General features: G+C 59.0%; 1 protein-coding gene across 3 annotated transcripts; it reads left to right on the forward strand.

The window, feature by feature from the left end:
* Nucleotides 1-2,287: 2,287 nt before the first annotated feature.
* Nucleotides 2,288-50,313, forward strand: CELF3 (CUGBP Elav-like family member 3). 3 transcript variants are annotated; one of them, XM_037883359.2, is made up of 14 exons: nt 2,288-2,792; nt 2,895-3,217; nt 14,919-15,001; nt 31,352-31,400; nt 32,250-32,378; nt 33,070-33,149; nt 35,023-35,166; nt 36,275-36,425; nt 36,604-36,753; nt 36,857-36,922; nt 37,330-37,431; nt 38,286-38,429; nt 39,009-39,144; nt 47,588-50,313. In XM_037883359.2, the coding sequence occupies exons 2-13, from the start codon at nt 3,073-3,075 to the stop codon at nt 39,134-39,136; spliced, it is 1,371 nt and encodes a 456-aa protein (XP_037739287.1). In that variant the 5' UTR covers nt 2,288-2,792; nt 2,895-3,072; the 3' UTR covers nt 39,137-39,144; nt 47,588-50,313. The 3 variants fall into 3 exon arrangements, with proteins under 3 accessions (XP_037739287.1, XP_037739285.1, XP_037739288.1); XM_037883357.2 differs by having other exon boundaries at nt 2,442-2,792; nt 31,352-31,481; XM_037883360.2 differs by having other exon boundaries at nt 2,443-2,792; nt 32,253-32,378.
* The last annotated feature ends 488 nt before the right edge of the window (nt 50,314-50,801 follow it).

Genomic DNA, 50,801 nt, shown 5'->3' on the forward strand with positions numbered 1-50,801 from the left:
GTACTGAGCCCCACTTCCTTGTGGCCAGGGGATGGACGGTAAATGCAAAATGGTACAGTGGTGACCCTTTATCAGGGTGATGCTTAGAACTGGGTCCCATGTTACACACACACACACACACACACACACACGAGCCCCGGCAGGTGGCGTTCGCTTTGGTAAACGGTTTAAATAATAATAAAATAGGCATTTCTAGTAATTTCTCAAGCCATTTTTGTGCAGATTATCCCCCAAATTAAAAAGGCATCGGCTTCCAGATACCAACTCCCTTCCTTGGTCGGCCTCATCTCCTTTTCTCCTTAATTATCTGCGTTACAGCAGCGCCATACTACCTAAGAGCAGGTGCTGGTCCTGGGATACTTAGCCAAAATCTCCTCTTCCTGTGATGTTCAGCAAGCTGCTGATGCTCCCCACCCCAGAGGTGGCTGCATTTCCCTAGTGCCAGGTGTGTAGCATGGTGAGGCAGTTCAAAAAGAAAAGGGACTTGAGAGATGTAAGCCTGTGTAGTATATTGTATTGTATTATATTACATTTATTAATGCAAATACACACACACAAAATACACAGGCACACGGCACTGGTGTGACCAGGGCTGGAATTCAGTGTCTAGTTCTGATGTTCAGAATTCAAGAAGGATGTTGATAAATTGCAGAGGGGTCAAAGAAGAGCCAGGAGAATGATTAAAGGATTGTAAAACCTGCCTTATAACGGTAGACTCAAAGAGCTCAGTCTATTTAGCTTAACAAAGAGAAAGTTAAGGGGTTATTTGATCACAGTCTATAAGTATCTACATGGGGGACAGAAATTTGATAATAGCGGGCTCTTCAGTCCAGCCAACAAAGGTCTAACCAAATCCAATGGCTGGAAGTTGAAGCGAGACCAATTCAGACTAGAAATAACATGCACATGTTTAATTAACCCTTGGAACAATTTACCAAGGGGGCTGGTGGATTCTCCTGGCAATTTTTAAATAGAGATTGGATCTTTTTTCTAAAAGACCTGCTCTATTTCAAACAGGAATTTATTCAGGGCAGTTCTCTGGCCTGTGTGATGCAGGAGGTGAGACTAGATGACCCCAGTGGCCCCTCCTGGCTGTATGATGTCGGGCAGAGGTGGGCAAACTACAGTCCGCAGGCCACATCCGGCCCTCCAGCCAGTTTAATCAGGCCCTCAAGCTCCTGCTGGGGAGCGGGGTCTGGGGCTTGCCCTGCTCCCGTGCTCCAGCCAGGGAGTGGGGTTGGAGGCCACGCTGGGCACCCATGCCGAGGCTCCCAGAAGCAACAGCATGTCTCCCCTCCAGCTCCTACATTTAGGGGTAGCCAGGGGGCTCCAAGTGCTGCTTCTGCCCCAAACACCACCTCTGCAGCTCCCATTGGCTGGGAACTGTGGCAAATGGGAGCTGCAGGGGTGGCGCCTGCAGATGGGGCACTGCGCAGGACCGCCTGGCTGCACCTCCGCATAGGACCTGGAGGGGAGACATGCCAGTGCTTCCAGGAGCTGCTTGAGGTAAGCGCCGCCTAGAGCTTGCACTCCTGACCCACTCCCATGCCCCAACCCCCTGCCCCAGCCTGGAGACTCCTCCCGCTCCCTGAACTCCCCATTTCTGGCCCCACCCCAGAGCCGGCACCCCCAGCAAGAGCCCTCATCCCCTCCTGCACCCCAACCCCAATTTTGGGAGCATTCATGGCCCACCATACAATTTCCGTACCCGGGTGTGGCCCTTGGGCCAAAAGATTTGCCCACCCCTGATCTAGGAATAGATAGAGAAGCCAAGATTTTCAAAAGAGACCCACGATTATGGGGGACTCTATTACTGGCTTACGCTTGAGGCTCCTAAAAGAGATTGAAGCCCCTGCATGTCCGGACCCTTTCAGGGGATCTCCACTTGGGCAGCCCCAGTATTGCGGCACCCAAAACCACTCATCACTTGTGAAAGCCGTGGCCCGTATATGCACATGCATGTACGTGTGCACACCTAATAAACTCAAACTAGAGTATCTGTGGGGGTGTTCTGTGTTGTATGATCTGATCTCATATGGTGCAATATTTCTCTATATGGACCATCTACACTGGCTTCTCAGGAAGAGGCCCTTAGAAGAACAGCACAAGTAGTGCTGGTAACAAGCCGGGGTCTCTGTTTTTCTGTCCGGGCCTGTGTTTATTTGTATCGGTTGGCCTGAGCCTGTCGTTTTCTGTGGCACTGAACCTCCCTGCTTGCCTGCCTCCCTGCCTGCCTGCCTGCGTCTCTCCCGGGGCTGGGAGTTTGCTCCCAGTCCCTAAATCTGACATCATTATTTGTCAGGGAAGGAGGGCGGTCTGGAGAGGAGGGTTCTGTTGGTAAAGAAGAGATTTGAATCAGAGCTCAAGATCCATTAAAGGGAGAAATCCAGCAAAAGCAGCTGAAATCCAGCTTGGAAAAGGGGTGGGAGGGGGGGGGAAAAGGAGAAGGAAGAAATGAATCGATAATTTATTTATTTATTTATTTATATTTTTTTTAAAGAAAAAAAACCCCACCCCCCCACCCCCCCCCAAGAATTTACACTGGTCTCAGCCTCTTCAAGGAAAGTTAATCAATAAACTAATTAACTGCTTTGCAAGCTCTGTAATTAATAGATCAAAAGTATTCGCGCCAGGGCTGTGACATTGCTAAGAGCTCGGGTCCAAGGAGGTGGAATTGCAAGATTCTTCAGAGTTGATTTTTTTTTCTTTTTCTTTTTCTTTTTTACCGATGATGATTTAATTTGTGTTTTTTGCACCAAAAAAAAAAAATCCGGATTTTTTATTTTTTAAAGGTAAAAAAAATCAGAGACAGCAAGAAGGCAACAGGGAGGAATCCCCCTCCCCCACCACCACACCCCCCAAAAAACCCACTTTTTTTTTTTTTTTTTTTACAGATTTGGAGGATCCTGGTTCAAGCATCCAGAGCCACCAATCAGCCTCTGCTCCCTTTGTTTGGTTCGCCGCTGGGCAGTGTTGGGACCGTAGTTAAGGCTGGGATTGTGTTCTCGCTTCCTCCGCTGGGGCTGGGTAGGCGATTCGAAGCTCGCCCCCCAGATTCGCCCCTTTGGACCAATGAAGGAACCCGATGCCATTAAACTTTTCATCGGGCAGATCCCACGGAATTTGGAGGAGAAGGATCTCAAGCCCATCTTTGAGCAATTTGGGAAGATCTACGAGTTGACAGTGATTAAGGACAAATACACGGGCATGCACAAAGGTAAGTGAGCCAGGCCCGGGCTGCTAGAACAATGGGATGGCGGGGGGGAGGAGAGAGAAAACTGACTATGAAATGACAAAGCAAGAGCAGCCTGAGGAAAAAGGAGACTTGGGGATGTCGGGGGAGATCAGATCAGCTGTGGCCAGGAGGGCAGAGAAAGTCGGGGCCATGCGAAATGGCCATGCATATTAAAATGTCAGGGCTTAGAGAGGGGGGAGGCCACGCAACAATGAGCTGTTTGCAGCGAGAGTGAGATGGTAGCAGATGGCAGGAGGTACAATCAGATGAGAGGCGTCATGGATAGAGGCCGGGGGTTTGTATGTGCAATTGGTTTAGGGAGTGGGGTTGGAGCGGGGGAAGGGACAGTTCTCCTCCACCCCACTCTGACTCCAGTGGGGTAGTTTTGCACTGGAGAGGGTCAGGCCCTGTGTGGGTGGGTGAGTGGGTGGGGGGGTTGTGACCCCATTTCCTTCTGCCCCTGGACACCTTTGAGTCTCCATTTAGCACAGGGATTGAGTTATCATCTGAGTCCCAAACCCAGGGAATATTCGCCACTTGTGTAACTCCGGGCCAGGGGAAGCAAAGGTAAAACTTGTGAGGTTCTGATCCCAAATACCCAGGCTGGGCTTTGACTGTTCCCTCATGATTCCTTTCCTCCTGTATAAACAGACGGTCTGTCGTCCCCCCCAGCCCCCCAACTCGCTTCTCGTGATCTTGCCAAATGGCATATCCTTCGCTTCTGCTAAAGGAGGCCTGTCTTCAGCCTGAGGCCTCTAGGTCAGAGCTAAATTTGTCTCTGCTGGTTCATTTCTTGTCTTCTTTTTTAAACACACTGTTCTGTATTAGGGAGGGAGCAAGCGGTCTTTAAAAAGCAGAATGGGGCGGGGGGCTGCAGATCAGCATGTGAAATAGATCCAGGGGCAAATTAAACAAGGGCTCTGGCCAATTTCTTAATTCAAAAGAAAGTTCCAAATGGCATGGGTGAAAAATCCTGCTCTGGGAATATTCCTGAAAACAAAAGAGAAGGCAGGGCAGGATTAACTAAGGAGGCGATTCGCATAAGATCATTTTCTAGAATTTGATAGAATTAGAATCTAGATAACATTCCATTTTTACAAGCCCAGAATTAAAGCAATTGTGGAAACCCGGCTTTCTTGGAGGGTATTTTGAGTTGGATTGAGGGATTCAGCCCTAGGGATGGAGGCTGGCTGACAAAGGTTAGTCACTGTATAATGTGTGAAAAAGAGAAGAGATCAAAGTGTAGGAAAATGGGTTTTATTTTACCCCTTTATAAATCAGGTACATTGGCTGATATTTCTGTAAACTGAGGAGAGAAAGATCCAGCACTGGTGTAAATCAGAGTAGCCCCACTGACTTCAGTAGATGCTATGCCCATTCATCGCAGCTGAGAATCTGGCCCTTAGCATATTTTTACAGCTGGTACATGTGGAAAACATCAACAGTAACAACCAGGCTCTGACTTCAGAGCCAGCTCTTGGGTCTTCTTATTGCTCTATGGGTTTAAAACTTTGGTTCTAACCCCGAGAGTGAGAGTGGTTATAGGACTGGAAGGCAGGAAGGTTTGAACGTTACAAAAAAACCACAGATAAACAATCGCTCGGATTTTCACTAAACCAAGCGAGTCCCCTTAGGCGCGACTAATTATTTTATCAAATACAAACGCAAATGATTTATATGCAAGTCGCAAAACAGAGAATGCTCCAGGACAAGAGTTTTGTGCTTTAAAAACCAACCAAACCTCCTTACATAACAAAGATGTTTAAATTATTAAAGGTGTGAAAGAAGCTTCCATTTCCAGTCCCAGCGGGGGAAGATTTAGCAGGGTGGAACCGGGCTAATGTGACACAAACTCGGCGTTGGTTGTTTTCCCTGGCTCGCCAGCGCAAGAGAAACTCGGGTGTGGGGGGCTGAGATACACCGCTGGGGTTGGCAAAGCTGACAAATTCAGGGAATCAAAATGGAGCATCTTTGGGAGGAGAGGGAGCCAATGCGAATATGAAGAGTTTCTGACTCCAATAACCAGCATCCAGAGGAACCCCTATGGACTAGATTAGGGGTTCTCAACTCGGGGTACTCAGAGGCCTTCCACGGGGGACATCAACTCATCTAGATATTTGCCTAGTTTTACAACAGGTGACATAAAAAGCACCAGCCAAGTCAGTACCAACTAACATTTCATACAGACAGTGACTTGTTTATACTGCTCTGTATTCTCTACGCTGAAATGTAAGTACCGTAATTATCTTCCAATTGCTTTATTTTATAATTCTATGGTAAAAATGAGAAAGTCAGCAATTGTTCAGTAATAGTGGGGCTGGGACACGCCTGTATTTTTATGTCTGGTTTTCTAAGCAAGTCGCTTTTAAGTGAGGTGAGACTTGGGGGTATGCGAGACAAATCAGACTCCGGAAAGGGGTACAGTCGTCTGCAAAGGTTGAGAGCCACTGGACTAGATCCTTCTTTATTTCTGTAGCAATGACAGCGCTAGGTGCTTTGGGATGAAGGCAAAGTCCATGCCCCCATAGAGTTTACATCAGCTAAGGCCCAGTCCAGGAGCCTAAGCAGGTGTAGCACTTCCGGATACAAGCAGGGCCATGGAAGCCCAGGGGCTAGTCAGCACGACACCTACTAACCAAGAGTTTGCAGGATTCAAATAATTATAGTCCCAGCGATTAGGAAGCTTTGCTCTAACCCCAGCTGCTGGGCTGGGCTGGGGTTTTGTTGTCCACGTACATTGCAAGGGCGGGGGAAGGGAAGAGAAAAATCCGGCTTTCCAGAGGCAGTGGAATCTGAATGATCGGGGCGGCCCCCAGCTGAAGCAGTTTTGAGACCGAACCGTAAATGCGTTTGATTATTCTTTTTTAACGGCAGTTTTTTGGTACCGCTCCCGCTCCGGATTTAGGGCCAAAAACCCGAGTGGGGGAAACTCAGTTTCTCAAAAGGGGACTTTAAAAAAAAACCAGTGAATGGTTTTAACCCCAATAAATGCTCATCTCTTCAGAGGAGGGGGGGGGGGGGCGGGCTGGTCAAACAAAGAGCTGCAGATTGAGTGGCTATAAAATGTCATCGTTAAGGGCTTGACCCAAATGCATGCGTCGGTCCCAGGCCTGTGATGTCCTCAGCATCATTATACTCCCATTGACTTCAGTGGGTTTTGGCTTGGACACGATTGGACAGATTACAGGGCAGATTTCCAGTTGTACCCACTGCTGGCACCAGCTTTGCCAAAGGGCTCAGTACCTGCCTGGCCCCTGACACACTGAGCTGGGCACTGAGGGTTCAATCCTGTGCCATGCTGAACACACTGAGTTCAGGAAGAGCTGAGAGTGCTCAGCAGCCACGCTGGATTGGGCCCCGGGTGGAGCATAGGATAAACCCGGCTTCATGCTCTTGGCCTCTACCAGAGCAGGGATTTGGCTGCCATTGCTTCTGTGAGGAAGGTACCTTGGGAGCTAAGGGAGAAGGGACCCTCCTTGGCTAGGCCTGGCAGATCTGCCCTGGGCAGCCCCTTGCTGAAGATACTGTCGTGTGCTGGGGCTCACAGAGTCCTGTACAGGGCCAGGGTGGAGTCTGGGGTCGTTACTGCGGGATAACAAGGTGCGATGCCCCCTTCCCCTGAGCAATCAAGCCTGAGTAGAGAAGGTTTTACCCTCTGTTTGGTCCCACTTGTCACACCAGGAGCCTGGTCCTTTCCCCCTGGCTCAGAGCCATGCCGCGGGGCAAGCTCTCCCAGACCCACAGCTCTGGGGGCTCCGATGTGGAAAGGTGGCGCGGGCTCTGTGCCAACTGGCCAGGGTAGGACAGGCCCCCCCCACAGAGTTCTGTCTCCACAAGGGGCAATGCTGACCAGCAGCCTGGGAGGAGGCCACTGCCCCTTCCCCCATGCAACCCCTTAATGACCTTCCCCAGGGCAGGACACCCCCAGCCACGGGGCCCAATCACAGAGCTGGTGGCTCCGTGGCACTGTGCGCTCACCGCTGGGCCTGCCCAAGCCCCTGGCTCGACCAGGGCCCAGGTCTTGGGCCGGGCCTGGTGCCCAGGGGTGGATTTCTCTTAGCTCTGTGCACGCTGACCCCAGGGGGGCAGAGGGGCTGGCAGACCCTGGAACCCAACTCTGGAATTGGTGGCGGTACAGCCTGCCCCAGCTGGGATCCGGGTGTAAATGGCTCAGCGGGTGTTCCACGCGTTCCCCCAGAGGATAAGAGTTTACTATCGCTACCCGCAAGGGAGCTTCTTTCTGCTCCAGCAGCAGAGGTGTGGCCCTTCTGGTGCTGGTGGCCTCTGGGTTTGGCCCACTCGTGGTGACCCCTAGGCAACTTGCCCTTTCCCGAGGAGGTTTCTAGTGGGTTGTTAACATGGCAGGGGAAGGCTTCTGTGCTCCCTGGGCTGGGGCACCCCCCTGGGCTAGCCGGTGCAGGAGGAGGACTCTGCAGGGCAGCAGTCCCCAGGTCGGGGGAGGAGGGAGGGAGGGAGAATGGCCTTGGGGCTAAGGCAGCGGGGCTAGGATGCAGGAGGTCTGGCTGAAATTATCTGGCTCTGCCTCCTTGGCCAAGGAGCGGGCTGCTGCACCCTGCCCCAAGCTGAGTCAATCCTTCCTCTGGGAGCCACCCACCGATCTCAGAGGGGTGACTTGGGATGCAGGCATGAGTCGGGGGATTAGGATCCGGCCCATACTCACCCTGTGCCTCGGTTTCCCCATCCATACAAGGGGGGTATGGCTTCTTTATAAGGGGGCAGGTGTAAGACTAGATCCAGGGCAGGCTGGGAAGGGCTCAGGAGAGGGGAGACGGGGGATCAGATGGCTACAGCTGGGCCACACAAATAGGGGATTGGAGCAACACATGCGCACCCCGGATCCACCCCGGAGCAGGTGAGGGTGGTTCATGGGCTGGGTCAGCTCCCCAGCTGGTCCAAGGCAATAAGAAGGCAGTGTTGTCGCCACCCCAGCTGAGGACCCCGCAGTGTGCCCGGCTTCCATCAGGAGCGGCTGCGAGAGGCAGAGGGGCTGGCAGACCTCTGGCTGCTGGCTGCTGGCAATGGGGCTGGCAATGGGGCGCCTCCAGGAGGGCCGGCTGGAGCAAAACCGCTTTTCCACCTCGCTGCCCTCCACAGCGCTCTCGCTGGCAGGGAGCGACGATTAGTCTCCCGACTCTAGCTACGAAGAAAAAGAGCGTATTTTTCTCATGAATATTTTACAGAGCCGGCCTCCCCAGGCCCTGCCCGAGCGCTATGGACGGCTCGTGTCGAGGCCGCTCACTCCCGTGCTGACACACACGCGCCTGGCACACGCTCCCACACTGTGGCCCGCACGCTCGTCACTTGCCCTGAGCTCGCTAGCAGCTGGTTCAGCGAGAGAATGAACTGACGGGGGGAGTGAAAAGAAAGAAGGGAGGTGGCTCTTATAAAAAGAGGGAGTGGGGTCTAGTGGTTACAGCAGAAGACTGGGAATCAGGACTCCTGGGTTTTATTCTTGCGTCTGGGGGGATGTCTAGAGCAGGGGCCTGGGAATCAGGGCTCCTGGGTTTTCTTCCCAGCTCTGCTGCTTTTGCCCAGCGTGACTTTGGGCAAGTCAGTGCCCTTTCTGTGCCTTGGTTTCCCCTTCTGTCACATGAGGATGCGGCAAATTCCAAACGGCTGGGGGAATTAATTCACGGTTCCCACGTGGCTGGCACTCCCGGGTCAAAGGGCCGGATTTCCGAGCGACCCGCTCGCTCCGAGTTTCAGAAGAGCTTGGCTCCCATTCGGGCATCTAAGCAGCGGGTCACAAGAGCAAAACGCAGCATAGCGGCGGGAACAGCCACCTGCCGAGCCCCCTGGGGAAACCGGCCCTGATTTAGGTGTCCCGCCTGCCTGGCCAAGCCCACCCAGGCCTGGCGTGTCTTTGGGGAGGGTTCAGACCCGAGCTGCAGGAATAACCCAGGGTCTGGAGCCCCCGCCAGCGGGAGAGACTGGAGAAGCTCAGGCTACTGGGTTATCCAGGAGAAGGTGAAGGGGGAGGTGTGATCTGGGCCTGGGTGATTTTTAGAGTCGGCGACTCTTCGATCTAGCGGTGAGAGGCAACCCCAAAGGGAGTGGCTGGCAAGTGAAGCCAGACAGCAGCCTAGAAATAAGGTGCACAGGCAGGGTGATTAGCCACTGGGACAGCTCGCCTTGGGATGAGGTGGCTTCTCCCTCCCTGGAAGGCTTTTAACTCAAGACTGGCTGGCTATTTAAAAGCCAAGCCCTCGCTCGACCAGACGCTAGGGGCTTGATCCCAGAGATTCTGGGGGCTCTTTGGCCGGGGAAGCTCATAACGGCCCCTGCCTTAAAATCTCAGACTCTGTGGTTTGCCCGAGAGAGCTGAAAACCTGGGGTTTGTTAAGCGACGTCTGGCCTCCTCCTTTGCTGTGCCTTTGTGGCGATTCGTGCTCGCTGGGCGGGGTAGATATTTTTAGCTTTTTTTTTTTTTTATTGCCAGTGGAAAATGTTAAGTGGATCAAGGCGGGGTGGAGAGGATCTTCTGACAGACATTTGTGTTTATTAGGTCTGTTGCACCGAGCCCGAAGAGCAAGGGGGGAGGGGTGTGTGTGTGTTAGTTATTGTCGAGTGAGCTGAACCCGTAGTCAGGGATGCCAAGGCTCATTAGCCCACCTGTTGCTGTTCTTTGTGTCTATTGCAGCCCCGCCTAGGGGCCTCAGTCAAGATTCCCCTATGCTAGGAGCTGTAGGTAGAGACAGTAAAAGGGGCAGGCCCTTTCCTTAGGGGCTCGCAGCCCCAGGGCGGGACTGCTGCTTGCCGAATGCTCTGCAGAATGCACAGCTGTCTGGGCTGGCTCACTGCGCGGTACCAGTGGGACAGGCCCTGACACTGAGCCTTGTCTACACCAGGGCAGCGCCAGGGCAAGCTTCTCCCTGCCGATGTGCCGCTAAGTCCAGCGGAGGGGACATTTGGGGGGCTGAGGTGGGGTTAGCCCGTTCTATCCTTGCCTCCACTGCTGGGGCTGCCAGCCCGGGGCCAGAGAGCGCCAGCTGCACAGGGGGGTTTGTGCTGCAGATGCCTGATCTGCTCAGGAACTCATTGCATGCAAGCCATCTAGTTCTGACAGCTTTCAGCACTTCCTCTATCCTCCCTGCCCTCCCCCCCCGGCCCCGGCTTGGCCTGCAGATGGTAACTGACAGGGGACGTGCCCTGGATCTGCCGCCCTATTCCCCGAACCAGCCAGGTCTCTACCCAGCACACCACGGGCCTGGAAGCTCCCCTCTGCCCTGGACACACCGTCTTCCCCGTCTCCCCAGGAGCTGAGAGGGTTTATCAGAGTTGGATATAATGCAGGACACCCTGTTCTCCATCGAGAGGGGGATTTCGTTGCTCTGCCTGCTGGGGATTCCTGCTGCGTCTCTCCTTGGTGGGAGTCGTACTCCTCTGAAGGCAACGCAGATGAGTGGTTAGAGCAGAGGGCCTGGGAGTCAGATCTCTGGGGTTCCACTGTCCCAGCTCTCGAAGGGAAGTGGGGTCTAGTGGTTAGAGCAGGGGAGGCCTGGGTACTGTTTCCAGCCCTTCCACTGACTCACTTTGGTTTTCTTTGCTGTGTAAACAAACTCTTCGTTACCTCGGGGCAAGTCATGTCCCAGCTCTGTGCCTCAGTTTCCCCTCCCTTGTGAAAAAGGTCAGCACTTCAGGGGTCTTGGGAGGGTGCAGGCGTACAGAGCACTAGGATATCAACAGGAAGAAGGGGCTAGCACAGGGATTACCAGGAGGGTCTGGGGCTTGCGACCCCCACCCCCCACATCAGCAAGGGGGAGGTGTGCACAGGTGCCGGATTACCCTCATGTCTGCAAGGTGGGTTTGAGAACAGCCATCCCAGATTTCCCCCACCTCCCACTCCCCAGTCCCAACTGCACCACTCCCTGTGAGAATCAGGTAGACGGCCAGGCGGGCACAGACATTAATATCCTGCTTGGAGGTGCTAGGACAAAGGGCCGGGTAGGATCGCTGGAGTGGTTGCTGCAGGGGGAGGCTGCACTGGAGAGGGAGGGCTGTTGGGGGTGGGGCTGCGATCTGGGTTGGGGAGGCCCTTGGGCTGATCCTATTTTAATCTCCCCAGCCCCAATTTGCCAGGCCCCGACCCCGCTCTCAGTTAAATCGGGAGTGATTCCAGTGAGCTTCTGATCCACCCGGAGGGAAGTCACTGGAATCCGTGGCACCTGCGTCAGACTTGGATCTCAGTTCTGGTGTAAATCCAGAGCGACTCCCCTGGCGTCAACGGCATGGCCCCTTATGCCGGTGGAGGGACTCTGGATTCACAGCCGTTGCCACTCAGCGTAGCATTTGCTCTGGAACTCTGGCATCTGCTGCTTTCCACTGAAGCCCTGGTCAGTGGCAGGAGACCGACGACGCCCAAGGTGTCTGCCCAAATCATGGGCTCAGCCTCTGAGGCCGCCTTGGGCTTTTGGTTCCACTGGGGGTTAAATCAACCATGAAGCTGTCTCTGCTTATCTCCTGTGGGGGCTGCAAGGCCTCGTGACTCTGACGCTGTGGGACTGGAGGGGGCCAAGTTTGTTGATATCATTTGACTTGTTTTCCATTGACAAGTAGAATGGCCCACAGCTCTGGTAGGGGCAGAGTAGCCAGGGTAATTATAGAGACTGTTGGGCCAACAGTCGGGGCGACCCCCTAAGCTGGCCTCCCTGCTCTGCTGCAGACTCCCTGGGTGAGCTTGGGCAAGTTACTTGGCCTCGCTGTGCCTCAGTTTCCCCACCTGTACAATGGGGATAAGAGCCCTGCCCTGGCTCACCAGGGGCACGGGGCTGTAAGGATAAATACGGTAAAGATTGTGAGGTGCCCACACACTACGCTGATGGAGCCGGGCACAATCATTCAGTGCCCCCCGGCCTGCAGTATCTGAGCCCCCAGCCGTGCTCCTGGCAGGGAGCCCAGAGAGAGAAATGGCCAAGTTTTCAGCGGGGCTCAGCACCCACAACCGGGGACAGCTTTTCAAAACAGCTGAGCGGCCTGAGCCCCGCAGGGCAGGCATTAGCTCCTTTTCTGTGTTTTGCCCAGGGCCTAGTGCCAGGGGGTCACGGCCCAGAACCGGGGCTACTAGACGCTGTGGCGATGCAAAGAATCAATCATCACCATTGCCAAGTTAGGAGCTGCTGGATTCTGAGCACTTTGGGCAACCGTAGCCCTTCAAGTGAGCCGAGCGCTCGGAAAACTGGCCTCAGTTGGTCGTCCCGTCGCCATCAAATCTGGCCTGGAGTGACTTGACCCAGGTCACTCCGGAAGTCTGTGGCAGATCTCGGAAGTGAGGCCAGATGCTTTGAGTCCTGGACCAGCATCTTACCGTCAACTCCACTATCCAAACATTCACAGCTCGCTTTCCCCAACCTCGGCCCACCTCATCCATGGCCGTGAGGCACCTAAATGTCTTTGGGGATCTGGGCACTGTGGTCAGCAGCGGTATCGCAACCCCGAGCCAGCAAAACGCAAGAGATTGGCTTAAAAGTCAGGAGATTTGTTTGGAAAATGATAAATGTGGGGGCTTGGTTGCAGATGATACAAAACTACTCAAGACAGTTAAGTCCCTGGCAGACTGGGAAGAATTACAAAGGGACCTCACAAAACTGGGTGACTGGGCAACAAAATGGCAGGTGAAATTCAATGTTGATAAATGCAAAGTAATGCACATTGGAAAACAGAATCCCAACCATATAAAATGATGGGGTCTGAATTAGCTGTTACCACTCAAGAAAGAGATCTTGGCGTCACTGTGGATAGATCTCTGAAAACATCCACTCAATGTGCAGCGGCAGCCAAAAAGTGAACAGAAAGTTGGGAATCATTAGGAAAGGGATAGATAATAAGACAGAAAATATCATATTGCCTATAAATCCCTGGTATGCCCACATCTTGAATACTGCGTGCAGATGTGGTCGCCCCATCTCAAAAAGGATACATTGGTGAAGGTTCAGAAAAGGGCAACAAAAATTATTAGGGATATGGAGCGTCTGCCATTTGAGGAGAGATTAATAAGACTGGGACTTTTCATCTTGGAAAAGTGATGACTAAGAGGGGATATGATGGAGGTCTATAAAATCATGACTGGTGAGGAGAAAGTGAATAGGGAAGTGTTATTTACTCCTTCTCATAACACAAGAACGAGGGGTCACCCAATGAAATTAACAGGCAGCAGGTTTAAAACAAACCAAAGGAAGTATTTCTTCACACAACGCACGGTCAACCTGTGGAACTCCTTGTCAGAGGATGTTGTGAAGGCCAAGACCATAACAGGGTTAAAAAAAAAAACAGATAAAATCATGGAGGATGGCTTCAAAGTCCTTTAATGGCTATTAGCCGGGATGGACAGGGATGGTGTCCCTTGCCTCTGTTTGCCAGAAGCTGGGAATGGACGACAGGGGATGGATCACTTGATGATACCTTGTTCTGTTCATTCCCTCTGGGGCACCTGGCATTGGCCCCTGTCGGAAGGCAGGATACTGGGCTCGATGGATCGTTGGTCTGACCCAGTATGGTGTTCTGATGTTCTTTGTCTCCTGGTTCTTCAGGTGCCCCCGGTTCACATTTTCAAGCTACCCGCTGTAACCAGGAGAGTTAGAAACTTACAGGGATTTTTGTTTTAAATGGAAGCTGAGATTCTCCTCTAGTCATTTGAATCCAGGAGCTGGGCCTTTGAAGGGGAACATCCGCTAATGCGATAGCAGCTGCAGTAGGGTGGAGAGCAAAAGTCGGGATGTTCTCTGTTGTGGAATAAGAATAAGAATGGACAGCAGAAGGGGGGTGACTGAAAATGTGCTATGTAAGCTCCATGGGGCAGAGGAGGGTTCCTGACTGAGGTTCCCCAGACTCTCTAGTATCCACGTCCGTCGCTTACTGCGCTCTGATGGGCCCCCTGACCTCGCTCTGACTTTTCCGCTTGTCCCTTTCAGTTTCTTCCTCTGTCAGTGCCTTGCTCTGTAGCTCTCGGGCTGGTATCATCTGCATTGCAAGTAGCAGCCCAAGCGAGTCCAGGCCCCATGGCGCCAGGGGCTGTACAAACAGAGTGGGAGGCCGCCCCTGGCCCAGAGAGCTCGCAATCGAAACAGACAAGAACGAGTATTATCCCCTTTGTGCGCACCGAGGCTCAGAGAGATGAAGGCACAGATCCTCAAAGGGAATTAGGCACTTAACTCCCGTGGACTCCAATGGGAGTTAGGAACTAATTCCCTTTGTGGATCTGGCCCAAAGAGACTTGCCCAGGGGCATGCAGGAGTCAGAGGCAGACCTGGGAACTGAGCCTAGATCTCCCAGATGCCAGCTGAGTGGCTTATCCCCTTTCCTTCCCCTTTCCCTTCCAAACCCCGCTGGGAAAATCCACCCCCCTCCCCGCGCCCCCGGGCAGATGCATTGTACTGAGCCAATCCAAAGGGGGACACACGGGGCTGGTATGGGCCTTGCCAACCTCGCTGTCCCATTAGGGCTTGGCTCAGTCCTAGCCCCCCATCCCCGAGCCTGGGAAGCTGGGTTCACGGTTCCCCCTTTGGCCTGTGGGCCTGAGGGCGGAGCCCGGCAGCCCCGTTGCTACTGTCCCTTTGTCCCAGGAGCCCTTTCAAGTGGGGGAGGATTGGGGGGGGGATCTGCCGCGTCGGGGGGCAGGGAGCCGAGGCACCCGTGACCCTTCCCCTCTGCTTTCTCTCTCCCGCAGGATGCGCGTTCCTGACCTACTGTGCTCGAGAATCAGCCCTCAAGGCGCAGAGCGCCCTGCACGAGCAGAAGACGCTCCCAGGGGTGAGTCCTTGCAGGGTGATTGGGGGGGGGCAGGGGGCGGAGGGGGAGGGACTTGGGCAGGGGAGACTCTCCGTTATCTCTGACTACAGCTGCCCAAACGTCAGTGCCAACCCCCAGTGCCGGTGTGTCATGCCGCCCCCCCCCCCCCCCCCCCCCGTTCATTAGCATTTGTGATAACCAGATGGCCGGCTCCATAAAATCTCCTCGGTGAGATACGGGTTTGACTGGAGTCTGGGTTGGCGGTTTGGGCCCTGTCACTGGCGTGGGGAGAGGGAGGGGATGATTTCCCATGGGGCCACCAGCTCTGCCTGGCTCAGGTGAGGGGGGTGGAGGGAAGGGACCACAGTAGGAGAGTGGGGGGTGACAGATACACCCTCCCGTCCACGGGCATTGGTCGCCTGCCAGCGTTGTCGGAGCTCTGATCGTGACACCTCCTCTCCCCTGTACTGCCCTCTGCCCAAGGTGACTCGCTCCCAGCTCCTGAAACTTAATGGAAAGGCAGTTTGGGGCCGGCTCTCTTGCCGGCTGGGGGTTTCAGGGTGCCAGCCGGTGGGTGCTGTCATGGTGCCAGGTGGGCGTCTGTGCCCTGGGGCTCTGCCAGTCAGTTTGAATTGGCTTTGGAGCATTTCTGGTGCCGGGTTGGCAGCCGAAGAGAGCAAAGTCCTGTGTGTGGTCCCAGGCACAGAAGTAGTCCCACTTGTGTGCCGCACCCCTGCCCTCCAGGGACCCCCGTTTCTAGAGAACAGAGCCCGGTGCTGAGGCCCAACAAACTCATTTCACTCCGGGGCCACCAAACCGCTGACAGCACCACCAGCTAGTCTGTGCAGAGCAGGGCTTTGAACCAGTGACACCTAGCAGTGAAAGCAAACTCCCCCAAGGCCAAGTATAGAACCCAGGAGTCCTGGACTCCCGCTTCCCTGCCTAGCTATATCACACTCCTCTTCCAGCGCTAAGACTGTCCTGCTTCCCTGTAGGGGGAGCGGCTTAGTGGGGGGCCACCCCCAGGCCTGAACAGAGGCTGGGGGCTCATGCGGAGACATGGCCCTTTGCTTGGGCACCTAGCGGTGCAGAGAATTAGCAAGAAGCTGCCCGCAGCTTCCCCCTGCCCTCCGCGAGCTTGGTGCGCCAGGGCCCTGGCAAGCTGACGCACCCGGGCCAGGCGCATCTGGAAATGCGTCAAGATCCTGGCTAATGGGAACTCTGCTGCTGGCGGACCAGGCGCACATGTGCGCCGAGAAGCAGGCTGGCGGGATTGGCGGATCTCAATCACTTTAATAGGACGGCTGTCAAATGGGAGCACCACGCCCCCTTGTCCCGTAGCAATACCTGCCGTGTCTTCCCCGCCAAACGCGCGCAGGGCTTGATGTTTCCCCAGGGTGTCTGGGGAGCGGGTGGGAGGTAAAGACACCGGGGACCTGGCTGATCCACGAAGGCCCCCTCAGGGGAATCAGTGGTAGAGGAAGGTGCCCCGCACTGCTCAGGATTTCTATTTTTTGGCCTGGTCTCATGCTCCCTCCCGCGGGAACCTTTGGGACTGCTGCTTGTCCCCCTCCTTCCTCCAGCTCCACGGGGAAAACCACTGCTGAGCGGCGCTCTCTCCCCGCTCCCTGCCCTGGGGCCTGCTGGCTGAGCAGGGGTCCAATGCTCGGGGGTCCTTGGCAGGGCTGAGCTCTTGGGGGCTCTGGCGGGTCCTTGCAGGAGAGATCTTTAGTCTGGTGTCTCCCAGTCCGGGTGTCTGGCCCAGGATGACCCCGATAGCCACAGAGTCAGACACCTCAGGGGCCGCGGGGCCTGAATCCCAGGCTGCATGGTGCAAGTCCCCAGGGCCCCGATCCTCAGAGGTCTTGAGGCCCCACCACTGCCCCGCATCTGCCACTGATCCTGCTGGCCAGCCCCAGATGGGGTCCCAGGGGCTTTAAGCCATTGTGGTCCAGACGCTGTCCTTTTGTTAGGGCCTCTGGATGGCAGTTTGGTCCTAAACACCAACGAGGATCTGGGCCTCTCTGGGCCACCACTCCCTTGTGCACAATGGGAGGAACAGCCCTGCCCTGCCCTGCCCCACAGTATGCCAGGGGTGGGGGCCTGGCAGAGACAGAACTGAGGCCTAGTTTGCCCCAGGGCTTTCGATCCTCTCCTGGGTGCGATGCCCACCCTGCCATCCCCTGGAGCAGCCAGGGAGCTGTATGGGACCCTCCCCAGCCCCAGGCAGGCGGTGAGCAGAGCCTCGACTTACTTTGGACCCCGCGATGGGGAAGGGGCTTGGCCTGTCTAGAGCTGGGCCCAGGACCTCAGCTGAGCATGCCGCGTTGCCTTGGCTTATTGATGGAAAGCCACAAAGGCCGAAGGTCTCCCTCTGCCCTGGAGGCCTGACCCCCCAGTCTGGCTCCCTATGTCCAGGAGCGGGGCGGTTTCCACACAGATCGTGACTTGAGATTTCCTCCCTTCGGTGAGCGGGGAGCAGCGAGCCGGGGACCCCAGCCCTGCCCAGGAGCAACGCCCTGCAGGGGGGACTGGCAGGGAAGCAGGAGCTGGCTGAGGAAGTGCCGGGCTGCCCAGGGCAGGAGGGCAGGGCGCTGCCAGGGAAGGTCTCCTGTCCCTTGGAGAACAACAAGGGCATATAATAAAGCCCCTCCATACCTCTGGGTGGGAAAACAGGCCTGATGGAACCACGGCGCCAGGCTGGGAGGAGAGAGGCTGCTTGGCATCCCCATAGCAACCCTCGCGGGCATCTCCCACCAAGACACCAGCTCCACTGGGGGCGGATTTGCTCCCTCCACATCTTCCCACCCCACTGTGCCACGCTCGAAAGAAAGGGCGACATCTCCTGCTTGTCCTACCCCCCTCCACTAGCTTTCCATCGTCCCCCCCGAAGCACAAACACAGAATCCAAGTGCATTTTGCCTGGGGAGGGAGGGGGCCAGATACTTTGTTTCTCGCCTCCTCCCTTCTGAATGTTGGGAGCAGATGCTGCAGAGTGGGGGCTTTGTCTCCGGAGATTCCCTTTATTCTGCTTTTTCCACCCCCTTTCGCCACCTGCTTTTCTTCCCCGGCCCTTTATGTGCCGGTGGATTGCTGCGTGCGCCTATGTCTGATTGGGTTTGGAGTGTGTAGCCATGGAGCTGGGAGCGTAGCCTTTGGGTGTGTGTTTCCCTCTGTGTGTGTGTGTGTGTGTGTGTGTGTGTGTTTAGCATGAGTGTGGGATTGTGTGTGTCAGGTGTGGACACGGTTCTCTGTAGCTTTTAGCCGTGTGCCGGCGTGATCTCATGCATGTGTGTCTGTGTGTAGAAGCCCACGTTTATAACACACTTTAAGTCAACACTACCCTGTCCCGTGCGTTAGCACCTGTGCAAAGTAGGCATGAAATGCCATGTGTTACACCCATTTGGGGTAAGTGCCCGGGCCTGGTGCAGGGCGACAGGGAATCAGGGCATGTGGCATGCAATCGCGTGCGTGTTTTTAGCATGTGTGCGTCTGTGTGTCTTTTGCCTACCTCTTATGGCGGCTCCTGGTGTGTGCGCATGTCTGTGTTTTCTGTGTCTGGCAGGGGTTGGCTTCTCAGGGTGTGTCTGTTAGCCTGGGGCTCTGGGTGTGTCTCAGTGAACGTGGGGCGGGGGTTTAGTGCATAGCATTGCTAGCAGGTGTGGGTATGGACCCCGGGGGAGACTGTGTCATGGTTGGGTCCCCGCTGGCCTGACCCACAGGCGGTGGGAGTTGTTACCACCCCAGCTACGTAGCCTGCTCTTAGAGCTCGCTCAGGCCCGGACATTTCAGCCGAGACGGTGAACATCACAGGGGGCCCCTCTGTCGTCAGCTCTCCCGCTGCAGGGCGTGATGCCCACCGTCGCCTGGGGTGGGGGGTGGGGTCCCCAGGGAGCAGCCCCCACAACGTAGGGTCCCTGGGGGAGGGAGAGATATGGTGGGTTTTTAATGCCCCCCCAAACACTGGCATCCTGGCTCTGCACTGCACCCCCCACCTCGCCCTCTTGTGCCATAATTTTGAGTGTGCAAAGAGGGTGTAAAGCAGTACCCAGCACAAATGCCCCCCCCCCAGCACATTGGGAGGAAGGGGACACCTGCTTTGCACAGGTGTGAATGACGACCCCAGTGGCAAGACAGACCCTGGAGTCACTGCTTGTCTCTAGACCGCAAGTTCTAGGCTCCATGCCCCACCATGCTTCTGGGTCACTAACCCCGCTCTGGGTCACAAACCTCATTGGCAGGAACAGCTTATTGTGGGGGAGGGGAGGGAGTCTGAGACCCTGGTGGGGCGCGGAGGGAGGGGCGGGTGAAATACCAAGTTGGGAGGAATCCAGGACAATGTTAGGGATCAAGGTGGCATCTGCATACTGTGCTTAGAGCCATGGAACAGATTTGGACCCACCCCCACCCCTCCCAATACACCCTGCTCTAACCATTAGACACCTCTCCCTTCCCATGGCTACTAAGAGAACCCAGGAGTCCTGACTACCAACTTCCCACTCTAACCATTAGATGCCATTCCCTGTCAGAAATAGGAGCAGAATCCAGGAATCCTGGATCCCATTCCCTGCATCTGCAATTCCTCAACCTCACTCGACTTCCAGAGCTGGGGCCAGAACCTGGGAGTCCTGCCTCCCAGCCCCCCTGCTTTACCCAGTGGACCCTACACCCCTCCCAGAGCTGGGGACAGAAACCAGGAGTCCTGACTTCCAGGCGCCCCATCTCCTGCTCTACCCACTAGACCTCACTCCCCTCCCAGAGCTAGAAATAGAACCCTGGCGTCCTGGCTCCCAGCCCCCTCACCACTCTAGCCACTAGACTCCACTCCACTCCCCTCCCAGAGCTAGAAGTAGAACCCAGGAGTCCTGCCTCCCAGTCCCTCCCCCCGCCCTCTCACCCACAGGATCCCAGTGTGACATCCAGACTTTTCCCTAGTAAACACTGTGTTGTGTGTGTGTGTGTGTCTGTCTGTCTCTGCTGTTTCCCCCCACACACCCACTCCCGCTTCTTTCCCCCACCCCTTCTCCATCCTGTCCCTTTTCCCAGCACTCCAGCTTTATTGTTCCTGTCTCGCTCGCTGTCTCTTGGGTTGATTTAAAGGAGCTCCCCCCTTGGCCCGGCAGCTGTTGCCCGGGCAGGTCAGGGTGCCTGGCGCCGCCCCCTCTCCCAGGGCAGGTGGTCCGGGGTCCGGGTGTCAGTAGGTGAGAGGCTGTGTGCTGGCTGGGAGAGGAGAGGCTTGAATTTTCAGTCCTTGCAGGGGGGTGTCTATAACCACTCCATGTGCAAGCAAGCTGTGCCCATGTAAGGATGCACACGCATGCAAGGGTACACGTGTGACCATTTGCGCCTGTATGCGTGGGGGGTCGGGGGATGTGTACGCAGGTGCCGGGTCGCGTGTGTGGCACACGTGTGCAAAGGGACGCTGCGTGCCTTTGCGCCTGCGTACGAGCGGAGGCATGCGCTGGCCCATGCAGGGCGTGTGTGCGTCCATGAGGGAGGGCGCGTGCACGCGTGTGCATTTGTGGCAGGGCAGGAGAGGCGGGCGCATTTGCCGGCATGTGCCAGGGGAGGCGCGTGTGTTCGTGCATGCGAGCAGGGGATCCGTGTGCGTTTGCACGTGCGTGCAAGTGGATGGAACCTTCCGGGGCCGAGCTGGTCCAGGGCCTCAGGTCCAGCTGAGTCTTTCCACTCGAGTTTGCTGGGTCTCCGCCCACATCCTAGCTGGGGGGGGTCCACATCTCCTGTGCCCACCTGAGCACTGACTGGTCCCCTGGTTGGCATCCCTGCATGGGGCATAGAAACAGCCATATCCTGGTGCCACCTGCTAGGCATAGCCCTGGCCCAGCTGATCTGTGGGTAGCAAATGTGCCCGTCACCGCAGCGTATGGGAGCGGTGGTTGAAAGGACCCAGCACTGGCAGGTTCCCTTTTGTTTGGGGAGGCCGCGGGTGCCCGGCTGGGTTATAAATAGCCCCTTCTGTTCCTGGCGGGGCGCGGACACCAGGAGCCCGGTAGCTAGGTAACCAGCGGGCAGATAATGACTCGTTGCCAGGTAAACATGGTCTGCGGGGCAGGTGCGCCGGGGACAGGGGGCGGCTGAGCTAACAAAGCCGAGGGCCTATCCGGGGGGGGGACTCGCCCGCAACATCTGGGAGCAGCGACGCCAGCCAGTCTGTGCGTGCGTCTGGGGCCAGGTCTGCTTCCTGAGCAGCTGCCGAGGGGGGAGGGCTGGTGGCCTCGCGGGGCCCTGTGCCCGGGCGGAGGTACACGGCGGTCTCATTTGAGCATGTTCCCCTCCCAGGAGTGGGAACCGAACCCAGGAGTCCTGACTCCCAACTTCCCCTGCTCTAAGCACTGGATCCCACTCCCCACTGAGAGCTGGGAATAGAACCCAGGAGTCCTGGCTCCCAGCCCCCCTGCGATAGCCACTAGTCCTCACTTCCCTCCCAGAGCTGGGCAGAGAACCCAGGAGTCCTGGCTCCCAGCCCCCTGCTCTAGGACACAAACAGGGATCTGTAGCCCCCACGATCACTGGCTCTGGGCTCCTTCACTCTAATGGGGAACAGGGGGCTCTGCTCCCCTCCCCCACAGCCGAGCTTGCGGGGCTGGGGGACAGCAGCTGACCCCCTTGTTAGGAGGAAATAGGGCCAGGGAGAGGGGGCAGCTCTGACCCCCTCCCCCAACAGCCTGACTCTGCTGACCTCTGACCCCAGCAGCTTCTGGGAGCCCCAATCCCCAAAATATCCTGCACCCCAGATGCCCTCCCACTCCCTAACATGCCCCCCCCAGTCTCCGCTCTTCACATCCTCTCCCCATGCAACCCCTGTTCCCCCCCCAGCCAGCTCCCGCCGGCTCAGAGTCTCCTTCCCACCACAGCTCTGTGGGATCTAGGGCAGGGGGAATCTCCCAACGTGGCTGGCTTGTGATAGCGGGGAGCAATGGGACCTTGGACCTTAAATGAAACCCATTCCTGCCTCCCCCCGGCTGACCCCTGCCCTGGCTGTGGGATGGAGACTGGGGCCGCGTGGGCTCGTTCCCGGATCCGCTTCCAATAACGAGCTGGCTGGTGGTGTGCGGCCTGGCAGCTGCCCTGGGGTTTTCCCGACAGCCAATTCCTGTAACCAGCGCATGCCCCCTCCCTGCCCTGGTACAAGTCAGGATTGAGGGGCACTGTCAGAGCTGTGTGGTGGGAAGCCCAGGGCTGGGATAGCAGGGGCTGCGGGACAGGATTGAGGGGCACTGTCAGAGCTGTGTGGTGGGAAGCCCAGGGCTGGGATAGCAGGGGCTGCGGGACAGGATTGAGGGGCACCGGCAGAGCTGGGGGGAAGGGCTGGGATAGGAGGGGGCTGTGGGTCGGGATTGAGGGGCAGTGGCAGAGCTGGGGCAGGGGAAGTTTGCACAGCTCTTCTGCCCCAGATGCCTGTCCCCGGCCAGCACTAACCACTTCTCATTCCCACCACAATTCACCCCGAGCCCTGAACCACGCCTCCGGACAAAGGGTGGCCTGGGGGCTGGGTTCAGCCTCACTGGGGCTGAGGTTCCAGGGTGATCTATTGGGATCTGCTGGGATCCTTCCGAGCCCCCGGGATCACTTGATCTTGGGACGCTTTACTATAGCTCTGCCGGCTGCTCTCCCACTCGCCCCTCCCTCGTCCCCTGCCCTGGATCAGGTCCCTGAACCCCACCAGCCAGACGGCGTTACTGCTGCCATCCAGCACGGGGCTCGCACTGCACGCCGGGACCTAAGAAGCTTTCAATTTGATTGGATAATCCCAGGATTTATGCGTGGTAAATCCCAGGCGAGGCGGGAGGGGCAGGTGGGATTTGGAGGGGTGGGATTAGAGCAGCTGCCTTCTGATCTGGGGGGCAGGGGGATCAAGTCGCTGGCACGTCCTCAGCCCGACCTGCGCCAGCCAAAAACCACCCCCGCGAGGAGGCCAAGCCACCCGGCTCCACCCTCATTCAGAGGCTGGGTGGCAGCTCCTGGGGTCACCCAGTGACTGGGGCCTCTTGGGGTCTCTGTTTTTGTGCAAAGCAGCTCAGAATCTTCTGCCTCTGGGCCACGAGTCTGGTTCCTCCTGATTGTTTAAGAGACCACTGTGCAAACCCAAACATCCCCTCCCTGCAGAGGGCTCCCGGGCCCATGACAGAACAGAGAGGAGCACATGGTGCCTCGGGCTGGGGCGGGGATCTGGTATGGAGCCGTGCAATCCTTCTGGGGGCTTGGGTGGGATGGGCTGAAAGCTGTATCCCCCAAAGGGCCAGCCCCTAATTTATTTCCCCTCTTTGGGGTATGTAGCACCTGACGGGTTTTCATTTCTAACAGCCATTAGCTCGCTAGAGAGTTCTTGCTCAGTACAATAATTGTGCTCTCCTTTCTGGTTAATAAGGGAACAGGGAATTTTCCCCTCCCGGCTGAGGGCATCAGGCTCTCAAATCTGGATTCCCAGGCAGTGGCCCATGCCCCCACGGTCCCACAATGCACTTGGCCAGCTTGCCAGTTCTGCATGAGGTTGGGGGCTGAAGGGAAGCACATTTCTGCCTGGCCCCAGCAGTGGTGAGGTCACGTCTCCACGCGGGAGAGCTGGAGAGTTTGTAGCTAACTCCCATGAAACTGCCCAGCTCTCCCTCGAACCCAGCCACCGGTTCTGAGTCTCTTGTGCCAAGCGCTCCATCCTAGGGTGGTATTTATTACCATGGTATTTATTACCATGCCCCTCAGCCAGTTGCCCCAGTTACAGAGGGGATGGTCTTGACAGCAACAATTACCCGATTGCATGTCTCTGTTCAGGGGTTTATCATCAGGTGTCACAAACAGTAACCAAGATCAGAGGGCCCCGTCGTGCCGGGCACTGCCCAGACACACAGTAACCGAGATCAGGGCCTCGTTACACTAGGTACTGCCCAGACCCAGAGCTCCCTGGCTGAATAGACACAGGTGGGAGGGGAGACTGAAGCCCAAAGAGGAGAAATGATTTGCCTGTGGTCAGTGTCAGTCCTGGAATTGAACCCAGGCATCCTGCTTTTAGCCCAGTGCCCTCCCCACTAGGCCCAGCTGTCTCTCCTTTAGCATCTCCCAGCGTCTCCCTCGTCCCAAGGCTCCCAGATGCTGGCCACGCCGGGGCCCAGCAACAGGGGACGCTCTGCTGCAGCTGTCGTTGATCTGTTAGGACACTGGCTCAGTCCCGGATCTCAGTGGCTTGGCCGGGTGGGATCTGATCAGAGAGCCGTGGCTTGGCGCGTGAGCGGAGACCACGGCCCAGCTGGGCTGGCTCTCCCCTGAGCTAGCTGCTAAGAGCAGAGGGAACCGCTCCGGCTGGCTAGCCTGAGCTGCTGCCTGGCCCAGCCAGAGTCGCTCTCAAACCCCAGGTCGGTCACACAGGCAGCCTGGCCACAAGCCGCACCAGGCCTCGGCCAGCCGCCTCCCTCTGCCTATGTCAGGATTTGAACCTGGGCCCTCCGTCGGGGGACGCCACCGCCCAGCTCCCGCCAGCCCCCTGCGGCCCTGGGAGCCTGGCTCCCGTTTCCAGCCCCTGGGGCGGGTAGGCTGGGAGGAGAGAAGGGATGGTACCGAGCAGCAAAGCAACGTGGGACGGGGGGGGTTCCCTTCCTCCCCCAAGTGTCTCCTGCAAACGAAGGGGAGGAGCTAAGCCCAGCCCTGTTTTCATTCTCTCTAGACTAAATTAACCCTGAGGAGCCCACTGGCCCGTGGCTGGGAGTCCCCCAGGCCAGGAGCAGTGTGTCACCCCAGCCCCCCACTTAGAAGCTGTCTGAAGCCCAGGCTAGGCAGTGTAGCCAGCAGCCCCCCCCCCCCCGCCCCACCCCAGGTGGTCAACCATGGGGACATGGGTAATCGCTGCATAATCCCCAGGCGCTGGCAGGGTCCGGAGGGGCAGGAGAGAGGCATGCCCAGGCCACGCTCCTTTTCGCTGTGCGGCTGATTCCAGCAGCTGGGAGCTGCCTGGCGTCTGCTGTGCCCTCAGGGCTGCTCCCCAAGGACGGAGGGGCTCCCCCCCGGCGCCGGCATCCAGAGGGGGAGCCCCGAGACTGGCAAACAGGCACCAGGGCTTGTCAGGGCTGAGCCCCAGCGCCTCTTTCATTACTAATGAAGCACTGGGTGAGCCCCCGCCCCCAGCACGACGCCCGAACTGCAGGGCGCTGCCCCGGTGCAGGAGCCGGCTGCCACAATGGGGGCACTGGAAGGGACTCAGAGTGGTCCTGGAGGAGGCACCTGGCATGCTGGGCCAGGCAGAGCTGGCGCGGGCTGGGCCTGGGATGCACCAACCTGTTACACGGCACGGCCAGCTCACAGATGCTGATGGTCTCTGTGATACAGGAGGGCTCCGGCTCCAGCTGCCCGGACACCCTAGGGTCCTGAGCAGGGGCACAAAGCGCCAGCCGGGTGACCCTCTGGGGTGGCTGGGCCCAGCGCCAGCCACCGGGGTGGTACATGGCAGGGTGTTGCTGTGTTAATTATAGGCCACGCCCCCCCAACCTAGAGCCAGCCGCATCTCGGTGCCAGGCAAAGGGCACCTAGCCCTTGTGCCCCACCCCAGAGACGTCGAGCAGAGCTGGGTAAGCCATCCCTATAGAAACAGCTGCCCCACCCCAGAGCTTGCTGCATCTCAGTGCTGGGCAAGGGAACCCAGAATTACTAGTTCCCCATGCCCCACCCCAGAGGTGGCTGCATGTGGCTGTCAGATGAAGGCTACCTGGTACCTTTATAAGCAGCCCCTGCGCCCCACCCCAGACATGGCCGCATCTCAGTGCCAGGTGAGGGAGGCCTGTATAAGCAGCTGCCAGGGGATGGCTATTTAGCGGGGTTGCGGGGAAGGGGGGGGGCATGTATTTCTGCCTTTTCCCCTTGGGACTTCCCCCCACCCCCAACCTCCCACTTGAAGATTTTGGAGATTTTACACACACCCCCCAACCTTTGTTTTTCTTCCCCTTTGCTCAAATCGTCCCCCCACCCTGGCATTGTTTGTAAAGATAAATGGTGATGTCAGCGTGGTTACTAGGTAACGCAGTGGGTAAATTGGGGCTGAGTGGGCGGTTGCCATGGTTCATATTCTCCGGTTGCCATGGTTACCAGGCATCTGCTGGTTTTTTCTCCCCCTGGCGTGACGGCCCCGCGAGGTGAGGTTGCAACGACTCTGTCATGGACGCAGAAAGCGACGCGGCTCGTGGGGTGGGGGGGGCTCCCCAAAACCCCAGCCCGGGCCTTGAGCCTTCCCGGTGACGTGAGACGCTTGAGCAGGGGTATCCCTGGTTATTGCAATTAATTCTCCTTCCTTGCCAGCTCCCGAGTTCCCGGCTCGTTGTAAAGACCCCCGGCTAATCAGCTGATTCGTGCCAAGAGCACCTGCTCTGGAGGATCACGTTCCCCCCCCTCCCCCCCGCCCCACTGCCCTGCCCCCTTTAGCTGCGCCCTACAATGCCGGCCTGCAGAGATTTGCTCGTGCAGAGCTCCAAATGCTTTGGTTTTGGCGGGGGGGGGGGGTGTGTGTGTGCAAAAAGCAGCGTGGCTGAGCTGCCAGGATGGGGCGCGATTCCCTGCCATGCAATGGGGCTCAGGGCCTGCAACCTAGCTGGCTTGCCCGGATGTACAGCCACAATCCGACCCAGGCGCTGGGAGCAGCTCCCTGGGGGGCAGCACCAGCCCCTGCCGGCGGTGTTCTGGTGGTGGGTCTCCATGTCCTGCCAAAGCCATCAGCGGCCCCAGCGCTGGGGGACAAGGCCGGCTGGATAGCACCGGCCCACGTCTCCCCCCAGCCCTCACCTCCAGAGACATCCATCTCCAATGCCCTACCCGTAGTCAGTCTCTGTGAGCACCAGGAGTGGGGATTTTGGCTGGCTGCTTGAGGCCTGGCAAGCTCAAGTCTCTATGGGGCTCCCCATGCGCCGTAGAGCATAACCCTGCAATGCTTCACTGGGGCTGGTGGTTGGCATGGTGGGGTGGCCACATCCCAGCCACAAGGGTGTTATCATGGGTAAGGGCTCCCTGTATAAACAGCCGCCGCCCCCCCACCCCAGAGGTGGCTGCATCTCAGCGCTAGGCCCTGTGCTCTCTGTATAAACAGCTGCTCCACCCCAGAGGAGCCAAACCCTGCCTGGGGGAGAGCAGCAGACACATCCATTTCTCCCGAGGAGCAGCAGCTGTGTTGCAGGCCCTGGTGCTGTTCTCTTGGGCTGTCTCCCCTTTCCCAGGTGATGAGTCCAGGGCCCTTTGTCCCCCCCTCCCCCGCCCCCCACTTCTGCCAGCCACGCGTGCTCCCTGCGTACAGTGGGGTCACCCCCTCCCCAGTGCGCCCTGCCAGCTCCCACGTCTCCCCTGCTGGCGCCGCCAGTTGCTGTGGGGGTTAATAGTTGGGCCCCCGGGCCCTAGCACAGGGGCCGAACACAGAGCGGGACTCTGTCAATAGGAGCCTTTGCCCTCTAGGGTGCCGGTTCAAAGCCAGCCCAGGGCAGTGAAATGGGTGTTGTGGGCCTGTCTCTGTCTGGTTCCCCTTCACCCCAGTTTCAGGAGGGAGTGTGGTGTGGCCAGCCCTGGTGAAATGGGCGTTGTGGGCCTGTCTCTGTCTGGTTCCCCTTCACCCCAGTTTCAGGAGGGAGTGTGGTGTGGCCTAGTGGTTAGGGCATGTCCCTCGCACTTCAGAGAGCTGGCTGCTATTCCCACCTCTGCTGGGTGACTGTGCGCAAGTCCCAGCCCCACTCTGTGCCTCAGTTTCCCCTTGTCTATTCAGGCTGCAAGCTCTTTGGGGGAGGGGCTGTGCTCAGCTGGGGCATCTGGATGCTACCGTCATGCATATTCAAATAAAGAAAGACATGCCCAGAGAGCTTCGGGGGTCACCAAGCTGCCCTCTTGCCCCCTCAAGGTGGAGCAAGGCTGGGGTCGGAGGGGGGCCTGGGAACCTCACCCTGGTTAGGCATAAGCCGAGACCTTTGATCTCTTGGTCTGTCTTACCAGGACCACATTCCTGATGCACTAAATGGGGCTGAAAACTCAGGGATGCTGCCCCTCTGTGGGCTGGGCCCGTCTGCCGGCCTGTGTGCCCAGTTGCCAGCCTGCATGCCTGGCTCAGGGTGCCACGCCGCTCTGAAAAGGCCCAGCTCCTTGGGATGCTGCCAGGCCCTGTTGTTTTTTTACCACGAGAGGAAAAAGCGGTCCCCATGCTGCACCGGTTGCTGTGGCAACCAGAGATAACCTGGCAACAAAGCAAGGCGGGAGGACGTGGAGGAAGATGCAGCGCTGGGGAACTGGGGTGTGTTTTCTCTTGCCAGGCGGGCAGGGGGGTGCGACCGAGGGGTTTACCTGCTCCTAAAACAGCAGTGAGTGACAGGCCGCTTGTGAGACGTGTCTGGGCAGGGGGCCGGGATCTCTGGCTAGACACTTCGCAGGGAGATATGTGCCTTTGAGATGGATGGCTGGAGAGATCAGATTAGCGGCTGGATGGACAGTTATGGATTGGCTGGAAGGACAGGTGGATGGATAGGTGGGGAGATGGATGGATGAGGAGATGGACAGATATGACAGGGAGAGGTGGATCCCACAGACAGTTAGAGCCAGCAGGCAGATAAATAGCGCGGCTGATCTGAAAAGGGCTGGGGGGTGAGGTTGCCAGACAGCCCATGTCTAGCCTGCACTGGGCCGGCTGGTGAGACAGCACTTGCTTTGAAGCTAGATTCAGCCCTTTTGCTGGGGAGGCCGATCGAGCAGGATGAAGGGAAGGGGGTGCAGCCCTGCTGGGGTGTCACATACACACCCTGCGCCATCTCTGCCTGATCAATAGAGCTCAGTATCTTAGTAATAATTGATCCATTGGGCAATGAGCAGGGCTTTAATTACACTGATTGGGTGGGATCCGTGCCCCCCCATCCCCGCCCACCATGTATGTCCTCCCCAGAGAGACACAAGGTGCAAAGAGCAGGCAGAGTGGGTGGGCAATGCCCTGCCAGACATGCCAGTTGCATCACAGGGCACCGGGATACTGCAGCGTCTGGCATCGCCCCCGCGGCCTTCAGTCCCCAGCCCCCAGCCCCAGCATGGGGCCAAATAGCCACGCTGGCATCCTGGCAATGCCTCTGCCTGCCCATGCCTGTGACCAGGCTGGGAGCGTGGGATTGATAAGCAGAGGTGCCCTCGGGTCCTGTGGCTAGTGGGCAAATCCGGAGCCTTTTTCTTATTGATCTTCCGGATAAGTTGTGTTCCTGCTCACACCAGCCCTGTGGTCAGTCAGCGGGGCAGCGCTGGGACTGCACGTGGGTCCAGGTAAATGGGGGGCTGGGGCCACTGGCAGCTGGTGTCGCTGCATTGAAGTCAGTGGAGGCCACTGGGGATCCGGCCCAATGCCTTAGGGAAGGATGGATGGGAGGAAAAATGGCCCAGTGGTTAGAGCTATTGTGAGCCCTGTGTTCAGATCCCTGCTGTCCCACGCACTCCCTGTGTGACCTTGGGCCAGATCCTCAAAAGTCCATCGGGTGAGGCAGCGAACTACTGGCACCTCAGTTTCCCCATCTGTGCACTGGGGATAAGAGCCCTGGCCTGCCTCTCAGGGGTGCTGGGAGGGTCAATACAGGAAAGATGGTGAGGCGCTCGGCTGCCATGGTGACCGGCCCAGACCAAGGGGCTAGCCCTGATTGACACCTGTCTGAACAGACTCGCACCCCTACGGTTTCAATGTGGCCTCGTTTTGAAGCCCCCCAGCTCCTGGCGTATTGTCAATTGGGCCTAAATCTCTCTCTCAAAGGTGATCACCAGTTACCTCCATGGAGGGCCGAACTGCCAGGAGCGTAGGGAGAAAGGGGCGGGCCAGGGCTCGGGCTGCTGGACTGAGAGCCAGGACGTCTGGGTTCCGTTCTTCCCTTCCCATGCCTTTGGCTGCTCCCCTGCCTGGTCATGGCGCCCACCCAGCTTCGGGATCGACCTGCTCAGGATCAGGACCGGGACCCCCAAACTTCCCAGCGTCTGGAGATGATGGTCACCCCTGGGGTTTTGCTGGCGCAGTTGCTCCCCGGCTTCTGCCTGTGGGGTGTCTCTCTTCCCAGATCCCCTTGCTCCGGGCGGTGCTCTTGGGGCGACCAGGCATGCCGATAGTAAGGGCTGTGTCTTATATATGCAACTCTACCACCACCAGCACCCCGGAAAAAGGTGTCCTGATTTTTCACACTTGCTATCTAGTCACCCTAGCTGCTGCGGGGGGGAGGTTACAGTATTGCCATGCAGTCGGAAGGGCGGGGGGGCTGCCTCCCCTCCAAGCTGCTGCTTTCCTTTAATATGATTACAGATGCTTTTACAGAACTGTCCCAGCGACCTGCTGAGTTAATCTCATGGCTCTGCATTAACCCTCCCCTTGCCGGCTGGCTTTGCTCCAGGAGGGAGCATGGTGGAGGGCTCGGCAGGAGGCGTTCTCCCCTCCCAGTCAGCGCTGGACCCAAAGCCCCAGCGCGGCTCTAGGGGTCACGGGGCTGCAGGGCCCGGGGTGGAGCCAGTGTTCCTGCAGGGAGCTGGGGAGGGGGGTCTTTGACACTGGGTTTGGGGGTGTCAGTGGTTTCTGCTGGCTAATCCTTCCCCCACCAGCTTGTGTCCAGCCAGGCCAGGCCAGCTCCGGAGCCTTTCCCCACTAGGTGACCAGGATAGATCTGGCCCCAGGTTGCAGGGACTGGCTGGCTCCAGGGGGCTGGGAATGGGACATGGGACCTTTCCCCTCCGGGGGGCTCCGGCTCTGATCCAGCCCCAGGGCAGGAGACTGGGTGCTTCGGGAAATGGGACATGGGGCCATTGCCCCCAGTTCAGTTCCAACCCTGGCTGTTTGGTGAGTAGCCAGGGACAGGCGCATGGCTGGCAGGCACCGCAGAGAGGTCACTCCTGAGCTGGCTACAAACCGAGCTGTCCTTGGGGCCCAGGGTGGGACCCTCCTGGGCAGGGCTGTGGCAATAGGTAGGGAAACTGGCCCTGTGCTGCGCAGGCCTGGCTCTCCCGGGTGTCACCTGTGCACCTCGCACTGGATCAAATCCACACTAAATAAAGGGGACCCAGGACTCCTGGGTTCCCATTCCTGGCTGTGGGAGGGGTGTGTTATCTAATGGTTATAGCTGATGTGACTAAGAGTCAGGACTCCTGGGTTCTAATCTGGGCTCTGACTTGCCTGGTGACTATGGGCAAGTCACAGACACACCCTGTGCCTCAGTTTCCCCTCTGTATGATGGGATAAGGCTCTCTCTCTCCCTACGAAGGGATCATGCCTTGTTGTTGGGGGGTGGGTGGGGTCTGGCTGCTGGATGGTTCCATCTCCGGCGGGGGCGCCCTGCTCTCTGAGCGCCAGGGTCTGCCTGCACGCATCCTCAATGTTTCTTCTTTCTCTCCCCCTTGCAGATGAACCGGCCGATCCAGGTGAAGCCAGCAGACAGCGAAAGCAGAGGAGGTACCCGCCGGGCGTGGGGAGGGGGCAGGGCTGCCCTGGAACCCCAGCTACCCCTGGTTAAACCCCCACCAGAACAAAGGGGTAATTCCCTGCCACGACAGGACCCCCCCCACACACTTCCAGCATTGACCCCGGGCCTCCCAGTCTCTGCGGAGCAAAGCTAGGATCAGATGGGGGGGGGGTCTTCCAATAGTCTCCCCTTCACATTCCTGGGATTCCTGACTGGGGCTTTCCCCACCCTGGTCTCTTGTGACATCAGATTAATACTGGGCAGGGCAAATAGTGCTCCCTGCAGATACCAGGGGGCTGGCTAGATAGATAGATAGAGGGGGTGTATGGAGATAGATAGATAGATAGATACATAGATAGATAGATAGATAGATAGATAGATAGATATGGAGGGGATGGATACATACATAGATAGATCAGCCAGGATCTAGGGAGACAGAAAGACAGACAGATTAGCATTCTAGCATCTAAGGATAGGGACAGACAAACAGAGCAGGGTCTGGAGAGAAAGAGCTAAGGACAGGTGGACGGATCGGCAGCCTTGGCCCAAGGGGTAGAAAGATCCAGCCAAGCATAGCTGAGATGTTCTCCAGTGCCCACTACAGACATACCCCCCCCACCCAGGACCCCCGGGGCCTGCCCATCATCAACCTAGTGATTGGCTCCTGCAGTCCGTGATCCCAGCCTGGGCCGAGTGGATGGGGTGAGAGGAGGCATCTGGCCCTCAGCACCGTGCTCTGTGACCAACACCCCCGCCCCAGGCTCCCTGTGCTCCCGGGCAGGGCAGGGTGAGGGGCGAATGGGCCCCCTCCCCACTGAGCACTGCCTCTTCCCTGCCAGAAGACCGGAAGCTGTTTGTGGGGATGCTGGGCAAGCAGCAGACGGACGAGGACGTCAGGAAAATGTTCGAGCCCTTTGGGAACATTGATGAGTGCACAGTGCTGCGGGGGCCAGACGGCACCAGCAAAGGTAGGTGCCACTCCCGGGCCCCTGCCGTGGCCCTGCCCCCATAACAGGGAGCGGGGTGGGGGCGCAGTAGGGGGCGCTGTGCTGCAGGGAAGAGGCAGTTTGGCCACCAGGTGCCCTGAGGGCTCCTGCTCGTTTCTCCCATGTTATCCCCCCCTCCCACCCCAGGCTGTGCAGCTGTCCCGGGTGATGCTCCCTGGCTGCTCGCCCGTCACCCCTGCCTGCTGCACAGCTGGGCCCTGCTCCAGGGGCAAAGGGGGCTGGACAGGGCCAAGCATGCAGGGCTAAGAGGGGCCATGCCAGCGTTGGGGGGAGGGCGGGCGTGGCTGTGTGCTTCATGGGTGGAGACAGGGGAGGGCACATTTGTACAGGGGTGCCTGGCTCGGGGGGGGGGAGGGAGGCAGGGCTGTGAGCGTGTGTGCACTCGGGGTGTCTGTGTGCGCTCAGGGGTTGCACTTGGGGTGTCTGTGTGCGTTCCTGGGGGTGCATTTGGGGTGTCTGTGTGCGCTCAGGGGGTGCACTCGGGGTGTCTGTGTGCGCTCGGGGGGGTGCATTCGGGGTATCCGTGTGCACTCAGGGGGGCACTCAGGGTGTCTGCGTGCATTCAGGGGGGTGCACTCGGGGTATCTGTGTGCACTCAGGCCCTGCCTCCCCCCCTCCCCCCCCTGACGGCACTGACTCTCTCTCCCCGCAGGCTGCGCCTTCGTGAAGTTCCAGGCCCACGCCGAGGCTCAGGCCGCCATCAACACATTGCACGGCAGCCGGACATTGCCCGTAAGGCACACTGGCAATCGGGGGGGTGAGGGGCAGGCTGAGAGGGGGCGATTCCTGACATGGCCCTCAGTGGGAGCTCGGCATTAGACTCGGCTCCTAGACCCCTCATCTCCCAGGGCAGATGCTGGGCACTCACCGACCTGGCTGACCCCCAGCCCCCCAGGCACTCACTCACCCGGCTGGACCCCCTGGGCACTCACTGACCTGGCTGGACCCTCCCCTCCCCTGGGCACTCATCGACCCAGCTGGGCCTCCCTGGGCACTCGTGGTCCCCCTGCCCACTGAGACACTGCAGGGTTAGATCCAGGCTCCTCTGAGCCCTTCCCCCACCACGTGTCGGAGAACAATGCCGGGTCTGTCTGTCTGTCCGAGGGGACAGGGCCGGGCTCCTGGGCAGCATCCTGGGAACACACAAGGCCCATCTACCCTGCAGCTGGGAGCCAGCCCGCCTGGGTGGACGGACTCACGCCAGCGTGGCCCGAGCCAGCACGCTGCCAGCCAGGTGGAGGTCGCGGCTCTGGCAGAGACGCAGGCTCCCAGCGCCCAAGCTCAGAGCCGGGGGGTCGGGGGGGGCTCCAGAGCCTGAATCGCCGCCCCAGCGTGCCAGCTGAGCTGAAGCCTGGCTAGCGCAAGTCTGTCCGCCCAGGCTGGGAATGTTAGACACCCCCCAGGCCCTTCCTGCTCCAACACCCCCATCCTTTGGGGACTCCGAGGGGCACGGGCTGCGTGGACCCCACAGGGCCTTCGTGCCTCCAGGCCTCTGATCCGCCCTGCAGCCTCAATCGGGCAGTCAGCAAGCACCCAGGCATGGGTCCGGCAGGGCAGCACGACCCTGTCTGCCTGTCCAAGGATCTCCAGCCCCCTCTGCCTCTCGCACCCTCTCATGTGGGCAGCTCCAAATCTCAGCCCCCCCCCCAGACTTGCCACCTGGAAAGGACCCAGCTCAGCGCCAGGGCAGGGGGCAAGGATGCTGCCTGAGGCTCTTCTGCCCCCTGATGGACCGAGCTCGCCACTGCAGCCTCGAGAGTCAGTCGGGAATGTTCCGAGAAAACGTTTTTTAGTTGAAAAACGCCGACAGGGCAATTCCATTGCCGTGGGAACGTCTGGACTGGGAACAATTTCTCGACATGGGTAAACGACGGTTGGGAAGCGTCCGAACGTCCCTCTTCCACGTTCCTGTGGCGAAAAAACGCCCATTTTCCGGGTCGAGGCAACTTTGGAGTTTGCGGCGTGAGCGTGTCGGAGTGAGCTGGAAACCCATCGATCGAAGAAACCAAATGTCCAGGCTGCCCTGAAAGGAACATTTCTTAGGCGCTTCAGGAAAATGTTCCAGCTTTTCAACTTTTCACCCCGAGTCGGGGCGGGGAACATTGTTCAGAGTCTCGAAAACATTGGCAGGACGGGCAGATCAAGTCGCTCTGATCCCAAGCCCTGCTCATGCGTAGACCCCAAAGCCCTTTTTGCAAACGAGGTTGGGATCATTCGCCCCATTCAACGGGTGGGGAAACCGAGGCATGGAGCAGGGCCGCAACTTGCCCAAGCTCGTCGAGCAGCAGAGACGGGAAGAGACCCTGCTGTCTGGAAGCTTAGGCCGGTGCTCTATCCACTAGGCCCTACGTCCTGAGGAAGGTTAAAATCATCCCAGGCATGGGCAGAGGGGGTTGGAGCAGGTACTTGACACAGGAGGGGAGCTTGGCCCCCCCACACGCTCCCCAGGAGGCTGCCAGGCGCGGAGGCTGCAGGAGGGGCTGGGGCCTGGTGTCACCCCTGCTGGCTGAGGCAGTGCAGGGGCAGGGGCCAGACGGGGTGGGGCGGGGGGGTCACCGTGCTCTGCTTGTCTCACTAGCCCCCCTGCGGGGGGTTCCACTCCCAGGGCGCCTCCTCCAGCCTGGTGGTGAAATTCGCCGACACGGAGAAGGAGCGGGGCCTGCGCCGGATGCAGCAGGTGGCCAGCCAGCTGGGCATGTTCAGCCCCATTGCCCTGCAGTTCGGGGCCTACAGCGCCTACACCCAAGCAGTAAGGGGCTCCTTGCCAATGTGGACGCTGGGCTCTCAGCAGGGGCATGGGGGGCGAGCCCAGGCTGCGGGTCGGGATTGAGGGGCACCAGCAGAGACGGAGGAGGGAGGAAGCCCAGGGCGGGGACAGCAGGGAGCTGCGGGTCGGGATTGAGGGGCACCGGCAGAGCTGGGGGATGGGGGGAGCCCAGGGCGGGGACAGCAGGGGGCTGTGGGTCGGGATTGAGGGGCACCGGCAGAGCTGGGGGATGGGGGGAGCCCAGGGCGGGGACAGCAGGGGGCTGTGGGTCGGGATTGAGGGGCACCGGCAGAGCTGGGGGATGGGGGGAGCCCAGGGCGGGGACAGCAGGGGGCTGTGGGTCGGGATTGAGGGGCACCGGCAGAGCTGGGGGATGGGGGGAGCCCAGGGCGGGGACAGCAGGGGGCTGCGGGTCGGGATTGAGGGGCACCGGCAGAGCTGGGGGATGGGGGGAGCCCAGGGCGGGGACAGCAGGGGGCTGCGGGTCGGGATTGAGGGGCACCGGCAGAGCTGGGGGATGGGGGGAGCCCAGGGCAGGGACAGCAGGGGGCTGCGGGTCAGGACTGAGGGGCACCGGCAGAGCTGGGGGATGGGGGGAGCCCAGGGCGGGGACAGCAGGGGGCTGCGGGTCGGGATTGAGGGGCACCGGCAGAGCTGGGGGATGCGGGGAGCCCAGGGCGGGGACAGCAGGGGGCTGCGGGTCGGGATTGAGGGGCACCGGCAGAGCTGGGGGATGGGGGGAGCCCAGGGCGGGGACAGCAGGGGGCTGCAGGTCGGGATTGAGGGGCACCGGCAGAGCTGGGGGATGCGGGGAGCCCAGGGCGGGGACAGCAGGGGGCTGCGGGTCGGGATTGAGGGGCACCGGCAGAGCTGGGGGATGGGGGGAGCCCAGGGCTGGGCTAGCTGGGGCTGCGGGTCGGGATTGAGGGGCAGCGGCAGAGCTGCGGGGGCCAGGACAGCAGGGCACATCGTTTCCCCCCACCCGGGTCCTTGTGCCCTTGCAGACAGGCCTACCCCCATCCCCCCAGCAGCCCAGCGGACACCCCCTGACTCTCCCCCCGTCCCCCCATCTCTTTCTCTCCCCCCGCAGCTAATGCAGCAGCAGGCAGCCCTGGTCGCTGCTCACTCCGCCTACCTCAACCCCATGGCCACCATGGCGGCCGTCCAGATGCAGCAGATGGCCACCATCAACCCCAACGGCCTCATCGCCACGCCCCTCACGCCCCTCACCCCCTCCTCAGGTAGGGCGGGCGCGGGCCAGGAGGGGCCACGCCGGGGAGCCTGCAGGGCGGGCAAAGCCCCCCCCCCGGGGGCGGCAGGCTGCAGAGCGGGGAGGAGGTGGGCAAGCCGGGATCTCCTCACGGGTGGGGGGCGAGCCCCGAACCCGTCCCGCTCGTCCACCGCGTCTCTCGCCCGCAGGTACCAGCACGCCGCCCGCCATCGCCGCCACCCCCGTGTCCGCCATCCCGGCCACGCTCAGTGTCAACGGCTACAGCCCGGTCCCCACGCAGACCACGGGGCAGCCGGCCTCCGAGGCCCTCTACACCAACGGGGTCCACCCATACCCAGGTTCGCGCCCCGCCCCTGCCCCGCCTGCTCCCCTCCACCCCCACCCCGGCTCAGCCAGGGGGCTCCCTGGGTAACCCCCTCCCCCTCTCGCCTCCCCTCGCAGCTCAGAGCCCAGCCGCCCCCGTGGACCCCCTGCAGCAGGCCTACGCCGGGATGCAGCACTACACAGGTGTGGCGCCGGGGCTAGGGGGGGCGGGAAGGAGCCCCAGGGCTGGGGGGGGCTGGAAGGAGCCCCGAGCCGGGGAGGGAGCTGGGGGGGCGGGGGTGGAGGCAGCAGCATGGCGGGACGTCCCGGGCGCTGGCACCAGGTCTGAGCAGCACCAGGGCGTGGCAGTGATGGCCTCACCCCCCAGGGCTGTGGGGGTAGGGGGCAGCCAGGGGGACTGAGGCTGTAAGGAGGGGGCTCCCTGCGGGTGGAGGGACCTGGGGGGACAGGGGGAGTGGGGAGCAGTGGGGGAAGGGAGCTGGGCCAGCGATGGGGGGAGGGGGCCTCAGGTCTGGGCCCAGATCCTTCCCTTGGGGGCGCATAGGCCCAGGCTGAGGGGTCGCTCATGCCCTCCTTTGCCTCTGCCCCAGCCACCTACCCTGCTGCCTACGGGCTGGTGAGCCCGGCCTTCCCCCAGCAGCCGGCCATCCTCACGCAGCAGCCGCCCCCCCAGCAGCAGCAGCAGCGGGAAGGTAAGTGGGGCCCGGAGCCGCTGCCCCCTCCAATTTCCCCCCGTCACTGCCCCCCAACACCCCCTAGGCACCGCTCCTTCCAACAATGTCCCCCCCGCAGCATCCACTAGGTGCCACTCCCCAGGCCATGTCCCCCTGAAACCACCCCCAGCTCTGCCCCTGGGCCCCTGACATCCCTTATTGCCAGGAGCCCTGCCCCAATGCCGCTCAATAGGGAGAGGTCCGTGGGGGGCAGATGTGGCCTGGGGTCACCAAGGGCCTGCCTCACTGTGCACCTCAGGACCTCCACATCTTCCCTGAGGACCCCAACACTTCACAGAGGGAGTCCAGAGCATGGGGGATCAACAGGGATCCAGAATGGTGGCCAGAATGAGAGGATCTAGAGTGGTGTAGAACACAGGGTCCAGAGCAGGGGGACCGAGAGGGGCCCACACTGGGGAGGCCAGAATGAGGGGTTCAGAATGGGGGTCCAGACTGTTGGGTCTAAAGAGGTCCCGAGCAGTGGGATCTAGAGGAGTCAAGGATGTGGGGGTCCAGTTAGAGGATATAGAGTTGTCTAGAACAGGGAGTCCAGAGTGAGGGATCTGGAACAGTCTGGAATGGGGGGGGGGGTCCAGACTGCGGTATCCAGAGTGAAGGGTATAGAGGAGTCCAGGATGGGAGGTCCAGAGCAGAAGGCTCTAGGGGGTCCAGCGTGTGGGATCTAGAACAGGGGGCCCAGCATGAGGGATCTAGAACTGGGGCCCGGTGTGCGTGGGATCTAGAACGGGGGCCCAGCATGGGGGCATCTAAGGGAACCCAGGGCGTGGAGTGTCCTGAGCAGCTGCCCACTCTCACCCGCCTCCTCCCCGCAGGCCCCGAGGGCTGTAACATCTTCATCTACCACCTGCCCCAGGAGTTCACTGACTCCGAGATCCTGCAGATGTTCCTGCCCTTTGGGAACGTCATCTCTGCCAAAGTTTTCGTGGATCGGGCGACCAATCAGAGCAAATGCTTCGGTAAGGCCAGCCAATGGGGTCTCCCAGCCCCTTCCTGCTGCATTGTGGGCCAGTGGCCGGCCCACTGAGCAGCAGGAGCAGCCAATGGGCACCGGGGCGAGGGGCCGACCTCCCAGAAAAAGGATTGTTGCAACCCCTAGTGTAGACAGGGGCTGACGCTGAGCCTGATGCTGAGCTGGCTTCCCTAGCGGATCTGCCCAGACCAGGGCTCTCCTAGCCCCATCTCCTGTCACCCACAGCGGCTGGCATGAGGGAGCAAACCCTGCATCAGGCACCCTCTACCTGCCACCGATCGATGCCCCCAGACCTGAGCCTCGGGGAGCAGATCCCGGGCTCCCCGGCCCCCAAGGACGGGGCAGCTGGGCATACCGCAGCCCTGGTGCCAAGCTGAGAGTCCGGGTGCGGAGCTGCCCACCCCGAGCCAGTGGCTTAGTGGCCAAGGGGGCACTGCCCTAGCCGTGGACAAAGGGCTAGTTGGGTCTCCCAGGGCCACTCAGCATTCTCTGCCTCTCTCTGCCCCCCTCCCCTCCCCCTGCCTCTCTACCCCTCACCGGCACCCACCCCCCACCCCCTCCCCAGGGTTCGTAAGTTTTGACAATCCCGCCAGCGCCCAGGCTGCCATCCAGGCCATGAACGGCTTCCAGATCGGCATGAAGCGCCTGAAAGTGCAGCTCAAGCGACCAAAAGACGCCAACCGGCCGTACTAAGGCCTCAGGTGGGTGCCCTGCCCCCCGTGCACAGGGACCCCCCACAACACAGCCCAGGGGTGGGGGGGGCACAGCAGTCTGGGCTGATGAACTGCAGCATAACGGGAGTGCGGGGGTGAGGCCCTGGCTGTGTTACCTCCCGCCGGACAGAGCCCCTTGGGGTAACGCCTCCCGCAGGGCCCCAGGCTGGGCGTCTCCACTCTCAGGGTGTACAGCCCTGGGGCCTTTTGGCCACAAGAAGGCGACAGCCTCCAGCCCAAGGCAGGACTGAGCCGAGGACCCCGGAAAATCGTAGCAGGAATTTCAGAGTTTGATTTTTAAAAAGGGTAAAATCTCAATGGCATTTTTGTGATTCCCCTCCTACACAGGCACAAACATCCACACACACGCATACAAGCACACACAGATACACACACACACACGCACACAGAGATACAAACACACACACGGGCGCACACAGATACACACACACACACACGGGCGCACACAGTTACAAACACGCACGGGCACAAACAGATGCACATGGGCGCACACAGATACACAACCACACGGGTGCACACAAATTCACACAGGCACACGCATCGACACATGCATGGGCACACACAGATATACACACGCACATTGGCACACACAGATACATGCACGGGCACATGCAGATACACACATGGGCACACTCAGTTAGACACACACAGGCACATACAGAGACACACATGGGCACACACACATCCACACACACACACAGGCGCACACATCCACATGCACACAGGCACACATAGACATGCACACACACGGGCACACACATTTACACATGCACATGGGGACACACATTTACATATGTGGAAACACGCACATATGCATGTGGGCACACATGTACACACACAGGTCCCCACAGATACATACGTACACACACATATCCACGGGCACGCACACATACACGGGCACATACATGCATATGGGCACACGCTCATGGGCACACACATATATACATGCACGCACACACATAAGAACGGCTGCACTGGGTCAGACCAAGGGTCCATCGAGCCCCATAGCCTGTCTTCCAACCATGGCCAATGCCAGGTGCCCCAGAGGGAATGAACAGAACGGGCACATGGGTACACGGATGCACACACATACACGGGCACACAGGTACATGTGCACACACACACATGGAGACACATGCACATGTTCAAGGGCACACACATATTACACACGGACATAGAAATACACACGCACACATACACTGCGCACACATCTATACATGCCCTTGGGCCCACGCACATGCAGACATACAGCTCTAGACACATGAGCACATACATGTACACACACATGCTTATACACACACACATACATGCCCCTACGCCCCACACATGGACAGTCAGACACACACACACACACACACAAGTTGTCTAACCAGCTCTGCGTGGAATCAGGGCACGTGGGCCACGTGGCAACATGTGAAATTTGGACAAAATGTACATTTGGCTTGCAAAATTTCTGCGCCGTTTCCCGTTCCAGCAAGAAAGCAGGAGACCCGCAACCAGCCGCTCCCTGGCCTGTTCATCGAGCCGTTCAAATAACCAAGCCTATCGGAGCCGCGCCAGCTCCGCCCCCCCCCCCCCCCCACCCCCTCCTCCTCGCAGAGGGCAGAAAGGCACCCAGAGTCTGTGCACACACACACGGGATTATTATTTAGCAGCTGAGATCAAGGCCCCAGTGCGCCGGGCGCTGCACAGACACAGAATGAGCCACTGGCCCGCTCCAAAGAGCCCACAGTCTGAATCACCTGGGCAGTAAATGACCCTGAAGGCTTTTATACAGGGTGGAAAGAAAAGCCACACCACGCCAAAGTCCCACCAGCTCAAGCATTAAAATAACAGTGATAATACTGCCCCTCCACTCTCCCGCACAAATAATGCACTATATCTCCATAGCTAACACGCATGTAGCCTGACCCCCCCACCCACCCCTCCCCCACTATCTTAGAGATCTGTATAACAGAATTTCACCCTGTATTTTAAGAAAGAAGAACATAACCTCCTGCTAGCAGTTCTTTCCGGCTGTGCTGCACAGAGCCCTGTCTCAGCCAGGTGAAGACCCCCAGCGCGGCGTAGCGTGGGGCGGGGGGGTTCTGTGCGTGTCTGTGTGTGTCGTGGCACGTGAACGTATCCTGCTTTTGTTCTGATAACTGTTCTCCGTGCGTGGCTCACGGGGTCTTTTCTCGTTCTGCATTGGTTTGATTTTTGGTTTGGTTTTTTGGTTTTGTTTTTGCTTGGTCATTTGTTTCGTGGAGTCTTTGTCATTGAACGTAGTTTCTTTTTTGCACATAAAAGAGACAGAGGGACACCACCAGGGGAGGGGCTAAACTGCGTTGCAGTGACAGGCTCCATTTCTTTAAGGATTTACGGTAATCGGCATTGCATTAGCTTTTAGATCCCAGCCAAGATTGGGGCCCCGTTGTGCCAGGCTCTGCAGAGACCCCCGACTGAGAGCAGGGCCCCATCATGCCAGGTGCTGCACAGACAGTGAGAGGCAGGTCCTGCCCCAAATTGCTTATGCTCTAAACAAATGAAGAGTTAGGGGAGATGCAGGATTATTGACCCCATTGTACAGATGAGCAACTGAGGCACAGAACAACAAAAGTCACAAGTGTCCAGGTCACACAGGAAATCTGTGGCAGAGGAGGGATTTGAGCCCAGGTCTTCTGGGTCCCAGCTCAGGCCATTCTCTGCAAGCCCATCCTTTGTTTTTCGGTGCCTAGAGAATGCCACAGTCGCTGCACGCTCTCTGCACCGCTGGGCCACGGTCAGCGGAGGCAGGGGAGATCTAGGCTGAACAGACCGGGACCAGGGGACCCTAGTGGCTGGGTGCCTGCCCCCGAAGAGACTCACACAGGAAATGGGGAGCTGGAAGTGCCCGGCTCACCAAGTCAATGGGGTTTGCTTTGCAGGGTGATGAGTCTTGAGGGTAGCAGGGGGGACCTTTGAGGCTGAAATTTACAAACACAAGCCAGGCTCGGCCCCCCCCGGCTGAATGGCCTGAGGGTGAGAGAACCTGCAGCATCCTCTGGCATCATGCCTGGGCCTTGGCCTGGGCCCTCGTGTGTGGAAACGCCAGCCTCAGGGTGTGCAGGGGGAAACGTGGGCACTGGGACAGAGCTGCTTGCTGGAGAGAACGGGGCGGGTTGGATTACAGGCATTTGTCTGACACAGTTTGGTGAGGAGAGGAAAGCCACGAGGGGGAGCCCAGGGCTAGGATAGCAGGGGGCTGCGGATCAGGAGTGAGGGGCACTGGCAGAGCTGCGGGGGCAGGGGTACAAAACAGCCCCTGCTGACCCCATCTCTCAGTCACCCCTCGTCGGTTAGCACCAGATTCAGCTCAGCCCCTGCAAAGGCCTCATTTGCCGGCTCTTGCCGGCAGGCTCCGGGCCCGGGAGCCAGATTTGGAGCCCGGCTGCTCTGGCCATATGCCAGCATGGGGCAGAAAGCTGCTCCTGGGGCGTGAAGGGGGGACCTAATCCTGCTGCCGTGGGGTGAGATCAGGCCACCAATGTGCACACAGGTCCCGGCTCTGGGGCTCCGTGCCACTGGACAATAACTTGGTCCGAGCACCCTGCTACTGGACAGCAGGCCTAGCATGGAGGCCTCCCCCACCCTGGTCCCAGTCCCTCGCCCCAGCCCGAGATCCCGCAGGGCCCACGCCCCATCCCCTCCAGCATCCTATCCATTTCACCCAGGGCTGTTCTCAGCAGGGTTCCTGACGCCCCTATTCTGTGTCTCTCTCTCCACCTGCCAGAGCTGCTGGAGAAACCTGGTCACAGGGCACAGTGCCCGGGGCATGGACGAGCTGTCACCGGAGCTCTGCACCCTCCCCAAGAGCCATGCGCCCCCCCCCGCCCCGGTGCGGTAACAAGCCAGCCAGCTGGCATGAGGCACGCCCACTGCATGTGGCATGAGGGTGCCCGTTTCCCATCAGCCGTGTCTTTCTTTCCCATCCGTTTATTTTCTCGTTCTCTTTTTTTCTTCATCTTTTTTTTCCCTCCTTTGTTGGGACAAAAGGAGGCTCGGGCATGAATGGGGCGGGGGCATGGAGCTGAGGTTCACAGGCTCCCTCCCCCAAGCATCTGCTACCCACCTGCCCCCGCCCCCACAGTACCCGGCCCCCATCACTCGCACGCTGTCCATCAGGCCTGGTGCCAGCTGAGGGTCAGGTTAAAAGGAGGCAAGAGGATTAGCAGGGGAGAGGCAATTGGGAGGCCAGTGAGCCTGGACCATCAAGTGACTGTGGGGCTAGGCAACACCCCCCCCTTAGGGTTAGAAGGTGTCAGCCCCAATCTGAGCTCCCTTCCCAGGGAACATCCCCCCTCACCACCACCACCCCACACTGGGACAGACCCCAAACACCCAGCTCCATGATAACGCTATTTTCTGTATTGCGGCACCAGGCTGAGGCTGTAGACCAGCGCATGCCAGGCACTGCACAGCCAGAGGGAGAGGCAGCCCCCCACCCCCACCCCAAAGAGCTCTGTCTAGGCAAAGGGGAAATGGCCCAGAGAAGTGGCTTGTCTTGGGTCAGCCGACAGCTCAGTGGAACCAGGATAACCCCCCCCCCCCCCCCCCCACCAGGGCCAACGTCTGGCAAAGCAGCCAGTGAGACTGCATAGCCAAATGAGAGACTCCATCAAAGCGCTGAGCCCTCTGGCGAGCCAGGCCTTTGATGGGGTCCCAGCACTGGCCTCCCCCAATCAGTGCGGGGGCTTTGCACATTCCCAGACACACAACAGATCAAAACACATCAGTGCCCAGCGGTGCCATCCCTGGTGCAGGGGTTTGTGGTGGGGAGGGGCGGGGAAATTGTCCAAAAAAACCATATTTTGTCTCTTTTACTGTGTAAGAAACAAGGTGATTTACATACAGAGCTGACTTGACCTTTTCCCTTTTCTTATTTAAAACAAAAACAAATCCCAAATCCCGTTTTCTTTCTTTGCTGCTTTAACCCCCCACCCCGGCAGGGTTACCAATCATATCTTGAGATGCTTCTGTCGCTAGCCATCCCTCGCTGTCACAAGAGCCGTAGCTCCGCCCCCTTGTAAGTGGCATCCGCTGGACCGACCGAAGTGATGTATCTTGAGCTCGCTCGCGAGACTCCTTGTCCCCTGTGGCTCGTGGTGTTTGGACACACGTCATGTGAGCGGAGCTAGCGGGTGCATGACGTCCCTGTGCCGTAGCGGTGGTTGGCTGTGCTGTGAGGTCTTTTTTCTTGATGGTGGTCTCAGTGGACAGTAGTTTTCGTTCGGGTGAAATCCCCCGGTCCAAAAAAAAAACCCTCTTCCCCTCACCAGCTGCAAAACCCAAACCAGTGTAGAAGTCCTCTTTTCCTAGTCACTAGTTCAGTCCCTCCTCTGTTATTTTTCTGGTCTGATTGTCCCCCCCCCCAACCCCTCACCCCATCTCTTAGAACATTTTTTTGTTGGTCACTGGGTCATTGCTTGTGTCACGTTTGCTGCTCATTTGGTTTGTTTCTTGGCTTTAGCTGACCTGGGGTCGGGCTCCTTTCTGCGCGTTGTGTGTGTGTGTTTGGGGGGGTTAAAGTGCCTCTTTGCAGGCCCAGGGTGGGGGGGGGGGGTCCCTTCCACCTCCCTCTTTGCCACCTGGATTCCCAACGCAGCAGCACGGCGCAGGGGCTACCCAGGCCACAGTAGGAAACCCTCCCCGACCCCCTCTTCCTGTCTCTCAGGCCTCTAGTTGCTGTGCAGGGAATGGGCAGAGGAGAGTGGGGCATGTCCTCTGTGGTTGGGCACAGCAGCTGTTTATATGGAGCTCATGCACCCACTGTTAGAATGCAGCCACCCCTTGGGCAGGGCATGGCCGCTGTTTATGGAGGAGATCAGGCCATCATTGCTACAATGCAGCCATGCTGGGGCAGGGCATGGCAGCTGTTTATATAGAGCGCACCGCCCCCTGCACACGAGTAAAATGCAGCTGCCTCTGGAGTGAGACACAGGGGCTGGTTAACAACTGCACAGAACCACTGCACAAAGTTTAGAGGAGGAGGTGGCGGGGGGAAATTCTCAGGTCCAAGTGACATCAGAGTCAAATGGGAAACATGATCCATGTCATGCAGTGAGCCGCATACAGGAGGCTTTGTAGTGATTGGGGGAGGGGCTGGGCATCAAGACGCCTGGGTTCGAGCCCTGGGTCAGGAAGGGGTCTGTATAGTGGCTCCTCACCATCCTTCTAATGAACCATCCCTCAGGGCTCCAGCGTCCCCCCGTCTGCCAGAGATGGGCATGGGGCAGGGGAGGGTCTGGTCAGAGCCTGGCAGCACATTTGTGCCCAGCCTCCTGGGAGGGCAACAGGGTCACACCCATAGGTGTCTTGCTGGTCCAGGCCTTGGCCTTTCTGGAACCAACCCCCCAAGACACACACACCCCCGAGAACAGGGTGGCCACGAGTCCAGCAGATGCCCTGCAGCACTGCAGGCTTGGATCTCCCTGAGAGAATAGCTTGGGTGGGGGGAGGAGGCTGTACCCTCAAACAGACCTGGGGAGAGATGCCCCACTCAGCCCCCATTGCCCGGGGTGGGCTGCACCACCCCCTTTTTACCAGCACCTCCTAGGACTGGGAGGGTCTAAGCCCCAGGGGCACGTGTAAGATCAGTGCCAGAATTGGGTTTCACCAACCCAGGGGTGCCTACCCCACCCCCAACACAGCTGTGACTGGACACGATCCTCCCCCCCATACACTGCAGGCTCAGGCCAACTTCACACACACACACACCCCCCCACACAGCTGACAGCTGCTAGTGCCGGCTGCATGGACAAGGGGCAGGCAGGAGGTGGTGGCCCCCACCAGCTTGGCATTGGCAGCTCTGGCCTGCACCCTCCCCCCCGCCCGGTGCTAATTTCCGCCCCCTTCCCAGAGTTTCTCTACTATAGCTGACCCCAACATCACCCCCGTACACACACAAACATCCCCCGCTTTGCCCTCCCATCCCTGGCATGAGTCCAGCACCCCTCCCCACCCCGCACCCCCTTTGGCAGCCTGGCTAAAGGAGAGTCCTGATTGGCTGTTACTTGGCAACCAGAGGTGCCCAGGGAGCATCCACTGCGGGTGCAGTGCTGGGGGGGGGGGGCCGTGTCTGGGAATTCAACCAGCCAAGGGGGTTACAATTGGGGTGGACGTTGTTGTGTGGCCCTTGGCAGGCCATGGTGAGTGCGGGCGGGCGGGGCTGGGTTTAGCTCCAGCCCATGGAGTCGCTGTGGGCTGGGCGAGGCCTCCCCACGGCCGCAGCGGGTGCAGGCCACAGAGCCCCCGACTGACACAGCCCCCCGGCTGAGCTCAGAGGCCACCTCATCCAGTGATCTCATGCTGTGACTGTGCTGGGGAATCTGCTGTCAGCGAAGGGACGTGCCACACACACACACCCCCTTTGGGCACTGGGCTTTATGGGGTGCGGGGTCGCGGGCAGATGTCTTAGCTCTGTTGGGAGGATCCACCAGCCAGCCAGTGCCCCCGGAGGGAATGACCCCGATGACACCGGTTGCTCCTGCAGGGGTGTCCCCTCTGGGGGCTAACCTGGGCAGGGGGGCGGGGAAGCAGCTCAGTGCAGTGTCAGGGGGATGGAGGGGAGGGGTTATTTGGGCTGCGGGGGGCCCAAGGACTCAGGGCCCCATTGTGCGAGGTGCTGCACGATTGGCCGCGTAGCAGCAGGGCAGGGCCCAGCATTCCTTGGCTCTGCCCAGGCCCCTTGGCCCACGGAGCGAGCGGCTGGTGAGGCCCACGGGAGCCCAGGCAGAGCTGAACCCCTTTGCGCTGCACCCGGCAAGCAACTTGGTGACAGGCCCTAGCTGGCTGGTGCCACACTCCGCCAGCCCCTCGGGGGGACGGTCCCCTGTCAGCGGCCTTGGGGCTGGGAGGAGAGGACAATCCCTGGATTTCAACTGGAATATTCAAATAGTTGCAACCACGGCCCCTGCACACAGCCCTGCTGATGCCCCTCACTCCCGACCCACAGCCCCCTGCTCTCCCAGGCCTCGGCTCTCCTCCCCCCACAGCTCTGTTGATGCCCCTCGGTGCCAACTCACAGCCCCCTGCTACCCCAACCTTTGGTTCCCCTCAACAGCTTCAGGGTGCCACTCGCACCCAACCGACAGCACCTGGTAACCCAGCCATCATCCCCCTCCGACCCACCACCCTTTCCTCCCTTCATTCCACCCCCACCCCCAAAGTCCCAGCCCACCCTTCGCAGTGGGGTGACAGCAACCCCACCCCGTGTCTAAATTGCGACACCTCTGGGGCATGGGGGGAATCGAACAGGCTGGTGCCCTTCTGTGCATGTCCCAGCCTGCGACCCGACCCCCACGCTCTGGGCTGGAGGAGCATGGCTAGGGGCGCCTTTAACTCTCCCTCTCTCTCTTCTCGCCCCTCCCTCCTTCCCACCCCCCCCCCCCAGGTCTGGAGCTCAATGGAGGAGGGAGCCCCTGGATTGCCCCCACCAGGCCCATCCCCCCCTGCCCCCACCCATTGCAGCTCATCCCTAGCCAGCAGCACCGATCCCGAGCGCCTGAGCCGCCAGCTGGGAGGATGAACTCGATCGGCAGAACCGAATGCGCCTGACTCCACCCATCGGCCCTGGGCTGCGCCTAGCCCCACCAGCAGCCTGCAGCTTGTCGGGGGGGGGCGGCATTTCACCTGTGATCTCGGCCCTGCCCTGTCAACAGTGGAGGGAGGGGGGAAAGGAGCCCCCTCCCCCCCCAGCACTGATCCGCCCCAGCGGTAGCCATGAATTCCTACCACCATAGCCCAGGTGGTGGGGGGGGGGGGCAGGACTGACAGGGCGCAGCCCTAGGGAATCAGCTGGAGGGCTTGATCCTGCCCTGGAGGTGGGAGGGAAAGAGAAGGGCCCTGTCTCTGTGCCCAGCTAGAAGGCGGGGGGGGTCCATCCTTTGAGCTTTCTTCTCACCAAACAGGACCAAAACCGGCTCCGAGTACCCGAGGCCTTTGGAGGGGGGAGCCGGACACACTGGGGAAGCTGCAGCCACAGGCTGGGCGGGGGCGGGGGGGAGCAGAGCCAACAGAGGGCACCGCAGGCCAGAGCTGGGTGCCTCTGAGTCCAGGGGTGGGGGGCTGCCCATGAGGGGCACCGGTATGTCATTTTCCTCCATTACAGCCAGGGGCCCCGGTTCCTCCCACTTCAAGCAGATGGGATCCTCCACCACCATTCTGGTCAACCCAGGAGCCTGGGGGGACCGTGCCCAGCCGGGGGTGGGAATGCTGGTGGGGGGGAGGGGTGATTAAAGCTGGTCTTCCCCTGCATCCCGGAGCCTCGCCCCAAGCCCACCCGGGCTCTCTTATTGCCTCTGCGGCTTGTTACCACCTGGCACCGCGGAGGAGACATGGGACGGGCGCCATGGCTGAGGCATGTGGCACTGGACTGGCTGAGGCCCGGAGGCGGGGGGAAGGAAAGGACCGTGTATTCCCCACCTCTATCCCTCAACGTGGCATCAAGGGGCAAGCCACGGGCGCTGGGGCTGTCACGGCTGGGGGAAGGAAGGGATGGGCAGCAGCTCCTACACCGAGCAGGCACCTGGGAGCTAGCACATAGAGAAACCGGGACCCCCACCCCCAGCCTCCATAGGGCTGATGTCCCACCTCCACTCCCCTGCCCCTGCCAATCAAGGCAGGAAGTTTCAGACACTCTAAGCCCCCCGCCCCACGCACAATCAGCTCCCTAAGACCACGGCCCAGAGATAGCCCCCTTCGTGGATTTCCAGGCCATAGCCACTGCTTCGTTTCCATCCAGTTGTTCCGCCATGTGGATTTTCTCCTCCTTTATAGTTAAAAATTTGCTGTTTTCAAATCCTGGCCCGGGCAGGAAGAGCCAGAGAAGCCAATTCCACCTCCCGCCGCGCCCCATTGAGAGCCACAATGTCCTTTGGGTGGCAGAAGGCTAAGAAACTCTCTGTGCGCCATCTGGAGCAAGAGTTCTGACTAAGGATGCAGCCCCAAGAGCCCCCAAACGGTTGCCGGCTGCCCCCTGACCTGCCGCGGCATCTCCTCCCCCTCCGTCCTAGGCTCATTTCCGGTTTCCCTTGTTCCACACAGCAGCCCTCTGAAAAATCCAGCCCTGTACTTGAAACCGAGCTGGCTGCCCTGGGAGGCAGTCCTGAGCCTGCGATGGTTTATGCTTAGGAGCAACGGCACGCTCAAAAGTGATTCTTCTGCTGTCACAGCCTCTGGCGCCTCTGACTGAGATCAGGGCCCATTGTGCCGGGCGCTGCCCAGAGACAGAGTAACTGAGATCAGGGCCCTGTCGTGCCAGAACTGCCCAGAGACAGAGTAACTGAGATCAGGGCCCCATTGTGCTGGGCACTGCCCAGACACAGTGAGCAACAGTCCCTTCCTGGAAGACTTTATTAAAGAGTGGGAGGGGAAACTGAGGCACAGAGTGGGGCCATGACTTGCTCACAGTCAGGGGCAGAGACAAGACCAGAACCCAAGTGTTCTGACTCCTAGTCCAGCCTCCAAGCCACTGGGTCAGGTTGCTCCCCAAAGCGGGCCCAGCTGTAAAGTTACTCCAGCAAGAGATTGCAGGGTGGCTGCTCCCCTTCTCTCACAGCTCCCGGTCAGAAATTATGCTTCTCCTGGCCTTAGTTCTCCTCTCCAGCCATTTTGTTTTGAGGCCCTCCCCATCTGGCAATTGTAAAATATCATGATACTCTACATGCTGACCAACCTCTCATCTCTACTGCGCTCTGAAATCAACCTATACCACAGGAAAGAGAAGAAGAAGAAGAAAAACTATGTTTACAGTCTCCTGCTAATCCAGTAATTGTAAATAATTTCGTTGAGATTAGCTGTGATCCAAAAGGATTCAAGTTGCTGCCATTTTCTCCTCTCCAATTTTAGAGAATTTTAATGGTTTTTCTTTATTTTTTTTCTTTTTATTTGGAGGGGGGGTGAGAGGGAGGGGGTTTATTACCTGGTACTTTTATTTAGAGGGGGAAAAATACAACTTTTAGTGGGGAAAAAGAAAAGAAAAGTTGAAGTCTATGTTTCAGACGATATCGACGCTTAACTTATTTGTTATTTATTGCCATTTACTTTAAATAATTTAATTTTTTTTCTGTCTAAATAAAAGAAGTAAAATCAAAGAAAGGGCTCCGTGGCTGGGTTTTTAATATTATTAGTAGCTTTAAAAAACAAAACAAAAACCAGATGCAGCCGAGAGCTCCCACCAAGATTCCAGAGTAACGGACATAGGGCAACTTGAGCTTGGCACTCCATCGTGCCGGGCGCTGCCCCGACACAGAGTAACCGAGATGGGGGCCCCGTCATGCGGGGCGCTGCCCACACACAGAGTAACCGAGATCTGGGCCCCGTCATGCGGGGCACTGCCCACACACAGAGTAACCGAGATCGGGGCCCCATCATGCGGGGCACTGCCCACACACAGAGTAACCGAGATCGGGGCCCCATCATGCGGGGCACTGCCCACACACAGAGTAACCGAGATCAGGGACACATCGCGCCAGGCACTGCCCAGACAGAATAATCGAGATCGGGGCTCTGTCGCACTGGGCACTGCCCAGACACTGAGTAACCAAGATCGTGGCCCCGCCGTGCCTGGCACTTCCCAGACACAGAGTATCAGGGCCCCATCCTGC

This window comes from Chelonia mydas, chromosome 24 (genome assembly GCF_015237465.2).
Source record: "Chelonia mydas isolate rCheMyd1 chromosome 24, rCheMyd1.pri.v2, whole genome shotgun sequence".
Classification (NCBI taxonomy): Eukaryota; Metazoa; Chordata; order Testudines; family Cheloniidae; genus Chelonia; species Chelonia mydas.

Coding starts and splice junctions, on each gene's coding strand:
- CELF3 (XM_037883357.2), top strand. CDS start 3,073: ATGAAGGAACCCGATGCCATTAAACTTTTCATCGGGCAGATCCCACGG. Junction 32,379..33,069: donor GCCAGACGGCACCAGCAAAG/GTAGGTGCCACT, acceptor CTCTCCCCGCAG/GCTGCGCCTTCGTGAAGTTC. Junction 36,923..37,329: donor CGGGATGCAGCACTACACAG/GTGTGGCGCCGG, acceptor CCTCTGCCCCAG/CCACCTACCCTGCTGCCTAC.